General features: G+C 40.0%; 2 long non-coding RNA genes across 2 annotated transcripts; one reads left to right on the top strand and one right to left on the bottom strand.

The window, feature by feature from the left end:
- Positions 1–1,978: 1,978 nt before the first annotated feature.
- LOC148112968 (uncharacterized) lies at positions 1,979–15,779 on the bottom strand. The gene is made up of 3 exons (XR_015729030.1): positions 15,627–15,779; positions 4,089–4,233; positions 1,979–3,988 (listed from the first exon to the last, which is right to left on the bottom strand). It is a non-coding gene; the product is annotated as an uncharacterized LOC148112968 (long non-coding RNA).
- On the top strand, positions 7,352–13,172 carry LOC132712649 (uncharacterized). Its single transcript, XR_009623310.2, has 3 exons — positions 7,352–7,638; positions 7,809–7,948; positions 12,687–13,172. It is a non-coding gene; the product is annotated as an uncharacterized LOC132712649 (long non-coding RNA).
- Positions 15,780–57,425: the final 41,646 nt, after the last annotated feature.

Below are 57,425 nucleotides of genomic sequence, written 5' to 3' on the forward strand. Positions count from 1 at the left end.
ATGGGATTCACATACGTTATATTAAGACACAATGATCACCCCTCATTCTGGGACAAAACCAATTAATTAATCAAAATAAAGCTAGAAGGTACTTTGGAGGTCTTCTAGTCCAACCCCCTGCTCAAACAGGAGACCATATACCATTTCAGATAAGTGGCTGTCCAATCTCTTCTTAAAAATCTCCAGTGACGGAGCACCCACAACTTCTGGAGGCAACTTCTGTTCCACTGGTTAATTGTCCTCACTCTTAGGAAGTTTCTCCTTCTCCTTCTTCCAGGTTGCTTCTCAAGCCACATTACAGCTCGTACAAACTCGGTGACTTGCTGTCTTTGAAACTAGAGGTCAAGGAAGCTGTTCTGAGCATGCTGGGGAGTATTCTAGCCATCAGAACCCATCCTAATACCTAGTTACTCATTTGGTAGTGATTAAGGACCCAGGCTGGGATATTGTGAGTTGTAGTCGTGCCTTAGGCATGAACACAGCTGAGTAACCAGTACCTAGTCCTTCTCTCTGAGCCCTAGGAAGGAGACGAGGGGAACAACTTACTGTATAAAAAGCTTCACCAAGGAAACTGCAGTCCAGGCATCACCAGGAAACAATTTGCAGAGCTGCTCCATTTAATTTCCAGGGCTGGGAAAGAGATGTTAGAGAAATCGTGTTCTCTTTATAAAGCAGATGGACACTATCAAACGAAGATTCACATTAAAAGAAGATATATATTCTATTTTAGTGAAAATTTCAAAAATAGAATGCTTTTAAAAAAAGCATTTCACGCTCATTTTATTATACTAAATAATAAATACATACTCGATGAAGGAATTTCCCTGTTATCTTTGCTCTGTAGAAATGCTATGCTGGATCTTAATTTTTAGTTACCACTGTTAACCACATTCGTAAGTTTGTACCACGTGAGCCAATTCTATGAAAACGGAGATTTATTTAAAACTGATTACTTAGCTCCAATTTTTTCTACTTTGGAAAAAAATATTTTCTATTATTAGATGTTCCTACTCTACTTATGCTGAAGTCATCAATTTACTTCTTGTATAACCTGAATATAATTTTCCTATTCAAGTATTTTGAGGCATGTATATTATTTTTCTGCCTCTCTAAATGAGGGGCAAATTAGCACAGTTGCTGTGTATGAGACTTCAAGGACATTTATGCAAAAAAAAAAAAAATCTTTTGAAGGTCTTTTGAGATCCTTGGTGGTGGGTTTTCATGATCTCTGAAGACTTCAGATCTTGCCTTATGTGGGAAGCCTAACAAAAGTGGAAAACCTTGTTTAACACAATTATTTTCAGCACCTCTCTGGAAAGTTGTGATGGGGTAATTTTAAATCATTTTTTGTAAATGTTTATATTATTTATTGAAGAAATAAATCTGCATTCACAGCAAAAGTCCAAAGTGCATGTTCTCCGTATTAATCATGCCACGGTCATAATAGAAAACGTCAGGTGTTAAGACTTATTGTTTAAGTTAAAATGTGGGCATGTGCTTGACATTTTCAGAACTTGGCAAGGATAATGGGAGAAATAAACTATGGAATTCTATTTATATACATTAAGGGAACCTGATGTAATGCTTTTTTAGGAGGTGAAGAGTCCACTAAATAAACAATTATATATTTTGATGGATTCAATACACACAAATGTGGGATCTCTTTCTTCAACAGATAAATCTGAGAAAATCTCTAAAATATATTGCAAATTGAATATAGATAAATGTTGCAAGCAACTCAAACTTTGCAATAAATTAAGAGAGAAAAACACAAAGGGATATCTATTATGTGTTTTAAGGAAATCTTCCTTTGTTTGGTTTTGTTTTATCCCTTCGTAGATAAAACGTGGGAGTTATTACAGCTGCTATGCTTTAAGCAATATCAGTATTTCAATCAGACCAGAGGCAATTCTACCAAAATATAAATGGCAGTAAAAATTCTGAAAAGCAGAAACCAAACATAAAGGAAACAATCCAGTTTTGGAAAATTTATGGGAAACTCAAAAAGACGGTAATAAAAATCAACCTTTTGCTTTACATTTCACAACATTTCAAGTCCTTTTGAACAAAAAGTCTAGAAGTGATTTCCTAGTAGAAACAAAACTAGTAGATAAATTCCTCTCTTTAATAAAACAGTCAATTTCACCATCTCTGCCAACTCCATCACCCTGACAGTCCACTCTTCCATTGTGGGAATTAGCCTGTCTTTCCATCTTTGTGTATGTAAGATTCTCACCTTTGTCAACATAATCATGAAGTTCCTAATTTTCTGGCATTATCATCTCAACTTTTTTGACCGTGGACATTCTTGTTAAGTCACGCTAACCTTTCAGTTACTTTATATGGAAAAGTGTATACAACGAGAGTTATATTTGTCAGAATACCAAGAACTGAACCTGGTAGATGACCTCTTCAGCTCTCAGCCCATATATTATGGAAATCCTCTGAGCTTACTTGAACAGCATAATTGTATATCGTATTTTTAACCATGGAATGGGTCCCAGATAGCGCTTGGTGGAATCAATTGTATCCTTTTCTTCTGACTTTGGTGGATGAGGGAGCTTAGCAGTCTCCGGTGCTGGGCTGTGTAGCAAAGCTTCAGGAATTATGACTTCTGGTATCAAAGGACGGGATATTTATGAGCTGAACTCAATGCAGACACATTACTTCCTTGCTCACTTTTGACACTTCCTATTGTAACTGGGATAATTAGTGCCACACCACGGAATCTTGTTGAAGTAAATTTCCTCTTGCTGAATATAATGTAGTTAGCAGATTGGCTGCAGGCTCCATCCTTGGAGTCAAAGGATTGCTTTTTACAAGTTGCAAATAATTTTTTCCCCTAAACTTGTTAGAATATTAGGAGACTTGCCAGATGCTTCAGGCCAAGAGGGAAATTGCCTAGATGTGTTGAGAAATGTAACATTTGAGTTTCAAATAACACTGCCTTTTTTTTTTTATGCAATGGTTGTTATAATGATGATAGTGAAAGAGTCACAGGAAGGAACGGCACCTGGCTGGGTTTTGTTGTGTTCAACGTCCAGGCAGAGTTGTACATTTGGTGAGAACATGGATGGCGACCAGGACCAGGTCCCAAGGCTGTAGATTGGATTGAAAGTGACTGCCTAAAATGACTAAGCTTGGTCAGATTGATTGATACTATGGGAAACATCTCAAACTATATCAATAAGATGGAGATGGAGATAGAAAGAGAAAGAAGATATATTTTTTCTTTGGATCAAATTCATATAACTCTTCTCCAGGAACAAAAACCAGATTCTCCCACACCCATCCAGCAACAGGGCAGAGAACCCCTTGCTAAAATTTTTGAAGCCCACCCCTGCTTTGGTTGCATGGTTGAGGCCGGCATCTTGGCATTTTTAATACAGATCCAGTTCAGGTAGATCACAAGGTCCTCAATGCAACATTCATCTGCCTGATCTCTCCATTGCAAATGACAGAGAGGATGAATGTCTAATATTGATGCAGCCCTCATATGTTCACCTCATCCTTCAGCTGAAACAGCACCCAACGCTCTAAGGCTAGATGGAGAATAAATAAGAAGAGACCCAAAACACCACCCACACAGTAGTGGACAAAAGGGAAAAAAGGGAAAGACGTAGGGAAAATGAAATCCCAAACTTAGATCTTCAGGTTGTCCAGCAGTTCTTATCACAATCAGGTGAGGAACGAGAGGATACCTTTTCCCGCCTAATCTCCAGGGGGAACCTGTGTCTGACAGGTTACAAAGGAATTCCTTTCACTCTGTGAAATAATTTCACGTATTAAAGCAAGATGTTCCAGGGGCCGAAAGCAATGGACCAGTCGTGGATGGATGAGATGCATTAAACTTCTCAGCCAACGATCCTGAAGAGCTTTAGAAAGTAATTTGCTTCATATGCGCAGCTTCCCCAGACCGAAGAGGCTGCCGATTTGCTCCGGTTAATCATCATCCTTTCAGCTGCTGGAAAAATCTTGGCTTACAACACTAAAAGATAGGAAGGGGGTTATTAAAAACAAGACAACTTTTTAACAAATGGGGGTTGTGGAGTTGAAAACACAAAGGGCTTGATGTTAAAAATACTTACAGGCAGACAGGATGCAAATAAGGGAAAGGCAGTGTTTTATGTCTGCATCCTGGTATCTGGAATTACTTATGATCCACACTCATCACTGTTTTTTTATATACAGGAAAGATATTGAGTGGAAATCAAACATAAAAACAGAGGGCACCTGTGAGGAATCCAATGAAACAGGAAAGGCAAATTCAGTTTCCCAAACTAAAATTTATATATTATACAAATTAAAAGATTCTTGGCAGCATATCTCAACTTAAACGATGCAACAACGTGTTCTATTGCAATCCCTGAGTGAGAATACTTAAAGGATATTTTATGGGATATAAAATGGGATGCCTAATGGGATGCCTACATCCTTCACTGATGGGTTGGCAGGTCCATTATAGAAGTCTTTATCAAGGTGGAGGCATTTCTGTCAGCCAAAACAGGAAATTGTATCATTAAGCCCAATTATATGATTTTTTAATAGTCTTTTGAACATTGCCAAAATCAACTGAGCTTATGTAAAGTATATACCAGTATACTTTATTAACAAATGTGGAGCACCAATATCTATTGCTAATCATGAGGATTGTCATAGTGAGAATGCAGTGTTGCAGGCTGACTCTGCCCACTGCCAGCAGTTTGATCCTGACCTGGTCAGTAAAATGAGGACCCAGATTGCTGGAGGCAACAGATTGACTCTGTAAACCTCTTAGAGAGGGCTGCAAAAGCAATATGAAGCGGTAAATAAGTGCTAGTGCTATTCCCAAATGATGTGTTGTGTGCCACATTACCACATACAAGCTCTCATTTTGTCACCTGGCATCCTTGTGACTGCCTGGTGGTGTACCCTATGCAGATACACACAACTGAATGGATGGGAAGATTTTTCAACCGCAGCTGATGTTAAGACCATCCAACCTCTGTATTTTGTGGCTCTATAAACTACAGAATTCTAGCTATACTGTAGCCAGAGGCAGTTCTCCATCAAATTCATGGCTGGATAGGGAATAGATTGCCTCATTCAAAAGGAAGAAAATGCATCTAATATATGATAACCTGTATTTTTGGACTGGCTCTGTTTATATTTTGTAATTTATTGGTAGTGTATGTTTCTTTAACAGAACATTGGCTAATTCATGAGAGGCCTTTTTACATCCTTATACTAACTTGCACTCAGAGAGGAGGGGGGTCGTGACATGTTAAATGAGTGGGGTTTCAATCAAATGGCCATGGTCATCCTCATGCCTTTTTAAAACTTCACTGTGAAGCTTCCTACCATTACCCAAATATCCATTCTAGGTATGAATATTTATACTCATTTATATACTTCAAACGTAACAACTTCTAGTAATGTATTAAGCAGTTCTTTTGTAAGCTAAATGGATCTGCTACTGAAAAATAGGTGGGAACAGTCCATGCTATTTGTATTAAATAGCTTTCCTCTGAAAGTTGATTTCCTGTCTTCCCACCTGCTCCTGCTCCACTCAGCTCTCACCTCCCTGCAGAAATGAGGATTTGGAGAATCAAGAGTTCTCCACCGTGGCCTTTTAAAGGACTCAGCAAATGGAAATGGACACATGAGATGGATTGATAGTGGTTTTGGCAAGGTAGGTTAAAGAAATATGGAGCAATTCAAAAGTCATTTGTCCAGACTCTGCAGGGTGAGCCTTTGGCCCTGTAAAGGAATTCATGGAAGGATGAGAAACATCTTTTCTTTCTCTGATTCGGACCCTTCATGGAACCAACTGATACGAAGAAATGAAGGGTTACCCCAAAGGGTTCATGGAGGGACTCCCACTCCAAGCTCAGGTCAAGCTCTATTCCTTGACACTGACATCCCATCTGTCAAACATCAATTTCACATTATAACTGACAACTTTACATTCAGTCAAGTGCAAGATCACAATACTTCTGAACAAGTATGTCCAAGAGATGTGGCTCTACAGCCAGTCCAGTATGAGTTTATACAAGTTCTTACTATTTTTACAACAATTCTCAGGAGGAAGGGAATTTACTATTCCCTTGAAATGAGTTTGAGCTCGTATAGAACAGCAATTAAAGTATTAGTCTAGGTCAAGGGACGGGGACGGAGAGGATTTTATCTGTCTAGGTCAAGGGAAGGGAGGATTTTATGGTTCTTCAAGTCAGCCTTTACTTGTACATTAAGTGTTGTACCTTATGATTCTTGACGAATGTATCTCTACTTTTTATGTACACTGAGAGCACATGCACCAAAGACAAATTCCTTGTGTGTCCCAATCACACTTGGGCAATAAAGAATTCTATTCTATTTTGCACTTTGATTTAATTTAAGTTAGATGCAAATTACTCCTCCTCTCATTGTATAAATTACCATTTGGTGACAACTTTTGAAGGCTTCTGGAAGTTGCATATGGATGTAGTTGAGTGTCTTTGTTCTCACAGGAACTAGTCTGGATAAGGACATCTGCAATATTCATTGGGAAAAAAATGGCAAGCTTTTCCTTGGGAACTTTTTTTCCTTGTGCAAACTGCACGTGTGGGGGTCTTTATCTGAACTGTGACTTCAATAGGAGCAAAGAATTATAGCCCCTACCTCTCAGGAGAGGATATAATGTGCATGGTTGATGGCCTTGACCCCAAGTGTTAGGAGTTACATAGATTTCATCATGCACTTCTAGGAAGATTGAAATCATAGCTACATTACAAGCAAAGTAATCTGAGAGTTGTAACTCAGCCGCTCATCACAAACATTCTATTCACAAATAAGACATCTGTCCTGGTCTAATAGAAAATGCAACTTAATTTGGGGGGGGGAACGGATTCAATGGGGATTCAGATGAATTGTCTTTAAAATAGAATTGGTAAATTAATTTCATACACATTTGGTTGAATGTCTTCAAACCAACTTGGTGATTTGATGGTTTTCTGTGCATGGCAGAATCAGATCAAAGCAATCTAATGATCTGAATGTATGATTTAAATCAAATTGACTCTTCATGGACAATTCAGGATTACAGGCCTTTGAGCCTAGCAAAAGTTAGAAAGATGGAACGCGATAACCCAGTGCTTGTTTGAATGCCAGCTACTGAGAACTGCTCTAAAACAAACTTTACACAGTCAGCCTTTTAAGGATGAAAAATCACCTATTAAGGAGGATAGATGGCAAATGGCCACCAAAGAGGAGGAAATGCTTTGTGGTTGGTAGCCTGTTGATCATCTGACACAACTTCTGAATGTGCTTTTGTCCATTGGTTTCATTTTAGAAAGACCTCATCTCCTGCATAGACTTTCCCAAGGGGAGAGGCAGACGATGAAGTAATTTGGAAGCACAAAAGAATCTCCAGGCCAGGCTCTCCAAAGTCTCTTTGCTTCTGCAGCTGAACCTCTGTTTATGGCCATGGCAGCAAATAAAAATAAAAGGCAGCTTTAAAATGCTCTGCCCAAACCCTTCATGGCAAGGACAGGAAGCCATCCATTTCTTTCTCTTTGTTTCCCAGGGATCAGCACTTACAAAGGCCTCGTGTCATCAGGTGTTATGAATACCGAAACCCATCAGATTGATTGTGTGTCATTCTGTGGACATTAGAAGTAAGTAAGTATGTCCTCAGTCCATTATTTCTCTCTGCTGGAATCCGGTAAGATTGAGAGAAGAAAGAGATGTTAATCTCTTGTAGACAAAAAGGGGAAAAAATGACTGTTTTTGTTCAATATAAATTAGAAAATAGTGCTGTCCTGAAAATTTATTTTGGTTTTTCTTTTCAGTTCCTGTTAGTGAGAACAATAAACCGGTGGAACAGAAGTTGCCTCCAGAAGCTGTGGGTGCTCCATCACTGGAGGCTTTTAAGAAGCGGTTGGACAACCACATGTCTGGAATGGTAGAGGGTTTCCTGCTTAAGCAAGAGGTTAGTCTAGAAGACCTCCAAGATCCCTTCCAACTCTGTTATTTTGTTCTGTTCTTTTCACCCAACCGCTTTCCTTCACATGGAAGCACAATCTTTTTTTCAAAGGAGAAGAAAACGTTGGAGAGCAGGGCCCATTGCAATCCAGCCTTCCATTCTTTTAATCCTTTTCCACTGGTCTGCTGCCTTTCGTGGCTTCTCACATTTGAATCAGATCCTGAAGGAGGAGACCATGAAGCAGCTAGTCCCATGTTTGTTTGCTTTCCTGATCAGGAAATGGGAGCATCTAGGGAGACTGCAGAGGAGTTGTGTAGGACAACGTAAAAGCAGCAGCTGTGGCTGTCTTACAACCATAAAGTAAATTTTTAAAAGGCCCCTCAAAATATATCTAAATAAATGCATATCCTGAGAATGAAGTACAAAGAAAAGACAGCTTTCCAGGAAATTGGAAGTGAGAGTTTAGCACAGTATTGGCAAAAAGCCTAAAAGTGTTCTGGAAACAGTGCTATCTACGGAATCCAGCAGATCTGGGCAATTTTCATCCAGTCTCCAACCTTCCTTTTTAGGGTAAGTTGAGAAGATAGACAGCTGTGGAACCAGATGGTCCTGGAAGAAGTGCATTATCTGGACCTGTTCCACTCAGGATTCAAGCCTGACCACAGTACAGCCTAGATTGCATCTGCCTGCTGCCTGCCTGCCTGCCTGTCTCTATCATCTATCTATCTATCTATCTATCTATCTATCTATCTATCTATCTATCTATCATCTCAATTTTCTATCCCCCACTCCATCTATCGAAAGAAACGCTGAGTGGCAATCAACCAGTTAATTGGCAATGGGAATTAAGTCCAGATAATGATCTTACATTTGGCAAATCATTTCACAAAGTCTTCCATAAGAGCCAAATAGAGAAGATGGAAATTGTGGGCTGGGTTATGTTACCACAAGATAAAGACAGATTGTACATCAGTGGCTTCATTCATTCATTAATTCATTCGTTTGTTTGTTTGTTTGTTCATTCGTTCAATCGATTTTCAACTCATCTTTTTTGTGACCACCTCAAAGCAGCCTGCCTACCAGGGGTGAGTTACTACTGGTTTGCAATGGGGCTGCGTGCGCACACTTGATTCACTTGCACACACGCTCGCTCTTCTGTGCATGCACAGAAGTTTTTTCATGATGTCAGGGTCAGTGGGCGGGGCCTCCCACCGGTTTTACTACCGGTTCTATAGAACTGGTGCGAATCGGGGGCAACCCACCACCGCTGCCTACCCAATGCTCCTGCCTCCTATCAAACTGGAAGGAGGTGATGAGTGGCATAATGCAATCCTTGCCTGCATCGTCAGAAGTATTTTGGCAACTTTATAATTCCTCTCTTTTCCATATGGCTCAGACCACACAATGGACTCCTGTGGACAGTTCTGATTATCGCAGTTCAGGAAGGACATTGATCGACTGGAGCTTGGCCAAAAGACAGCTGGAAATCTAAGAAGCTTAGAAAGGAAAACTTTCAGGGAATAATTAGAAGCAATGAGTATGTTTATTCTAAAGAAAATGAGACTAGGAGAGACATACAGTAATAGCTTTAATAGTTGAAGTGTTGTCATGTAGAGGATGGGGCAGCCTTGTTCAAAGTTGCTCCAAAAGACACAACAAGGAGGACTTAAATCACAAGGATACAGAATTCATTTGGAATCTGGAAAAAAGGATCATGGATTTCCACTTCAGAAAAGCCTGTTTTAGGAAGGACTCTTCCTTCACTGAGGATGTGGGGCAGGTTATAGTAGATAATCTCCCAGATCCCTTCTCTTAATCATGTTTTTTACGCATGCTGCCAAAATGATTAATGGAAGTGTGATTCCAGAAAAAGAATGGATGGGGGAAATGAATATTTCATCAAAATCAGTAAAATTAGAATTATGTCTCTTTGGCTCCCTATAATCTGCTAACCCATACCTGTGATGATTTAATGTCAGTGTTATCTGGCTATTCTTCTCTGACTCACTCAGAAAATGCATGGAGACTTTTCTTTGGCTTCTGATGGACAATTAAAAATCACCCATGGTTGCCAAGTTGGAGAAAGTCACAAACAAAGAAAGGGTGTGCGTGAAGCCCTCCTTTTCTTTTTTGCTTTAAGAATAACTTGAGATAACAAAGTTGTATCTCTGTTGTTATAGATTTGCCACTCAGCATGTATATCTCACTCAAGCCATGAGTCTTATTTATAACTTTGGATTGTTATTTCTAGTTGAAAACCATTCTCTCTCTCTCTCTCTCTCTTTTACTTTTAACGGTGCTGGCAGTCAGAAATTGAAGCAGACAAAGCTTTTCTTGGCATTGAGCTAAAGAGGCTCATCTGTTTCATTTCTGTATGTTGGGCTGCTTAGAGAAGGACCAGGGCAAACGTTAGCAACATAGATGAAAGAGGGAGAAAGAAACTCACATGTACCTGTAAAGGAGTCCCTAGTGATTTTATTCCTCTAGTCATTGCCAATTTTAGGAGGCGCTGCTCATCTCTGTTTCAGCCGGTGTTGTCCGAAGACGTTTCTGAGATCATGTGGCCAACATGAAGCCCTGGAATGCTTTTACTTTCCCACCAAAGTGGTACCTATTTATCTATTTGCATTTCCATGCTTTTGAACTAGATTGGCAGGAGCTGGTACAAGGATGGGACCTCACCCCAACATGTGGCACTCAGGTCTTGAACCCAGACTACTGACTTTCCCAGCATCTTAACCACTGAACAAGGATCGCTATGCGGCTATTTTGTTTACACATTGTAACTCCAAACTGTTCTTAAACAAAGTGGTCGGTAAATGAGGGTGAATGAACCCTCCTCTTCTCTCCCCCTGTATTTTCAGGCCACATTCAAAGAAGGTGCACTTCCCTTGAGGAATGCATATATTCCTTCTGAATGTGTGGCAAATGAGTGGTTTTTTTAAAACAGAGAGAGAGAGAGAGAGAGAGAGGGAGGGAGGGAGGGAGGGAGGGAGGGAGGGAGAGAGGGGCTAAGGAATATCTGTTTTTCTCTGACTGAGATGATATCCCAAAGAATGAGTCATTCTTACTTCTTCTACTTCTGGAGACCCTCCAAAGCTGTCCTGAAGGAGAATCTAATTGCCGAAATTTATTCATTATTCAGTGAAAAGCCAGACTGAAGCATTGTGATGGCAGCCAGACAACTGGAGCTTACAGGGGGCTGAAAGGGAGCCGCAGGGAAGGTAGAGCAGCTCGTACCGGTTTACTTTTACTTTACATATCTAACTTTTAAACATTTTAATTTTTCTTTGAGGGAACTAATAAAAATCAAACAAGCATTTTCGATTCAGCCCTGACTCAAATTGGGTGACATTCATCTGTCTAAGCAAAGCTGGACTCTTTGTGGCTTAAACTAAAGCTTGAGGACTGCAATATCCACAATCTCTAGATCGTGACACTTTTTTGGGTCACCCTGTGGACACCTCAGTAGCTCTCATGTGGCCTTGAACTGAAAGCAGGACTACGAAAAGGACACTCTTCATTTGATTGACACTCCTTATTTTGGCTCACAACTTTCCACCATGTGCCCTTTCTAATAAAGTGTGTCTGCACGTGCACGCACACACACACACACACACACAAACGCACACACACAAAAACAGACACACACACACACATATCGTCTATCTATCTATCATCTATCTATCTGTCATATATGTATCTATGAATCTATGTATCTAAGTTATCTATCTATCATCTATCTATCTACCTATCTATCTATATATACCTTGCTGGCTGGCTCGCTCGCTCGCTCCATCTATCTATCTATCTATCTATCTATCTATCTATCTATCTATCTATCTACCGTCTTTGTTAAATAGCAGTTGAGCAAGTCATCTGAATGGGAATATACCCCAAGGTGCCTAGTTAGTAAGGAGAGATACTTGTTCTTGAATTAGAAACTTGAGGCTATGCAAGGAATTAACCAAGATATTAAGCAGAAAAGTGGAGAACAATAAATCAGCACAGAAGTGAAAGCAAACATTTTGGAATGTACCGATTGAGATAGTGGTGATATGGAGGGACCAAATGAGAAGGACAACTGCATTAAAAGCCACACACAAAAGTAGCATACTTTTCATGTCATTTCATAGCTCACAGCAGCCCTCATTCCAGTGGACAAGGCTTCTGGGCATGGAGAGAAACCTGACCTTAGGCTGATCCCATCTGCGGGAAGGACCACGGGTGGCCCTAGAAGGGAGGGGAAAGAAAACAACATTGGCACTTGGCTCTTAGGACTGAGGGAGCTGGTGTCCACACAACTCTGAAAGAAAGTTGTTCTGTTTTGTGTCTATGGAGATTCTCCATCATCCAGGTCATGGTTGTCCCAAAGGTGCTTTTTCAAAAGGCAACTGGACTTGTTTTTCCTAGTTTTCTAGTTTTTCCTACAAGCCCAGTTGTCTTTTGAAAAAGCACCTTTAGAGTCTGTTTATAAACAGTTTATATACTGTTAGAGGCTGATAGTATATAGAAGAAACAACTCAATGTCCATTTGAATTAACCAAAATAGTATTTGGGCAAACTGAACCAGCAAGAATAGCTTTGCATGTGATTGGATTTTTTCCCCTGCTCAACTCCCTGAGGTCCAATCAAACTCTATTATAATTAAAGTGAGTTTTGCTATTGACGTCATGTTGGTTGAACCCTGTTTGAGGTTAAAGTCAGTATTAATCCCTCCAAATTTTACGTTTTCTTTCTGCAGCAGCTCCAAGCCTCTTACAACTCCAGAAGACCAGAACAGCCTCCTGGGTTTCCGTTATGGAGTTGACGTCTCCATGGGACACACATTAACACGAAAACTGATGAAGGGATGTGAGTTTCTTAGATTCTTCCACGCAGAGTGCAAGATCCATTTCAGAGTAGCATGAACAGCAACGAAGACTTAGAGCTCTCTGTTTAATCCTTAGCAGGTGGGCGTCCACATGGACGTCACTCTCATGCATCAGTAGTGAACCTCAAACATGACCCCTTCTTCGGTGAGAGAGGGATAATTCTTCTGCCATGTTTATTTTAGCCCGTGCTCCCATTTTGAAGGGGAAACGTTCAACCGTGCTAAATAGTTGCAAGTTAAAGGTAACAGATGTGTGAAGTGACTTGCATCCTTGGAAGCAAGTCTAGCTAACAGCTTCCCTTTTGTCCAGCTCTGTGGCATGCAGATGTTTGTGCAATAAAAACAGCTTTAAATTGACTGGGGTCTGCTGGGTATGTTTGATTCTAAACAATCAGGAACACTGGAAGTTTTTAAGAAGAGACTGGGCAACCATTTGTCTGAAATGATATAGGGTTTCCTGCTTGAGAGGTAGGTTGGATTAGAAAACCTCCAAGATCCTTTCCAACTGTGTTATTCTGGTATATTACAGTATTTTTTTCCCATTTTGCTACTCTTGACTTAAGCATATGATACAAAAATGCCACCATTGAAGCCTTCTGAGATGCTAATTGCTGATCGATGAGGTGTCCAAGACCGAAGTGAAAGCTGCAAGATCTATGGAGCATCTTCAAACGCTCCATCCAGATTTCCTGGTAGATGTAAAGGCTGTTATATTCATCAGCTCTTGCAACAAACAAACGAAAAAAGCTCTCTGCCTGATCTAAAAGCCATCATGGGGAGCTTAAGTCGTTTCCTAGGTGTGTGATTGCTTAAGCATTTGCACACCCTGCATGACACTGTATAATTTTAGTGACACACTTTCAAATAAAGATCAAGTGGGCCACTTAGCTTCATGCTGCTTTTCCCATCTACTGCCAATTCTGTTTGTTTTGGGGAAACTTTCATGTCTCTTGGCCCACAGATGGCTTTTCCACTTAGGGTTACAGATGGTGGAGCAATGTCCTGATAAAACATGAAGTGACTCTCCTTTGTAATTCTCTGGCTATTCCTTCCTGTTCACCTACGGCTAAGAAGTTGACCAAAGAATCCACCTGGTATTTCTATCAGTTCAAAAGATGAACTCTCAAAGAACTCTGATGAGGATCCAGATGTAGTATGTGGAATCCACCTGGACATGTTGATAACCTTAACAAAATATTTTTGCCTTCCTGTCAGATAGATTATGTGTTTTATTTGACAAAGAGCACTATTCTTAAATTCTCTTCAAATGTTGCTTATCATAAAAAAGTTTAGCAAATATCAGTCTCAGGAACATGTCTGTTTTACAGGTCATAATATCTGATGAGAATGGAAAACTCAGTTGGAGTCATGATCTGTACCATCAATGCACAGAGAAGGTACAAAAAGTTAAATCTGAAATGAATGTAATAAATTGGTTTCCCATATCCAACATCCATGTTAACAAGGCAGCAATATTATCAACCCATGAACTGAATTAGGATAAGCAAAAAGGCATTGGGCTGAATCAGAGAAGTTTAACTGAGCTTGGAGCCCATTGAAAACAATGAGAACAAAGCTAACTAAATTCATCCCTACCTCCTCCAAGTGGAAGGTAACCAGTCTCATGCTGGCCAAATCAGGAAGTGTGGATCACGTCTTGGACTCTGATGGAAACCCCCACCCCCCAATGGAAGATCTGTTTCCAAAGGCACCCAGAAGCTTCACTTGGGGGTCCCTAATAATTTGAACCCTGAACTTTCCATTTTCGTCCCTCATCTTTAAGGGAAAGAAGACTGGCAAACTCAGGCAACAGCTCTGCTTTCTGACCAAGACGTAGGAAGTTGCAGGAGACCATTTGTCAGATTTTATCAATGGGTGGTTGGGTTTTGGTGGATGGAATTTGGGGGATGATTAAGAATGAGAGATATCACAGGAGATTTCCCCCAGCTTCAACCCATCCAAAATTCCAGAAAGGGGGCCGAAATTCCACTACTGAAATTTGGCCTGCCAGCTGTGGTTTGCTCACTCCTACTCTAAGGCAATGAGGTAAGGAGAATGTCATAAGACATCCAGATGTTGGACTAAACAATCCTTACTGTGATGTCAAAGCTGAACATCTGTCCTCTTCAGATATCGGTCTATTCTTTTTAGAAAGAGTTAAATTTGGAAGAAATAACATTATTTGACTTGTAAAAGAGAATTTGAATTAATATAAAATACGTACTGTTAAATACTCAGAAAAGGTTCATGATCTCGCTGAAAGAGGTCCAAGTTTTAAAATGCCTCATAAATGTAGATAGAAGATGATAACTCAAATACTTGGAAGGAAGGACTGAAGAAACTGACAGTAATGTTAATTCTGCTGTCATGCAGGATAGAACAAAATATCTTAACATCTTAATAAAAATTAGTCTAATCCAAACCCCAGATCCAGACTAAAAATTTATCTTAAATTTCATATTGTCCAGCTAAAAAGTTCCTAAGATTTTTCTCCTTTATTTTTTTTTTTCCTGGAGAACAGCAAGAAAAGAAGAATGGCTATTTTAACATTATTGTTTGCAGGATTTGTTTTGTTTATTGTTTTTTTGTATTTGCCATTTTTTGGTTAAGAATCAGAAAGAAAAAGATAGGGAAAAAATGGAGGGCAGCAAGATGGAGCTGAGGAAAATTATTATTTGTTGCTTTTTTCATTATGAATTTCAAAAATTGTTGGTTTTGCTTGGACTAAGGCATGAGGACCTCACAATCTAGATGAGATTGTAGCTATCACACCAGCTGTAACTACACAAAAGCTCTCCTGGCCACAGTTACCTCTGGTCTTTGAGTAGAAGCTCAACTCCAGAAGGGGTTTCAAGGAATCATCCAGTCCTATATTTGGAAGAACAACGAAAGAGAGGGAGAAGATTCCACAGAGATCTTTTTAGGAAAGAAATATTAAAACATTTTAGCGATATTTATGCATGTTTTAACATAGGATGCACAGGCTTACTAAAACTGCATAGTTTTAAAAATTATATATTGGGTGTTTGGGGTAATTCATCAGAAGATGAGGAAGGTGTGGCCATCAGAACCAGTTTAGGAAGGACAACCAAAAACTTCCATTAAGGTTGTTAGAAAGTCATTCTTCATTTCCTACTAAAGTTATAAATAAAGCTTCTTTCTTAACACACGTATGAGGAAAGCATTATCTTTTGTTTATATTACTGCACTAAATTCTTTTTGCATAAGACAGTTTCATCCACCAATATCGCATAGCTTTCAAAGATGAACAGACTTACCTATCTGTAGTTCTGCTGCTTCTCCCCTCTATTTCCCTTAAGGAAAGAAATGCCAATGCCTGACTTAAAACTGGAAAAGCAGAAGCGCCACCAGTGAAGGCAATGATTGAGGTGGGGAGAAAAAGATTGTGCCTTGCAGTTCTAACTCTTCATTGTGAAACCATTATTCTTCTCCAGAGCTTGTTATAATACAGCCCATAGACTGAGCATTCCTCTATGGATTTGGTGTGGTGTGTATGTGTCTTTGTGGGTCTTTGTGTGTGTGTGTTTTGCATATGTGTGCGCGAGCAAGCAGAACAAATTTTAGATGAGCTCTAAAGTGCCTTTATGGTGCATTTGTGATCTGCTATCGTTTGTCACTCATACGACTGATGTCAAAGATTTTGCTGTGTATCAACAGAGCCGATCAGTTTGGTTGGTGAACAGAAAGCAGCTTTTGTGAACTTGACTGGAGCTGTGCCAGAACAGTCCCTCATGTCATTTTCAGCAATGCTCTTCTCACAACGCCCTTCCCTAAATCATCTTTGGTAAACCTTTCAGCCTCTAAAAACAACAGGTCTGTAAAACAGAATAATGGCCTGTTTATCAACAGAAGACAACAAGGGTATGGGGTTCGTAACTCATTCGATTACAGGAATGGGAAGTCAGCCAAGGACTGCATATCAGATTAAAAAGCTGGAGAGAGAAATGAAAGAGAAAAATGCAGGATTGTTTTGGCATGTCACGGCTTCTGCTGTTCCTGACGTAGCACACGGGGCAGAAACTATGAATGCTGGATTGTTTTAGGCTGTTTCCCCCAATGCTTGCAAAATGGTCTACCAGCACCAGTAAATAATGAAGCTCTTCCTGGAAGTAAAATATTAAATGCATGATATTACATGCATTTAATAAATTTGATAAATACAGACTATCAAAATACATATATGCAGCATTAAAGGTCCCAATTAAAGTGATTAATTGGCTCAAATTTGGCTTAAAATTCCAAGTTAATTCCAGGAAGAATTCACATGCATATTAACATCTACATGTACAAATGTGTTCTCCAAATGGGAATTACATTACTGGGACAGATATAGTATTTTGCTGAAAGTGATCTCAAATCCTTTGCTATCCAAGAAGTCTTTATAGTTCTTCATTTTTCTATGGTTTTTTTCCCCCTCCTTATTGTTCCTTCAGTCTTCAATACTTGTTTCTTTTTAACAACAATCATACCTGGTTTATTATGGGCTCAATGTTTATCAGGGTATAGTTGGAAGCCCCCTAAGAGCTTAACGTTTTCATTGCCCGCCTCCTCCTGCTGCTGCTGCTGTGTTTATTCATAACCACCCCACACCAAGAGACTGGAAGGAAAAGCCCACTAATAGAGATTAAAAAGCAAAGCCACATTGACTCTCGGCTATTGCCATGGTCTTATTATTTCACGGAGTTTGATTGCCCTCCCCTTCTCTCCACCTCTGCCCCTCCTCCACAGCCCTGGGGGTTTTGCAATATTCTCCTAGTCAAGGAGTAGTCCTGCTTGGCTTCTGCAGAGTTTACACCCATCCATTAACTGTATCCAGTACAAAACACCCTTAGAGGATTATCCAGAGTAAAGTTCACGGAAGCATCCCCTCTTTTTCACATTTCCAGATGAGCCTGAAAAAGAGATCCCGCTGCTTTAGGAATCTCCTTATTAAAATTAATGGATCTCTTAAGGCAGCCAACATATTTTTTTTCCGAGCTTATTGAAAGCCTGGAGAGAGAGAATTAAAGAGAGAGGGGGGGAGGGAGGGAGAGAGAGAGAGAGAGAGAGGGAGAGAGAGAAATTAAAAGGCTTTAAGGAATAGCCTTGGAAGTTAGAAGGCTTTGTGCCTCTTTGCTGGCCACTTGTGACCATCTGGATTTTTTCAGCCCCAATCTGGTAGATTGGTATGGTGTACATTAGTTCGAATTATTTGTTTGTTTGTTTATAAAATTTATTGGCTGCCCATCTTCCCCAGCAGCAACTCTGGGTGGCTTACAGTCATTATTATGACCGCAACAAGAACCTATTTCAATTTAAATATTTAATGTTCTAATAATTTGTTTTATGTCTCTGCATTTTAATGTAACAAATTTATATCTGTTCTTTTACTGAGAGAGAATAATTTTTAATATTTAATCAATAATATTATTGATTTAATATTTTATTTCAAGACTTTGCCAGCTGATCGTGGTCAAGAAACTGAATGAAATGGTTTTCTCCACAATACTCTGAGGATGGAAAGAGTTCCATTTTCAAATTTTTATTTGTTTTATCAGAATATAAAATACAAAAAAAAAATGAAAACAATGGGAAACTAAGGGAGGAAAAGGAGAAGAGGAGAAAGGGTAAGGTAGAAGGGAAAAAGGAAAAAAAGTGTTGACTTTCAACTCTTTAGCACAGTAGAAGATCACTGCCTCAACTTTTTATTTTTACACAATAATGTGTCCTAGCCATTTCTGTAACAACAAACTTATCTAATCAGCAAACCCAATATCAAAGTTTTGCTTTTCCTGACACAAGCACCAAATCCAGAAGTTGTGGAAAGACTTTCCAGAAAAGGCTTAAAGGAAGTGAACAGCAGGTGTGGCAACAATCATTGTATAGTTGATGAGCATCAAAAGACATGGAGAAAGGTTGGAATTGGGGACGTTTCTCTACTTCTCCCCAAATATCAGAAAATGTAACAACGAAATTAAGAAAATTTTGTTTCCTGTTTATACAAGCCCACGTGAGAAGTACTCTTTATTAAAAGAAGAATTTCATAAAATGACCCAACAATGGAGAATGACATAGTTCTTGGCCTTCCCCGCCACACCCATCATTACACAACCGTATATCACAAAGTGAGGGAAAACCAGACCTTCTGACCATGGGGAGCTCCACTGATGGTCAACGGTTTGGCCTGTGAAGTTTCACAGGAGTCCCCAAAATTAATGAGCTCCCACATCTGGCTTGAACTCATCTTTCATTCGTTGTAATGTGAATAAATGAAGACATTCATCATGAAGCACGCAATAGAAACTGTGTTCTTCTATTGATATAATTAAATACTCATTGAGGGCTAAACGCCTAATAGCTTCCAGACACTTTTATTCCATGCCAAAATCCAGTGACTCTGTAGTCATATGTTCCTAGTCAGGACAATTGTGAATCTTCTCCAGTTTCTAAACATTTATTGCTGGTGCAGTAATAATAAACATCTTGCATTTATAAAATGTAATGTTGCCTCGCATTTTTCTTTTTCGAAGAATGTGGATCGCATTGTCTAATAGCTCTCACATGTCCAGGGCACCCACAAATAATTTGTCTCCAGAGCAGAGTGTTAATATGACACCTCAAGGACAGAACCTTTCGAGATGCGAGAAGATTTGGAGCAAAGTTTGAAAAGCTTTGTGTACTGCAGCAACTACTGAACGGAGCAGCAGACCCAGCTGAGATTCTGGATTGCATTACCCCATTTCTTCATAATTTTCTTAAATGACAATGATGGAAGGTGCCAACACACACACACACACACACACACACACAATCCCCACACGGCTCTTTCCCCTGAGGTATTTGCGTATGGCCCTACATTCCTTTAAAACTGGTTGTTGATGAAGTTTATTGTTTCAAGTCAGCCCTAGTTGCCCATTCTTTGGTTAATAGTAACGTTCTGTATTTGCCTTCGCAAATCTACAAACTAAAGGGAAAAAAACTACCCATTGCCCAGAAATCTAAAGGTACTTCTGGTAACGGTTTTATTTCCATGCAAAAGATGGTATTTTTTTAAAGAAACAAATTATTTGGAGTACGAATATCTGTGTGCTTTATTTCCACAAATGAAGATTTTTTTTTTTAAAGTGATTTGAAAAAACAGCCAGATCTATCAGTCTCAAAGACACAGAATAAAAGCATGCAAAAGTATGTTTTTAAAATTAACTCCATCGTACAGTCAAACTGAAGCCATATCGTCCACGTGGTTCTAATGCCTCATAATAATTTACTATTTCTCAAGAACTTAATGTATAGAGAAAGCATTACATACCCGATAAAATGTACAGAGAAAACTTTTCCCATCAGCTTAGAAATCTCATAAAACAAAATTATTTGAATAACAAGATAGAGAAAGTGTTTGGGTGTGGATGAAATGAGATGTAAATTAAAAGCAAAGATATTAATATTTATAAATGAATAGGTTTATTGGATAAAATGGCACACATACAGTATATTTATTTTAGCCATCTCCTCTATGAAGATGTGGATCAATTAAATCCAACCTGCTTGACTTTCCCAAATGCAGGGCAGATTTCTATTGGATAAATTTATATTGGGGTGTGTGGCTAATCCTCTTTCCATGTCCTATAAAAGAGGCTCGCTGGTTATGTGAGCATTTTTAGGCTAACTTTGTTTTAGCAAAACTAAGTTCAGGTCACCGCTTCTGTGTTGAAAAATTAGTTGGATTTTTTTTCTAGGAAAAGACAGAAAGTTTCCAGGTTTTGTTGCATTGAGCATCCTATCGATCCGTGAAGTGTCCAAACTCACTTGCAGAGAATTGGTGGCAAACCATTTTATTTCCTTCCTCTAAATCATTAAATATTAGCCACTTGCTTGGAGTCTGGAGTCTGCACACCATTTAAAGGAAATTCTGAATTGGATACTGACTTATTATTTTAAAAATTGAGGAAGTCATTCTAATATATTAGCAGGCTTTTCTGGCAAGAGATTGTGAGGGCAGAGACTATAGATAGCCTGTTCTTAATACTGCCTGACTGTTTATTTATATCCATTTCCTTCCCTTTCTTGAGGGTCTCTCGTTCCAACAAAAGGCTGGCCGGAGTTCACAAAGTCATTGTCCTAACCTTAAATAAAACAATGCACTGTACTAATGCTGTACAGTTCCCAGGAACTTCTTCTCTTCCTCATTGGACTTCAGATAGGATTGTCAATGTTTCATTTGGACTTCTATCTGGTAAATCAAAGTTTCACTGCAAATGATGTGATTTCGTTTAATAAGGTAATTATACAAATAATGTATGTAAGGTATATTGAGGCAAAATACATACATCTGAATTGCTCTCTCCTATAAACTATTTGTTAAATCAAAGTTTTAGAGAACCAGATTGGGGTGGTGATGAAAAGAATCCAGGAGACTGTGAATTCTAGTGCAGCCTTGGGCACAAAGCCAAGTGGGGGAGCTTGAGCCAGTCCCTCTCTCTCAACCTTAAAAAGGAGGGAATGGCAAGCCACTTCTGAAAAATCTTGCCAAGAAAAGAACAGGATCTAGACAATCACACCACTTCTGAAATTTTGCCAAGAAAACTGCAAGGTCTTGTTAGTCTTCAGGAATCAACACTGACTCAAATGCACAACATTTATTGTGAATTAAATCAAGGTTTTACCACATTCACATAATAATTGGTATGTCTGGTATTCCATAGTTTCTTCGCTCTCCCCTTATCCCCTCCATGAATATATTTCTGCTCCAATGATTCCTGAAAAACCAAGACAAAGTAAATCAATAACTCTGCCAGAAAGCCAGTGACAGAATTCTAGAATATCCTCAAAGACATTGAGCTGAAGTAGATGGGCTTTCAAAGAAAGCTTAAACTTAATCAACAGGTTTAGGTGTTTCATCATGGGTATATATGGGTTTGTCCTCTAAAGTCACGGTTGATGGTATTCCAGATTTGCCTACTGAATTGCCAAAATGTAATTTTATATCTCTTGATATATTTTCCAGCCATGATTGATGAAACCAGACCATTCCTCACTCTCTTGAATTTAGGAAGTGCATGAAAATGGTGGAACAAGCCCAAAAAGAGGTGCCTGACTGTGAAAAACTGGGAAAAAGTCACACCCTTTCCCTTCCTGTTTTGGTCAAGAGCCGATCCAGAGCCTCACCTAGAGAGTCTCGGTTGAAGGGCCATTGTGCAGAAGTAGACATAATGCTCAGATTGATGTATCAGAATGTAAGGTAAATCAAATGTCCCATCCAATCAGAAATGATTCTATCAACTTTAAAGTTTAAATACGTTACACTGTAATACCACATAGTATATTGCTCTATCAAAGTTAATCTTAAATCTCTATTTTGGCAGGCTCCCCAATAGAAAATGTGCTGCAGGAAACACTATTATTCAGTGTCTACTTTGTGAGTAAGGATTAGCTGCCCCCCCCCTTTTTTTTTTAAATAGAAACCTGGTATATTGTAGGTAAAAAGGGGGGTCTTTTGCATCCAACTCTGCTTCTAAGGATTTCATAGGCCGGCAGCTTTCTTGGCAGCAAAAGAAAAGTAATTTGTCATTGTCCTTTTTCAGGTAGGACCGAACCTTTTATTGTGCAATTTTCCTCTGCAACTCCTGAGTTTTTTCAGTGCATTGGTCCTGTTAAAGAAAGGCCTTTCTGAGTTTATGCTAAAAGGGCTTCTGAATGTGAAAGTTGTGGGCTTAATAAAGTAATGCGGACATTGTCCGGATCCCAAGTTTTAGTTTATAATCCCAGTTACTATCAATAAAGTATACAAAAATAAAGAAGTTTATTGTTTTTGGTCTCACAATTTTGGGACTGTTTGCATGGAAAAGTGTTGATTGAGCAAGTTTAGTGAAGACACCTATTAAAAAGCATGATGAACTAAAATATCAAATAACAAATAAGATGCTGAAAATGATAGTTTATGGTGCTTCAAATATTTAGCGTGCATTATTTTAAAGCTGCCAGCATAAATACCACCAGCCCACAATGTAATAAATCAGTGGTTCCCAACTTTTTTCAACCTCATCGTCTCATATTCCAAATAAAAGACATTCTTCCATTTTGGAGATTCATATATTTTAACTGTTGAATTTGCAAGTAGTATCAGCTGATATTGCACTCCTGCTTAAATTCAGTGTACTTTGTGCAGTATTATTGTGCAAAGATGTTTAATTGAGAATGTAAAGACCTTTATGGTATATAAGGGTGCTACTTTTAAGAAATGTTCCTTTTCTTGAACATTAAAGAATTCAAGGAAGCAAGAATTACACAGATTTCAGTTAAGTGTCTTTAATGCTGGTTTTAAAGTTCAATATAGAATCTGGGAAACTGCAAGATGGATTTCATTTGAGGAAAAATCTTTCAGAAACTTTGAAATAATACTGCTCAGGTTTCTGGCTATCCTGGCTGAGTTGCCATATAGGAGATGATAGATGTACCAATCTAGTTCCTCCTATCTCTTGAGTGTTTATGACTCACATTCCTTCCATTCTTCTCCTGGCCTTCACACAATCTGGTGGGAGGATTAAAGCAGGGAGGGAACCCACTAACCAGAGGCCCCGCTCTCTGCCATCCACTGGAATCTGGACAGCAATTTCTTAAACCAGCTTCACGTCAAGCCAGTTTTGACATGGGAGACCATAGCGTAAGGTTGCCATTCAGGAAAGTTCTCCATCCCTACACATTCAGGACATTCACAGACTTGAAAAGGAGCTCTTTTCCACTGTTGGTGAAATTCAAATTCATAGTCAGTCCATCTCCATATTTTATGCCTGAAATATATTTATAGAATAAATTCTGATCTTGCTTATCTATACTAATCCCAGTATTTGCACATGTTTTCAGAACAATGAAGGCATGTGGTTTACATGAAATCTTAGCTGCATTTAAGGTAGATTATCTGGTTTGTAAAATAAATCCCATTCCTCCAAATATGGGTTAAATTGGTGGTGGCAGAGCTAATAAAACTTTTCAGTTGAGTATCTTCTGATTCGCTATGTTGCAATTGGGAATTTCAAGAGGTTTTATGGGTTATAAAAGCAACATTTTGCACAGAATGAGAAGGAACACTTTCTGGGTTTCATAGTAATTTAAAAGTGCCCAGTTCTCCAAAACAATCCACTAAATAACTGAGACCAGTAGCTGCTGAATTCCACCAGTATTAAAATTCCACTGATTGCTCAAGAGTACAACTGGGACATTATTTGGAGCCTGGACACTGTTTATTGTGGCTGAGCCAAGACTTAGCTTTGATTGACATGTATCCCTTTATGCATATTCTCCCCCTTCCATTCATAAACATCTCATCAATCTTCTTCTCTCATCACAGGACTGGCGGTGGGAAGATTGAGGTGACAACACTTCCTGCTTTCTCTCGGAAACTGTGAAGTTCACTTATTTCTCAGAGCCAGTAACGGAGGGTCAGAAGCTGAGCTAGGCAGTTGGGAGAAGGCATCTCATGTCCGTGCCACCAAAGGCACCAGCAGTCAATTTCCTGCTGGCCAGCTGATCTTGCAACATGGAAGTGAACTTTGTGTTTCATGCTGTCATTAATGGCAGGAAATCAAACTACCTTGTTCCTGTTTATCTAACTGAACATGTTGATCTTCTAGGTGGGAAAACTGTGTGAAGGTCCCACCTCTTTCGCTTGATAGCTGTTCTGTGATCTTTGGGCTACAGGTAACCCACCCATCCTCTGCAAAGTAACTTCCCCACTTATAAATAGCAAAGCTGAAACAGCAAGCCACCGAATCTTTTTTCTCCCTAGTTCTTCAAAGTTAGCTCTCATTTCTTCTCAGGTATTCATATTTTCATAAAAATGTCATGACCTCAGGGCCTTTGCAGAGTGCATTAAATGCCTATTTATTCTTTAAAAATGCTTAAGCATTTAACACTCAACAGATTCTTCTAGGCTCACTCCTGGTTGACTTTAGGCAGTTTTATATTGATTAGATGGTCTGAAGGGAATCAGGAATCATTTTTCCCCTAGCAGTTTTATTGACAGAGATAATAAGCTATAAAACTCTGTCAAACACAGTGAAGATGCAGATCAGCTCTGATCTGATTCAAATGTTTAAATTATCTGATTCAATAACAGAAATCAGTTTGAAAAATTAATTCAAGATTTGATGGAATAATTTTTGCACACCCCTAATCAGGTAGCCCTGTCCCTCCCACTTCTAAATTGTGAGAGATGCAATTGTGGATTTTATTCCCGCTGTCCCTTCTGATTCTCATCATAAAGAATCTTTCAGAAATAATAATTTCAGTAATTTTGGGAAACTTATTTCCAAAATAAAACCTGAATAAAAACAATACATTTCCCTTCTGTCTTTACTGTAGTTATTAGGTTTTAGGACCATTTCTAATAAAGTAAGATTTATTTATTTATTTATTTATTTATTTATTTATTTATTTATTTATTTATTTATTTATTTATTTATTTATTTATTTATTTATTTATTTATTGGTTCGATTTATATGCCGCCCCTTCTCCGGAGACTCAGGGCGGCTTACAATGCGTTAAGCAATAGCCTTCATACTTTTGTATATACCTGCTTAGTAGGGCTTTTGCCCCCCCCCCCCCAAGCGGTGTTCTTTTTTATACAAAGTCAGCTTATTGCCCCCACAATCCGGGTCCTCCTATAAAAGTTTGTTTTATATCTTAACATACAGCATTGCTATAAAAAAATGAAACTGAAAATGGTGGCCCCTGAATGTTGACATTCTGGCATATTTGGTAAGATTGCAAGGGGCAAAACTGTTCCAAGTTGTGGATGAAAGCAGGGCAAGAAAACTACTATAATACTGTAGGATTTGGGCTGAATGGCAGGAAGTTCAGCAATTCAACTGTTCAAGTGGGACAGACTGGAGAGGTTTAAAGAGAAAGGTGGATGACCCTCGGTCAGGAATGCTGGAGAAGTGGGTGACTGTCCTGGGAAGAAGGCTGAACCAGATGATCTCCAAGGTCCCTCCAAGGTCCCTCTTCCAACCGTAATTTCCATGATTTTAAATTATGGCACATCACAAATAGGAAGTGAGATTAAAACCAAATCCTTGCAGGTAAGAGGAAGGTAACACCTCACAGAAATTTGCATGGATGTGAAAGTAAATGGAGACGTTGCAAATATTGATCTGACAATTTCAACGAATTAATCATCCTAAGGACCTTTGTGGGCTTATACTCAGCTTACTCCATTGAAGAAAGACAAATCTGCAGCCAGGTCCAGATCCTAAGGATAACGATCATAAGCAGGAGATTGGGGTTCATTTTCAAGTAAGGGCTGATGAGAATAGGCTCCTATCCTTACAAAGGCCTAGCTGCTACCTCTGCTGCTAAGACCTCACCCATCAGAAGGTCAGATCTGCGAAATAAAGCATCTATTTTTGTCATTCTACTGGCCGTATGTAAATATAGGATTTTTTGGGTCTCTTTTTCTTTTTTAATTGAGCTGTCTTTGCTCGTTTCCCCCCTTCCAAACCCTCTTAAACATACATTATGCTGTCCAAACAAATTGGAACCGCCTGCTTTAGTTTCTCTTGGCAAATTGTTCTTTTCCTGGAGTGAATCTGGGAGTTTCTTGGCCTGCCATCTGACAGCCTGGTGTCTGTGGTGAATTTTACATTGCATTTTATTACCGCTGTTCTTTTTAAGAAGCTTTTCTTTTTATTTGCCTGACATACATATAGGAAAACTTTCCTGACTGAGATTTGAGAGTGCTCTGTGCCGCTTATGCCCTACCTTCTAGTCATTGATTTCCTGCTTCCTTCTCAAGTATCTGGGAGCACAAGCACCGTCTTTGAAGGGTGTTTCCTTCCTTTGAAGAAAGAAAAAAGGAGCAAAGAGACATTATTTGGGCTTCAGCCTGCATCACTTGCCATATGAATTCTGAGCCTTGTACCCAAAGACGGACAAGTTCTCTTGGACTTTGAATCCGCAAAAGTGCCTGTAAAAATATTTTTACAGGAATAAAAATATTGGAGAACCCGTTGATGGCTGACTTCCATGTCCATGCATTGTCTTCATGCATCTGATGCTAAGTGAGAAAGACCTTAAAAGACACTGAGAAGAAATGGAGATGGTCAGATAAGAGACGTTGTAGCCTTCAGCTGCCTATTGGGTGGGAAAGGAGGCTGAGAAGGGACCCCCCCTGGTTTCTCAAGCTGTAAAGGAAAGAGAGGGGAGGATTGTAGACTTTCAGCCTTGCAAGAGTCTGTGAATGTAGCTTTACAATAAAATACAATTAATTCATCGGGTCCTGTTTCCTGTCTGGTCTACCTTAGAAAGCTCACAATACATTTTGAAAAGGAGTTCCAGATAAGTTGCATGGTGAACTATAGAGATTTTACTTTAAAAAGAAAATGAGTGTGGGGATAAACTGAAAATAAGGATCTTTGTATATTTTATTCTTGGCTATGAAACATTACTCTGGAAGAGGTTGAAGAAACCAGCAGCTGGTGTGCCTAAATTAGTGGTGGAGAATTTTGAAAGGACATTTGTGCACTTTTCAGTTGATTAGTGGTGGTTGGAAAAATGCTGTTTCATTCCGATAAGTGTGCATTTGGAATCTGGGAACTATTCCCAAGCTTGAGTTCAATACCTGTCTGTGTAATTTACACATCTTGGCTAAAAACCAGACTAGGAAGGAAAGGAGGATGGTGATGTCCATATCTAAATGAACTACAGTGATTATCTTTTGAAGTCTTGGACATCTCATGTAAGGAGGTGAGAGAAAGATGCTACCCAGCTGGGCAAATGCCCATTTCCCTGCCTGTGGTGATTATGTACCACATGTCAACTGATATGAGAATGGATTAAGCAGGTTGTTTGGTGTGTCTGTGTGGACTGTGCTGTCTAGATGAGTCATGAAACTTCCGAGTGGGCCAGACAGTCAGAAATGCCACCAGGAACTGTGGAGCTAAGTCTCTCCAGCCTGGAATTCCATGAGTAAGTAGGTTGAGCCTCTTCCATGCTCCTTTTGTTTCTCCGTGTCTAGGCCTCCTACTCACGTCCATTCAGAAATGGACCTCAGAGAATTAGGGAAAGCATTCTCCCACATAACTGTGGCTTAGATGTTATCGGTCCTTTCAATAGCTACTCAGTTCTAAGAATGACTGTTTGCACAACTTTGAGAATGGATTCTGCTTTGGAATCTGGAGACTTGATTGATGTAGACTAGAGAGCCTTCCGGATGAGGTAACCATTAATGTGGGAAATAATAATAACCAACTTTACCCATGGGCTAGCTTTTACTTCATATATTCCCAAGACTATATTGGGAATATAATATTACATTTCTCCTCTGCCCCTCTCAGTATGACATGAAGAAGTGGGCTCCTACTCTGCTTTCAATAACTGGAGACGTTGAGATGGGCCTGCTTATCTGAAAACATTTATCAACTCCAGCTAGCATTTAGGTACTTCTTTGCAAAGAACCGTCCTTTTCACGAGTTTTAAAAATTTAACGCAAGGTTAGGAATGTCATGGCTTTTGAAGCTTCCCTGCCTCTGATCTTTCTCAGTGGGGCTGATCTACCAGTAATAGGTTTCATACTGTATCTTCCTTTTGGGGAGGTTTTGAAATAGTTTACGTAAATCTACATATGGCAGCCTGTGGTTGCACAGCAGTAAAATATTACGCAGATCCTCTGAGACTTGGAGAGCACCTTTTATAGTCTTAGGTAACCTCTTCAAAATGTTATTCTTTCTTGACCTTTGCTAGGCATTAGATGAATTGCAAATATACAGATCCCAACGGTACAAACCACCATTATAAACACAAAAGTCATCCTTGAAGTTTCTTGATCTTTGGCTTCTTGGAAAATGTAGTGAGGAGAACAAGGCTGCGTTTCTTGCTTCTGTTCCTCCAAGGTTCAGAAAACAGGAACACGGTTATTGTCACAGGGATATAATAAGCAGATTTTCAAAATTCTGAAATAAGCCTAATACAAGACAGAAGGTTCCCACAGGATTTTTTTTTCAAAATTTTTGAATTTTTCTGTGACAAACCAGAGACTTGTAAGTAATAGTTATTCAAGAATTATAACAATTGTTATTTTGTATGCTTTGGGAAAAATAAAGCAGAACACTGTACTTTGTCATTTAGGCAGAAATCAATTGTGAGAAACATTTCACCCCTTCCCCAAATCATTTGAGATGAATGGCTTTGGTTGGCTTGGTTTAATTACAGAGAAAAGGAAGCTGCAGAGTACCAACACGGCCGTCCCTAAAAGAACAAGCATTGGGCAACAAGCAACTAGGGCAAAGACTGATGAAGATATTTTTTTTCTCATTCTTGAGAGCCAGTTGGTCTAGTAGTAAAGGCACCAAGCTAGAAAGTGGGAGACCATGAGTTCAAGTCCCACCTGAGCCAAGAAAACTAGTTGGTGACTTTGGACCAATCACCAGGAGACTCTGAATTCTAGTCCCACCTTAGGCATGAAAGCCAATTGGCTGACTTTGGGCCAATCATTAGGAAACAGTGAGTTCTAGTCCCACCTTAGGCACGAAAGCCAGCTGGGTGACTTTGGGCCGGTCTCTCTCTCTCTCTCTCTCAGTCCAACTCACTTCACAAGGTTTTTGTTGCAGGGAAACTTAGGGAAGGAAGGTGTGCTGGATATGTTCACTACCTTGAGTTATTTGTAAAAACAATAAAAGGTGGGATACAAATAAACAAATAGATAAATCAATATGTTGGCACCATGCCACTCCTGTTTTTGTCACAACTAGGATTGCCATTGCATTCCTTCATCTGCGTCGCCCTTACTTTGTGATTGACTAGGTGGATGTGTGCCCACTGGATATGGATAACTTGGCTGGAGAGGATTCTTTGGCCTTATGGATCCCATGCGAGGCAGACAAGTCCATTGGTCCGTAAATAAAAATGGCTTTATTGAAGAGAAGGAATGATCCCCAGCAATGTTGAGCTTTGGGCTGTTTGCCTTTTCAGCAAACAATGGCATAACAAACATGCTTCTGTCAGGAGCCGGAGACGCCCTCGGTGAAACGATTTGGAGATGTTTACAGCAACCTGAGAGAAAAGATGCCCAGGAGAATATCTGGAAGAGCCTCAAACTGACCATCGCTACTAGTCTCCTGGGATAGAGAAGGGAGAGGAGAGTAAATGCAGTCAAGCTTGTAAGGTTCTATTACAATAGCCTACTGTACTTATTTCAATAAAGTATAGTTGCAGCTTTCTCATGAATTCTGTTTCCTGATTTTGTCAACCTCAAAGGGCTCAGATGGGGAATGGGTAGCTCTTTAGTTTCTGAGCTACACAGCTCAACATCTTTCATTCCTCAGAGGATCCTTGGTTGCCCCCTCCCCTCTTTGGAAGAGCTTTATAGCTCCTACTACCTTAAGAAAGTTCAAAACATTCTTAAAGATCCATCTCATCCTGGGCATCCTTTTTTTTTTAACTATTACCATCTGGCAGACTGTACAGGACATTAAAAACAAGGACAAATAGTCTGAAAAACAGCTTCTATCCCAGAGCAGTAACTATATTGAATTCTATTGTATAGTGCAATATTAATGCAAGGGGTTCAATTCAATTCAATTGCATAGAATGTGAAGGATGTGTGTTTTTGTTTTATTTTTATAGTTTTCTTATGTATAATCTACACTGAAGATGGCATTTAATTTCATTGTATGAGGTGCAATGACAATAAAGTACTACCACCACCACTACCACCACCACCACCACCACTACTACTACTACATCTTTCATCATTGACCATGCTTGTCAGAGGGCCAAGAGTTGAAGTTCAATAATATCTGGAAGATCACAAGTTTTCCATTTGTGGCTTAGCAGGGTTTTTTTTCCCTCCACTGGCTACTCTGCAGGGTCCACCGTGAGTAGCAGCTACTATGAATTGAAGCGATCTCTGTGTTAGACGCTGTGCCAAAATTAAACATTCCTTTGCTCTCCATATTCTTTACTTGTTTTTCTGACCTAAGCACTTTTCAGCGTCACATCAGCCATTGACAAAGTTACGCTTACAGAAAAGGCTCTCAGCAGGGTTTCTTTTCCCCTTCTCATTCCCTTGCAGTGAAATTCCAAAAAGGGCATTCAGTGCAGTTAAAATGTGTGTGTCAGAGCTGCTCTAGCAGCTCAGGCAGGACCAGCTCCACACTTTCCTCCCGTGATGCAGTGAATTTTTCATGAGAAGTGAAAGAGCCGGCTCCTCAGGGACCCAGAGTGATTGGCTAATTGGGAATTGATGGTCTATAAAGAGCTGCAACCTTGGACAGTCAAAGGATGATGAATGGCAGCATGTCAGAAGTGAATGGGACTCAATAATTATAAATCAGGACTGTGCTCACTTTGAAAGTTATTTAGGGGAAAAGGGGCTTCAGGCGTCCTGTGGACACAGCACTTCTCTGTTGTTCATTACAGCAACTTGACTTCTGCTGCTACTTTGAAAGTTGTGTTAAAGTTGGGTTTCTTTAAGGATTTGTTTTAGTAAAGGAATTGTGTCTTATTTTTATGTTCCCAAGGAAGCCTGAGAAAGACACGTGTGCTTTAATGTGTAACAGAGAAGAACTGTGCTTGTGTGAGGTCGCCAACATTACTTCAAAATAGCTTTCAAAGTGAATAGAGTCCTAATCACAACTCCTATCATTGGGAGGGCCTGTGGGAGGATGTCCAAGACACTTGAGCGAGTTCCTTACCTCTTCTTGTGTGTTTACTCTTAAGGCCAGCTTTTACACATCACAATTAGGGGAAAGCTTTTGGAGAATGGAGAATGACAGATAATGATGCTGCTGCTGATTAAAGTCCCCATTTGGCAAGTTAACTACTGTACTTAATTGATGGGGTGTTCACATACATACATTAGAAGAATAACTCATGAATTATCTGTAAAATGAATTGCATTCTTCTTTGGTTAGACTGAAACGCTCAGGCTCTAGATGGATTTGAATGCTCTTGCCACATTGCACTCATCCGTTAACAATCATAGAAACCTAGGGATGGAAGGGACCTTGGAGGTCTTCTAGTCCAACCCTCTGTCCGAGGCAGCAGTCCTTATACCATATCCTGGATGAATGATATAGATGTACCCAAGGTCATATTTTTTCATGAGCCATTGTTGACTTCCCCAGCCTTCATACATTCAAACAGGCGTGTCAGAGGCTGTCTCACATAATGTCAAACATAGAGTCCATATTGGAAAGTACTCTTAGTGCTTCTGGTTTCCTTGGAGGAGTTTTTAAAATGGAGATAATTGGAGGTCAATGACATTGAAATATGGTTGCAGGCACTGGACTTTACTCAATTCTATGGAACTAATTGAAAGTTTGGGGAGTTTTTTCCCACATCATGGTTTTATACGAGATGAAACTAATTACAGCACAGGAACAAAAGTTGAAGTTGGAGGGCAGAAGAAAACAAAACTTCCCAGGACAACTCTCCAAGGCCAACCAAGTGAACGGGAGTCAGATCGATGCAGCTGTTATGAAATACTAACAGTGACATAAATATGGGTGACTTGTAGAGGTAGAATATTTGTGCTAAAGAAATTTCCTGTGCTTTCAAATTATGTAGCCAGCTAAATCTGGACCTCCTAAAGAAGTTAGATTTGTCTTGTAAGGCTCCACGGTATAAATGGAATGACGCATGTAAAAGGCCGCTGTGAAACGTGGAGTTCTTGGAGGATGAAAATGTGGAGGATGAGAAACAGCTCCTAGACGCACGAGGGCTTCCTGCTGGGAAAGGGCTGTACATTTCCTTTTGCTTTTTCTACCTTGCTTCAGGCAGTAGAGCGAACAACGGCCAAATGGTCACAATCAGAGGTCTCTGGAGTAGCTGTTGATGCTGGTGAAAGTTCAGAGAGTTGTAGTTCAAAGCCTGGCAGGATAGAAATCAGATACGGGTGTTTCCAACACAAGGAAGCTGTTTGATGGGACTTGAAGCAACGCTGAAGTGGAATCCAGAGAATTAAACTGGTCACTCTGAGTTAGAATGAGATTTCAGTTTGTGATTATCGATTGTTAAAATCAGTAGGAGTTTGAGAAGATGGGGAGCCGTGTGGATGGAATTTCATAAAATGTCAACTGTTCCTACTAAATGGGACTGTTGGTTCATTTCATCTAGGATGGCCAGTCCAAGTTCTGGCACAAAGTACACAGAGCAACGGGGCAACAACCTGATGACTTGAAACAGTCATTGAAAAACAATGGTTCATAGGCTGTGATCAAAAATGTCAGGCTGGCAGCCGCAGCCATGCGGTTGAATATCTGCCTGATGCAAGGCACGTGAAAACCAGACGGAGCTTTGACTGGAGACACCCTGGCCGGATTCCACCCAGCCAGTTAATGCCTGGCTGAGAGACAACCAGGAAATCCCGCAGCTGAGAAGTTTAAAAAATAACCCTGAAGAATTATTGTATTTTGCCAAGAAAACCCCGTGCATATGTGCGAATCTAAGTAATCAGTAGCTGAGTTCAGCTTGAGGGAATCTTAATTTTACATATTAGACTTTTGGTTACAGGAACTGAGTCAATCGCGGCATTCAGGGATGGGCTTCCGACTTTCCATTCAGGATTTTCTCCAGCTTAGGCCTGGCCCAGCTTTCAGGTAGCAGCCAAGCCCCCTAATAAGTCACCCGAGAGGCAGATATAAAATATTTTCCTCTGCGGATAAAACATAAGCCCTGGAATGCCAGGATGCTAAAATATTAAGCAATCACTAAAGCCTCAAATCAAGTCAGGTTTTTTTTTAAGGATGGAAAAAGAACTTTGCCAGATTTCTTCCTCTCTCTCTCTCTCTCTCTCTCTCTCTCATATATATATATAGTCACAGTACATTTTGGGGGAAAAAATAGCTGCTGATGAATGTGAGGAGGAAGTTTTACTATGTAATGTGTACTCCATGATGTAATTCCCTAACGTGTCATCCCAGGAAGGGACAGTAGTAAAAACTAATGAAAATGTTTTCTCATCTTGCACAAACCCTTCTGTTCATCTTCCAGTGTTGCTGCAAAACACATTACTTTTCATTGACAAATTTTCCAACCAAGTAGTAATTTTATATATCAACTGGGGCCGTTAAGCATGTTGTTCCCATCAGGGGCTCTGAGCTATATTTGTCCATATGTGGGCAGGTTTTTCTTTTTGCAAAACACTTAAACTTTGGGGGTTGAGGAGGCAGAGTATCGGTGATCATCAAGCTTTTCCCCAGCATAAAAATATTGGTCTCCACCCTTCCCTTCCCAATAGATCTCGGGACAAACCCCAGGGCTTCCCCTGAATCCAATTTCTCCTCACCTCTCTAGAGGTTCAGAATGGAAGTAAAACATCGGCCACCTGGATTGTGATTTGAAGAATTATTTGATTCACTGACTTTGTTTCCCCCGTTGTTCATTAGTCTTGTATGATTCCAGGCATGTGTACATAGAAAACTATACACTGATGATCAGCACAACTGACAGCACAATTAATGATTAAAGAACTATTAAACTACCTGTTTCCAACATGATTCAAGAAGTTATATGATAAGAGTCTTTTCCAGCAAGAACTGGCAGAAACGCTCACACTTCCCCTCTCTCTCACACCCTCAGTTCTAACAGGCAGGTGCACCAGCTGCTCTGAGATACAATGCAGAGTTTTAGATCTAAATTATGAGCCTTCCTTTTTCTGATGCATAATATTGGTCTGGGTTTCTTAGATACTGAAACACAACTAATTTTCATCTTCCCTGCTGGTCTTTCGATTTAAGATTGAGCTGATATTTTCTTTAAAAAATAAAATAAAATACGTAGGCAAGAATCCCAGAATAGGAACTACAATGAGGTGAGAGGCAGGGAGTTAAGGACTATTTGAAGATTCCAAAGTTTTTCTTTTCTTCTTCCTCTTTTTCTAAGAATAAATAAAATGCTACCTGTGACGTTAAAGAGACACAGGTCTATTTTAAAGGCATTCACCACATTCACCTGTGCCCTCTCTGGATGTAATGTAGTAAGTAATGTAGTTCTTCGAACCTTTGAAGGAAGAGTGTTCCTTTGACTCTATTGTTATTGTTGTTTTCACTTTGGGCAAACGCCTGGACAAGTCCCTGCAGGTTTTTTGGCAAGCTTTTCCGTAAGTGGTTTGCCGTTGCTTGTTTCTTAGGGCTGAGAGAAAGGGACTGACCCAAGGTCACCCAGATGCTCTTGTGCCTAAGGCAGGACTAGAACTCCCAGTCTCCTGGTTTCTAGCCTGATGCCTTCACCTCTATACCAAACTGGCTCTTATAATCTAAACTGCCGTTATTTTTATTACCTTTAATTTTTAATAAAATTGATTGACTCAAGTGGTTAATAATTAAAAACCTAAAATTATCCGTAAATTTAAAAATCCAACCCCCTCAAATCAGCATAACCTGATTAAAAATATTGACCCTGTCATCATCGATGTAAATGAAATCCCCTCTTAAAAAATGAAAGTCTTCATTATAACATATTAGATTATAAGAATTTCACATATCTCTTTCTTATCATTAGATTATAAGAATCATCTATTATGTCCACTTTTGTGCACAACGAACTGCAAGATTCAAGACAAAGACTAACCCAAAACAGTGATATTCTTGTATAAAATGTTGGATCAAGTTGGCTTTTGCTTCATCTAATAAATAATAGAAGAAGAGAACAGCAAGCAAAATGCAGAAAAGGAAGAAAGGAATAGAGGGAAATGTAAATAATTAAGACTCTTATGTCAGGCTCTCTATTTTTTCTGCCTGTAGGTCCAACCAACCTAAACTAATGCTTCTCACAAATGTGTAAGTTACAAGTGTGGGTCTCAAGCAGGGGAGAAAACAGCTGGGTGGGGGGCAGGTTCCATCTTTCCCTGGGGCAGGAGGAAGGCAACCATTAGTGAGGTCTGAAGGCCCATAAATTCTTAGCCTGACCTTCCTCATTAATTCTGCAAATAGAATGTCACTCGGTAATTGGGCTTGGCATGCCCTCACCTGCAGCACAGGAGGGTCTGCTGGTCACCTGCCTCATAAATTACAGGAAAGTCACGGAAAGAATGCCAGGAAAGGTGTGGAAAAAGTCATCGAGGAGACTCTGGGCCTCTCCTCCAAGCCAAGTTGTAAATCTTTGGTTTTGGGAGTGATCAAAGAATTGCAATTTACAACAGCCTTATGCAATCATGGAGATGATTATCAAAGGGTACCCACTGACTTCCCTGGGAAGACTTGGGATAGAATAGAATCAGAATAGAGCTGGAAGGGACCTTGGAGGTCTTCTAGTCCAGCCCCATGCTCAAGCAGGAGAACCTATATCATTTCAGACAAGTGATTGCCCAGTCTCTTCTTAAAAGCCTCCAGTGATGAAGCACCCACGACTTCTGAAGGCAACATCTGTTCCACTGGTTAATTGTCTTCACGGTTAGGAAGTTTCTCCTTAATTCCAGGTTGCTTCTCCCCTTTGTTAGTTTCCGTCCATTGCTTCTTGTCCTGCCTTCAGGTGCTTTGGAAAATAAGTTGACCCCCCACTTCTTTGTGGCAGCCCCTCAAATACTGGAATACTACTATCATGTCCCCCCTAGTCCTTCTTTTCTCCAGACTGGCCATACCCAAATCCTGCAACCGTTCTTCGTATGTTTTAGTCTCCAGGCCTTTAATCATCTTAGTTGTTCTGCTCTGCACTTTTTCTGTTTTGCTCCAAAGAAGCTACAAGAAGCTCCAGTACACAAATATATTAAATTATGAATGTATGAACTTACTGTGAGTTCATTAGAGTCTGTCCTGCCTTTGCTCTGACAATAGAAGGTGCCATTCCGTTCACTCCTTCCTTGTTTTTTTTTTCCTCTACAGCAGCACTGTGAAGTCAGGGGAGGGGGCTGAGAGAGGAGGGCTGGTCCAGAGACCCCCAGAGAGCATCTGTAGCTGAGGGGGATAAGGGTCTCCACAGACTGCTAGTCCGAGGCCTTCCCCACCATACCAAAAGGGCCCTTGGGCTGAAAGGCAAGATGGCCCAAAGTCACCCATCAAGGAGAGGCTGGCATCTTGTTCCTAGTTTGGTACTTCAGCATAGATTTCCTAGGGTGTGGAAGATGAGCTAAATCTACTTTATTGTGAGGCTACATTGACAGAATCTTTTCATTTTGCAGTGAAACAGGTCCACTAATGGAGACACCTCCACATACTGGAAGTTGTAGTGCCAATCCCCAGTGGTCAGTGGCCCAATTTCAGCGGTGGTTCCTTTAGGAGATTCCACAAGGATGGAGATGGTGCACGGTTTAAAACAGATGCCTATTTGCAGGGAAATTCCAGGGAAGGAAAAGATTTATTGACAATAATGATTGCACTGAGGATTCCCAGATTGCATCAGCTGATCAACATGATCATCCCCTGGTTATTTATTGCCTTCTATTGCAATGTCTCCTCCCCACCCAGATTGGTAACCGTCCTACTTTCCCAGGGATTCTAGTGTGACCCCGGGATAAACCAGGAGGTCTGCTGTTCTAATCGCATCAGCCTCCTTGCCATTTTTATGTGTGCCTTGCTACAAGCCATCTGCCTTGAATCTAGCGTGCTCCATTGGGGCTCTGCACATCTGCGAGCCAGACTACCTCCGTACACAATTACACAAGGTAGTGTAAGCTCCTAAATGGGAAACAAGTGTGGTCATGGCAGTCCTTTTTCTCTCGCGCACTCTCTCCAAAGTTTGAGACCATGGATTCAAATCGTTCTGATGGGGCCTGATAGATCCACCCAGGTGTAGGAGAAACGACAGAGCCCAGGGCCAGGCAGGGGAGTTCATACATTACTGTCCTTTAAATCTGAAGTTCAGCATCAGTCTGGAATGCTTGTCTAGCAGCCCCCGTTTCTTGCCACACCATAAAAACAGAAAAAAGTACCAATAAGATTTTTCTGGCTGCAACTAATTTGGAATGCAAGCTAGCTCTAAGGTAGAACTACAGGAGACTGTTTTTCTCCTAACTCAACACATACCTTGCTTTTTCTCTCTCTTTCATTCCCCCCCCTCCTCTCTCTCTCTCTCTCTCTCTCTCTCTCTCTCTCTCCCCCTTTTCATGGGAATTCATTGAAGGTGTTTGTATTTGGAGGGGACCCTCTGAAGACCATGGCCAAATGGAGGGGAACCAAGGTTGCTTTGCAGATCCTTGTGGATTTTCTGTTGCTCCATTGACATGGCGGTTTGGCATGACTGTGGCAGCTGAAAGCAGGGTGGATTTTTGTTTTAATCTTCCTGAACCAAATGTAGCAGCGATTGTAATAAAGCGTGGTGACTTTCTGTAGCTAATTATGCCTCTCTTCCATCATTTTTACAACTAGTTAATAAAGCAAGCATTTATTTAGCATTATTACTCTAACTACTGTTCCCACCACCACCACCATTTGTGATGGGAGAACATATTTTTTGACTTTTGTTAGAAGCAGAGAATAACTTTGTAGCTGTTGTTTCTTTAAAAATTTATCTCTTTAATACCAAATGGAATACCTCAAATTCTGAACGGAGGGGCTTTTCATTTTAGAAAGTATACTATCTGAATTGTAAAATACAGCCAATAACAAAGTCACTTGTCCAACGAGTGAAAATACATATTGAAACCAGATGCATGGAATCTCAACTTTGACTTCTTGGTCTTTCATGCTTGGTTTAAGCTGCTTTTAAATTGCATTTACTTTGCATTTACAATTGGGGAATCGCAGTTAAACTATGTTTGAACTTGACTGTAAGATCTCAGCTAAGCCCCACATATCCTTTAAGGCTTCTGGTTCAATTTAATTTTGCAAAAATGGGGGAGGGGAGCGAAGTGGTGATTATCCCATCAAACTAAAGCAAGAGCATGTTGGGTGTGTTTAATGAGCTGCCTATTTGTGTCTTCTTCCAGTAAACATATTTTGCGTGACTGAATCCAGAGGCCTGATGGGGCTCCTATGCCATCAGCATCCATGGAAACATACAAAATGGTACATAATAGAATAGAAATAACGGAAATAATAGAATGTAGAATAGAATAGAAATATGGAATGGAATGGAATGGAATGGAATGGAATGGAATGGAATGGAATGGAATAGAATAGAATAGAATAGAATAGAATAGAATAGAATAGAATAGAATAGAATAGAATAGAATAGAATAGAATATTCTTTATTGGCCAAGTGTGATTGGACACACAAGGAATTCGCCTCTAGTACATAAGCTCTCAGTGTACATACAAACAACAAAATGATAGGTCACAGATCATAATTCATAATTCATAAGCCACAAACAAGTGATAAATCATAAGATACCAATGGGACAAGATAGTAGGTAAAATGAGAAGATGAGAAGGACTATAGCAATACAGCCGTACTACGTGGGTAAATTGGCATCGGCAGGAACAAATGAAAACCTACAAAGGTTAGATGAGCTGGTGAAAGAAGACAATCCGAATGCTAATGCTTGTAAATTCTCACATCTTTTCTCTGAATATTCCTCCTCTTTCATCTTTGATATGCTTTATTATGCTGGCCTTTCTGCCTTTTGTGGCCTCCAAGTGATATTGACTCCGTATTGAGCAGTCCTTGATCCTTCCTGCAGATATGTAAATATTTAATTGGGTGGTGTGTTGAAGAGGCAGGAAATAGCAAATCAAGCACTTGTAAGGAGCAGCTTCATTGAAATCTACTAGACATTTGTAGCAGCCTGAGAAAGAAAATCTCATTTCACTGTGATGGGTTGGATTACAATATCGATATGGTAGATTTTAAAGGTGTGGCTGCACCTGTTGCAAGGCATCGTTTGCCTGGCTTGTAAGGAGGCAGGAAGGAGATTTAAAACTAGGAAATCAGAGAGTAGGTACAAAGAATTGGATTAAATGTGGAATTATTTTAGGAGCTACCCATTTCAACAAGTGAAGCAAGATTTCAAATATTGTTATAGACAAGATAGTTGACTTATACGCGTGTGAATTGGGTCTAATTGGATTCAGTCTCTCACCCTGATTGAGGAAATTGAGCAAATGTTCAAGTAGCTCAAATCAGGCTGATTCCATGCAACAAAATGCTAAATCAATTAGGTGTTATGCTTCAAATTGGTACAAGTTGACTCAAACCCATTTGAAGCATCAACAGAGTTCAAATATACGTATTTGCAATATGAATTCACAAACATGAATTCACGAACATGAACCAAAGACAAATTCCTTATGTGTCCAACCATACTTGGCCAATAAATAATTGTAATCTAATCTAATGTATTTATTTGAGAGCCAGATTGAGCTAGTGGTTAAAGCACCAGGCTAGAAAATTGGAGGCTGTGAGTTCAAGTCCTGCCTTAGCCATGAAATCTGGCTAGGTGACTTTGGGCCAGTATCACTCCCTCTCAGACCCAACTCACCTCACAGGCTGTTGTTGCTATGGGGAAAATAGGAGGAGGAAGGATATGTCTGCCACTTTGGTTTTTTTAATAAAAATAATAAAGGCAGGTTACTAATCTATCGATTTTCTTAACTTTATGATGCCCATTCCTTAGAATAGAATAGAGCTGGAAGGGACCTTGAAGGTCTTCTAGTCCAGCCCCTACTCAAGCAAGAAATCCTATATCATTTCAGACAAGGGACTGTCCAGCCTCTTCTTAAAAACCTCCAGTGATGGAGCATCCACAACTTCTGGAGCAACTTCTGTTCCACTGGTTAATTGTCCTCACTGTCAGGAAGTTTCTCCTTAGTTCTAGGTTGCTTCTCTCTTTGGTTAGTTTCCATCCATTGTTTCTTGTCCTGCCCTCAGGTGCTTTGGAGAATAGGTCTTGCCTATTCTCCACAAAGAAGAGGTTGCCCCTCTTCTTTGTGGCAGCCCCTGAAGTATTGGAAGACAGCCACCCTATCACCCCAATTCTTCTTTTCTCTAGATTAGCCAAACCCGAATCAGAGCAGCTCACACATAGAAAAGATATACCAACCCACACTTCCCATAATGCATGCTGTACTTTTTTTGAAACAAAGCAATAAAGACCAACAAATATAAATGCCCTGGCCCAACAGCCTGCCTCTAAATCACAGCACACCTTTCTCTTATGCAAGGACCAGAATAACAGAATAAGAGAGTTGGAAGGGACCTTGGAGGTCTTCTAGTCCAACCTGGAGGTCTTCCTTTGAGCTGTCTCATTCATGTGGTATGATTGACTTCAGTTAATTCTCTGCACCAACATGTGGCTCTTTGGGAATCAGCAGTGCCCGAAATCTCTAAAATTGGAGCTGGCTCACTTTGTTATTAGACAAGAAGACCAAAATTTGGATGTGGCTCTGAGGGCTCTTATTTCCATAAAGATTCACAAAGAGCCCATTAATACCATTTTACTGTGTTGTCTTTTTGTAAAACTTGTTGGCAAATTTTCAGGGAGGAGACTCAACTTCTCTCTGCTGCTGTGGAAAAAAAAAGAGAGGTTAAGTAACAGCGAGCTGAGCAAAAATAACAGTGCTGTGTGCTCTTTGTCAGGTTAGAGAAATGTTATTTCTTAATATCGGATTCATAAAAATAAGGCCAAATGTAAAACACACCTTCAAAGAAACATGAAGATATTCTTGAATGTTGAAGGGATGGTGTCATTTGTTTATCGTGAAATAAATGGTTTGCTCTCTGACTCATACAGTCCTAGTGGGCCTTTTATGAATCCTGCCTCCATCTCCCTTTAAGCAAAACCAAACAAAAGTTAAGAGCTTTGTCCTCTGCCAGGGTTGCATAATAAAACTTGTAAAATTGGACAAATTGGCCAACAATCCTGGATACGGGCCGAGGTTGAGGTCAAACATGTGCATGTTAAATTTCCAGACTTTAAAAACCCAATAAATTTGAAACAGTCTTTCAGATATCAGCAAAGGACATGTTCACATGGAGCATATCATCAGACCTACGTCATGCTCAAATATTCGTGTTACCATCAAGTTTACTTTAAACAAATGAAAGAAACATGGACTTTTTTTGCAATAGGATTTCTACTGGAGAGCTTTCTCGTTTGCTTGATTCCTTTTGGAAGAATAAAAGGGGAAGGAAAAAAAAAAAGAAAAGACCTGGGCATCTGGAAAACAAACCTGACCTAGAAGTAATATTATTCCTCTTGATGGGTTTGGGAAGATGGTTATACACAGGTAGGTCCAGATGCCCACTCTTGACTGCAAACCAGATGAACATGTAAAAAAGATGTTGAGACTCTGGAAAGAGTGCAGAGAAGAGCAACAGGAATGATTACAAAGAACAGTTACAAGAATTGGGTATGCCTAATCTAGTGAAAAGAAGACTAGGGGCGACATGATATCATCTTCCAATATTTGAGGGGCTGCCAGAAAGAAGAGGGGGTCCAACTTATTCTCCAGAGCACCTGAAGGCAGGAAAAGAAGCAACGGATGGAAACTAACCAAGGAGAGAAGCAACCTATAACTAAGGAGAAACTTCCTAATGGTGAGAGCAATCAACCAATGAAATAGCTTGCCTTCAGAAGTTGTGGGTGCTCCATCACTGGAGGCTTTCAAAGAGATCAGACAACCACTTGTCTGAAATGGTGTAGGGCCTTCTGTTCGAGCAGGGGGTTGGATCTGAAGACTTCCAACTCTATTATTCTATGTTCTAACATGTCCTCTAAAAGGCAAGGATCTAATTTGTACCTCTGCAATCGTCCTCTCTGAAGGATGACCTTGCTCCAAATATTGGTCCAATAAGAGTGGCACACTGTGGCATTTAACTCTGGGCAGAGTCTGCTAAAAGTTAGACTCCAGGTGCTTGGTATCATAGGTGAAACTCCAACAACGTATTTTCTGCACTGAATCAGTGAAGCTGTCTGGCTGTTGTACCCAAAAAGTCAATCAAGACAAAAGTGATATACTGCTAGCAAAAAAACTCAGAGCTCTGGGGAAGTCTTCTGTCACAGTGTCCCTGCATTCAGCATTGTTTGATCAAGGTCAGCTTCTATCATGTCACCTTCACACAACCACTTGGCTATAGGTCTGCATTCTCTAATCTGACCCAGGACTTTCAGAAATAGGATCCAAGCTTGCTTCCTCAGAGAAGACAGAGTCATTGTGCCAAGCCCTGTTTTCTTTTTTTTTAAATGTGATAATCTCAGTATAGTAAATTTTAATCAACTTTGCAAATGCTGAAGCACTATTTGTATATTATAATTTGTTTTTAAAGTTCTCCAGCTGCAAAGTAAGTGCCTGATATATTTATACACACAGACAGTACTTACACACACACACATATATATAGGCAAGCATCCAGAATAAAATTTCCTGGTTGAGCCATAAAGTACTGAGAGAGAAAGGTTTTTAATGAAAATTCTGACGCAACTATAAATATTACCGTATGAAAAGTTTTATTATATGCTATATGGAATTTCTATACATACATTGCACAATTTCTCAGTTTTAAAGACACATTTAATTTGAGCAAAAGTAATTTGTTAACAACAGTTGAGAGCTAAATATAAACAAGCCAAACCAACACCTTAATGCTGGAAAAAGGAATATTATAACTACTTAGAAGCATCTATATTTTAAAACTTCAAAGCCCTTCTCTACACAATGTAATAAACTGTACTTTAACATTTAATTAAGAAGCCTCAAGTTATTCGAGTCTATTGAAAAATTGAGGCATTAATTATATGACTTAATTTTACCTCTCTCAGATAAGTATTTTCAGGTGTTAAGAAATTAAAATGGATATATAAGAAATGCGGAAATGTTGTAAAAAAGAAAATTGTAAAAAAAATATTTTTTTGTTTGTTTGTTCTAAAGAAAAAAAACTGTTTAATAAAAATTATTTCTCCATTAAAAGTCATTTTTTTATTTTGTCAGAATTCAAATCTGTAATAATTTTCATTTATTAAATTTCAGGTTAGAAATTAGGTAGGCTTAATTTGCTTCTGATTTAATCAAGCAAAAGAAGGAGCTAGGAATTCACATCCAACTTTCCTCTCATAATCTGGAAAGTGCTATTGTAGCCTCTTAATGCTTCCTTGTGACTTTTTCTTTGAGCTACAAGGATTCCCCCCACCCCCCCAAGACGGCTCCATCTGCAAACCAGGGTTGCCAATCATCTTATTTTTGTCCTAATGTCTGGAGGGTCCTAAGATTTTTGCAAATAAAATAACCCAGACTTAAATATTCCTGAGCCAGCAAGACCTTGTCATCAGGACCTTCCAAAATAACAACCCACTAATGCTTATTTTGAACAGGTGACGTCTATATGCATGCTTCCTTTAGAAATGTCAAGTTCCTGTATTTCAAAACAATCTGCTTACTACTCAGAGGAGAAAGAGCAGGAAATCTCAGGGTGATAAACTAATCTGAGAAGGAGAAGAAGGAAAAGGAAAAGGACAGGCTGCTTCTATATTCTGTCCCTGGGCCTGTCCACAGAGTCACAGTGGTGAATTGAGCTCCGTTGGAGGGATTCTATAGTAGGGCCTAGCCTATCTCTGGGAGTTCGCACTCACGGAGTTCTTCCAGAGACCAGGTGTGAGGTGGCATTTGCGCAAATGCTGCAACTATTATTTGTTTCTCAGGTGAAGCCAGGAAATGGCTCCCAGTGCTGAGGTTCAGTTGCAGCAGGACTGGCACCAACCTTCTCCTCCTCTTTGGTACCACTTGCCAGTGGGAAAATTGGAGGCCACCTTTTATCCCAATGGCAGCAGGTCAAATTTTGCTGGGAGCAGCAGAAGCAAAGCTGAAATGAACGGGAATTCCTCCCTCCCTCCCTCCCTCCTCTCTTTTTCTGACACCTTCCTTTTTTCTTTCTTCCTTTGCAAAGTTCCCTTGCCAAGACAGTGACAGGAAACTTTTTTCCTTAGAAATATTACAGCCTTCTTCTCTGAGTTGCAAAACATGGCCAACCACTAGGGATAGAAAGCAGTCCATCTGCTCCTTGGCTGCCGTCTATGGTCACCTGTTTTGTTTCCATTTCAGACAGGCTAGCTCTGAAAAATGCAATTTAATCCACTGCAAAGAACTTTTGAAGCTGCATACTGCCTGCCCCTGTGTTGTGAAGTTGATGCAAGACAAAAAAAACCACCACCCTTAATCTGGGTCTTAATCAAATGAAGGTACTGAGACCAGGCTGTTCTTCTTCCTTTGGAAATTATGCTCAGCTGATTTCAGGGTGAGATTTCTCAAAGTTAGTTGGCATCTTCTTGCCTTCCTCTATTTTCTTTGCCCTCAAAAGTTTTGTCATCAAAGATTGCACCGAATTAGCTCCTGCTTAACATTTCAGGGTGAGCTTGAGAGCTTCTTCTGGAGAAAATGTTTGTCCTTCTCAAGTCCAATGCTTGCTTTTCTCCAATGCATCTTTTTGAGTCAAATTTGGCCCTTGGTGCAAAAACATTGCATCTCCAGAATCATGGAGTGGGCTAACTGCAGTTTCCCCTTCCAATCTCCCACCTCCTCATAGGATGTTAAAGGCCAGCTCTCTAGCCATAGCCGGGCACTACTAACTCCATCGCTTCCTCACAGCCTGAGCTGCTCATCCAGGCATCATCTGAAGGAGAAATGCCAGGCCTTCTACTCCAATCCTCTTACAGAACGAGAACGCTTAGAGCCTTAAACTCAAGAGGAAGAAAGAGGCTGTCAGTTGCCCAGGGTTCAAGAGAGGCCCAGACTGTGGTGAAATTTTATCATGTTGCGTGTAAGGTTTATGCCAACTCAGATTCAGCCGAGTGTATGGGATATAATTATTGAATGTTATTACCGCTAGAGTTGTACTGATAACAAGAATAGTTAAACAAGGGAAGAGTCTGGTGGGGCAGTAGAAGGATTTTCCTTGCTGGAAATATTTAATGGACGGCCATTTAGGAGGGATTAGTTTAATGGATTCCTGCACTAAACATGAACTGAGGCCAGATGGCCTACAAACTCTCTTCCAAAGCACACCTGTAGTGTAGATTCCTAAAGTGAGCAGGGAAGATTTTTATGCTTTCTATGAACAGCCTTTCAGAAAACATTTCTGAGAAACGAAGAATGAACCAAAATATTTATTACCATAGCTCCAAGAGTTGGTGTTTGTGGATCCTCTCTTCTGCTGCTCTTGATTTCATGATGCTTTGATGGTTTCGTTTCATTTCACTTGGATTTTGAAGCTGTGTCTTTCCTCTTTTGTTTTCAACCATTGTTACTCGTTTTATTGTTTATCCAAATGACGATGTTTGTTACCCTAGAGTATTCCCTGAATCAATAGGTGGAGTAGAGCTATTTTCGTAAATAAATGATCGTAATAAAATACATGTTAACTTCAGAAGTTATTATTGAATCACTTTATTCTTGTAAATCTCTTTGATATTCTTGGAAGTTGCTTCAAGCACTTGCTGCAAACAAAACAGCAACAAAGAAAAGACAACATAATTTACAGGGATTAAAACCATTGTAAATTAAATATAGAAATTCTGTTCTGATCGTTGGGGGAAAATATTATAAACACATGCTGAAAATCACAGCAACAAAAATCCAAAACAGATATTGAAAAATCTGAACATAAAACAATAACTAGAATGACTTAGCTCAACATTCCACAATTCGTATGACAATTTGGCTCCACCACACAGTAAGTTTTGTTTGCTCAATAAAAGGCCCTCCCAGGCATTATTTGTCAATCAACCATAATTTTACTGGTCTTAATATTTTATAAACAAGAAGAAGCAGATAATGCGGCTTTTAAAGGGCTTACTTTTTGTAAGCTTACTTCCCATTATTGATTTGGGATATACAGAAATTCAGTGACAATATTTGTCTTTCATTTTGTGTATACATATTTCACATGAAAGGCTTTTTCTGGAGGAAGATGGATAAGGAAATGCTCCGAGGTGTAATGCAGGTCCAGCAGCTTGGGAATCTCAGAATTTGGATCAAATCCCATCCAGATTTTGATTAGACTCAAATGCTCTCTATACACAGAGGCCACATTCCTGGCAGATACGGACAATTCTATTAACTCTCAGTCTGACTCTCATCTGGCTCTGATGGTGTGGAAAACAGGCCTATGCAGAGGGACTCAGCTTAGTTGGAGAAAGAGATCCACACCCTGGAGAGGACAGTTGCTTTCCTGAAGCAAAGAAGACACAATTCATCTCAATGAAGCCATTTCTTGAATTTCTTTTTTCAGTAACACTCTGTAGTCTAACCCCAACTGTGATAATGGAACATGCAGGAAGGGCTGTTTAATGTAACATAAGCACCCAAAAGAAAAAAAAATGTTCCAATAACATAAACTAAAAAAACCTTGCCAAATGAATCATATTCTATCCAGTGTGCCTTTATATTAGGAATGAGCAGAGCCTTCAGAATCTCTTCAGGGCCAAATCGAAAACTTCAGAAGCAGCCTAAGTGCCATTACTCCAAAGTTAGTCCAATCAAAGTCAGTGGCAGCATAGGAAAAAAAAAAGGGGGGGGGGTTCCCTAAGGAATAATGAGTAGAGCTAAAAGTCTGTAGAGCTTCTAGTCATCCAAGTCATGGTTGTCCCAAAGGTGCTTTTTCAAGTGCTTTTGGGACAACCATGACCTGGATGACTAGAAGCTCTACAGACTTTTAGCTAAACAATTTGGGATGAGCACCCTTTGAATGGGGTGGAAATAGGAATGGATTTCCGGGGGAGAGGGGAGAATTGCAGATTATAGGAACCAGGAGCACAACTCAGGTGACCCTGAGGACACAGATAAACCTCCAAGTGGCCTCGATGACTCTCTAAAAGGATGCAAATGACCAGCTGTCTGCAAGGAATAGAAATCCTTCCATTCCCCACCATCCACTCAGAGCTGAAGAAGCTTCTTGGATGAGAAGCGAAACGTCTTCAAAAGAAAAAAAAAACAAGAAAGTCCAGTTGCCTCCTGAAAATAGCACCTTTGGGGCAATGAATACAGCTACTTTCCTTGTGAGTTCTTGTAGAAGAATAACAGTTGAATTGCCAATATTAATCTTTTCCTTATGTACTCATTAGAACACCATAGAAAAGAATGGAAGAGATGGCTGGAGTTTCTGAATTAAACCTTGTGAAGCAAAGCAGAAATCAGCTCAGCTATGGAACAAAACTCAGAAAATACTGAAGACAAGATGGCGGCATCAGCAGCGAGGCAGAAGGATATGGAGCAAGTGCTAAAAGTGTATTGAAGAGATTACGAACCCAACATTTATTCCTCCTCCACTAACTGGGACTGGGTTGGGAGCTTCGTTATAAGAACCTGTTTGATTTGAGAATATCCCCATGAATCAATGAAGTTCAGTAAAATCTCTTTCATGGTGCGGGGGGCTCTTCAAATATCTCCAGAGCCATCAGGTACTTCTGAGGATTGGGCCGAATTGTTCCAGAAGCAGGAGAGGAAGAACAGGGCTTCAGAAAAAAGATGTTCAACAACAGGACAGCCTACCTCAGATGCTGAGAGAAACTGGACGCTCTTTTTGGAGATATCATAGTAAGGGGTGTACTTGATGATCTCTGAGGTTACTTCCTGCTTCCTCTTCTATGATTCTAGGATGCACTAGAAAAACAGATGGGGTGTTTGGTGAGATCCAGAATCAAAAGCATCTCTCTATACTTTAGAGAAATAAATATTATTTCAAAATACTCTCGGGACTGGGAGCTTAGAGGAATCCAATACATTCCAGTAGAGTATATTACTCCTGTCAAGTTTCGTTAGCAGCATCTCTGAGAGAAGATCCCAGATAAAAATTCCATGACTTTTTCTTTAGCAAAGCAGATGCACGTACACAGAGATTTTAATGTAGCTGTTAGCTCATCATTATTTTTTTTAGTTAATAATCCTTTGTCAGTTGATGTCTCTTCAATTTGAGCTCATTGCGATACATTAATTTATACCCATCAGAAAGTGAGGCAAACCAGCTGGAAGAACAGGATGAAGTCTGTCTTTGTGTGTTGAACAACAGCCTTTGGGGAGTTACAGAAGAAGAATGGAAGCCAGAATGGAGTTAAATTATTCTGGGATTCCAGCCCAAATCTCTTTGGAAAATCTGTTGGGCATCTCTCTCTCTCCCCCCTTCCCATTATGTATGAATGTCTGGAAAAGGCACAAGTCTTGCCATAATTCTCAGTGTCTTGTTGCTCTTGATGCAGTCTACACTAAATGTCGCAGTATTAAGCTGAAGCATCCTGATACTCTTAAAGCCAGGGAATGGGTAGCCTCGTTCCCATTCCAACTAGCATTTGAGAGAATTCTGCTTCCAATCCTTTTTAAACCCAATAAACAAAGTAAGGTATTCTGATACAGAATACCCTGTGATTCATGACATGGCAGTCAAATTGATAGCAAAGAGAAAAGAGAAGTAAACCAACAGTTCTCTTATTAAGGAAATAAATGATTCTGGACTTTAGGGGCAAGCATGCAATTTAAACAGAAGATTTCCTGTGTGAGTTCAGAAGCATTTGAAGACATTTCTGCCCTAGTCTTTGACCTCTGCTTCTTTTTCTGCAAATAATGCTTTCGTTAAACCCCTTCCTCCCCACAACTTAATGGCATCGTAAGAACCCACAATCCAGGGGAAATTTCTCTGAGTCTTCCTTTCCAGGATCCCCAGGCAGGATCCTTACTTAAAGGATCCTCATTGATTATGACAGGTGTAAAGATGGAGAGTCAGAATAGCTGCTAATCCACGTAATGGCATTGCCTCGTGGGACAGGAGGCCCTTGAGACAGAGCATCCCTGAGAAAGGTTTTTATTGAGTTATTTAATCTAGAAAGCCATTCAGGAGCATTAATACTCCATTGTTCTTCAGGGTGATTTAGATGGAAGGGAAGGATTTTGGGTTTTTGTGTGGAGAAGGAGGAGAGAAGTCATTGGGAAGGAAGGACTTGGCAAAGGATGGTTGCCTGCAGGAGTGCTCAGATCTTTCATTGCTATAAATAATGCCTCTGTCTGCAGGCAGTAGAATCAACACCCTTCTCGCTTTTGTTCTTTGTGATTCAGAAAAATACTACCGAGGGCTGCTTTTCTTACGATGGAAATTGAGAGATGCTACTAATAACTGAGGTATGTTTCTTCCCAGGTGAATTTGCTGTGACAGATAAGCACTGCAACGGATGATTCACTTGGGAGCGTTATTGTTGGATCTGGTTCTTAATCAGGAAAAAGTGCAGTTGGGCTCCAAGCATTACTCTGAAGCCTTACATCAGTCACCTGAACACAACTTCTGTAATGGGAAGGCTTGGTTAAACTTTGCACAGCCAGTTGAAGGCTGCATTCCAACAATGGAAGAATGAAGATCTAACCTGGGCCCAGTTTTAAAAAATTTAAGGGTTGAAAGGAGACCTTAAACCTCTGTAAGTCTTAAAGAGCAACCCTTTCCTCTTACCCTCCCCCTCATCTTCTCTGAAATTCCACCTCCTCCACCCCCAGAATGGAATCTTTTGGCATCACCTACTCTATGGAGCTCTCTGGTCATAAACTTCTATTTTTAGACCTCTTTGTAAAGAAGTGATAGCGAAAAAACCCCCCTTTTCCCAACAATGATTCATATTTGGATGTTGTGAAATGAAACATCTATGCTAATTTCACTTTTAATAATGAATGGAATCAAAGCAGCCTCTGTCTACTTCTCAGTCCCTCACCTGAGCTGGAAATGGCCAGATCCAAATGAGGACCTGGGTGGGAGTACTCTCTCTTGCATTGCCAAGGTCTCTGTGATATCCAGCCTCCATAATTGGAGCTTCAAAGGCCCAAAGCAATGGACGTTGTGGACATCAATATGCAATCCTGCAATTCCAGTCTACAGCTGCTTTGACCTGTGAAGAAAATAGCCTTAAAGAAACCGTTTTCATCCACTTTCATTTGTCCTCATTTTGTTCATCCAGTTTGAATGTTTTTCCCCCTATGCCTTTATTTTTATTGGAAGGGGATGGCTTTTTATACCTGTTAGGTCATAATCTGAACATCTTTGCTTAATTAATATGATGGAATTAAGACAATGGAAGGATGAAGGGAGACATAGACATATATTTTCTATCTGATTAGCAATTTCCCTCTTCATTGTGACTTTAACTGTTTAACAGTTGGTTGTTGCATTCTCCACTGAATCATAGAGTCATGGGAAATACTATTCAGGTCCAACCCCTACATGCACAATCTGTTAAAGCAATACAGCCTCCCATGAAATACATCCCTTCCTGAAGCCATTTATTCCTCTGTTTGGCAGCTGATATGAGCAAGAAGTTCCTCCTAAAGTACAACCTGGATCTGTTTTCCTATAGTTCCAACCGGTGGTTTCTGGTCCTGCCCTCCAGGCAACAGAGGCCCTGTATGACCTTTGGCCTTCAGATACCAGACAAGGTCTATTGTGCTTGTGCTTTCCCAAAAGGCAACTGGACTTGCTTGTTCTTTTCTTTGAAAATGTTTTGCTTCTCATCCAAGAAGCTTCTTCAGTTCAATTCTTCAGTTTCTTCACTTCTTGGATGAGAAGCGAAGTGTTTTCAAAGAAAAAACCCCAAGAAAGTCCAGTTGTCTTTTGGGAAAAAAAGCACCTTTGGGACAACCAGGACCTGAATGGATGAGAATCTCCATAGACACTCTATTGTACCGCTACGTCTTCTCTTCCATGGGCTAAATACACCCATTTCTTTTAACAATTCCATATTGGACTTGGTTTTGGGCCCCTTTGCCTTCTGGAGAGGCCTCCAAGGAAATCACTCCGCTTTGTCAATGTCTTTTTCACATTGTGATGCCCAGTCCGAGCTGGACAGAGTAATTGAAATGGAGCCTGACCAAGGTAGAAAGAGACAATTGCTTCCTTTAATCTTGACTATGAGTTCCTCTTAATATACCTACTTAGCACTGACCAGGCTTGCAGTTAAAGGGAATTTCATTACATATAAAGTAGAACATTATTAATCCTCTTGACAGTGAAACCAACTTCCTAGCATGAATTTCTCATTTGCAAAGGGCTGAATCAGGTGCTCCTTCAGATCTCTTCTGAGCCTCTGGCTCTCTGTGTGAAAATAGGAAAGGAACTGATATTTGGATAGTTGTCTAAGTATCACTGAATTCTTAAATGGCTGATTTTTGCTTAAGCAAATAAGTCCTACAGTTGGAAAGAGAAGGAACAGATTGGATTTGTTTAATGATTTAAGTTTGTCAGTTCTGATATATTTCCAATCAGCTGTTTCATTCAGAAATTAGTCAGATCATGTTGTAAAATAAATATGATTTGATTCAATTCCATTTTCCAAATCAGCATGCAAAAGAGCTTCCCATGCAAATCTTTTCTGAACGGTCAGGTGCAATCAAGGGCATCTGATTAGCTTTGGAAAGTTGATACGATGTAGAGATTCAATCAAATCAACCGTGAATCAAAATTCCAACCTGAAGCTTTGCGTAGCTGAGTGTAGCATTCAACCATGCTCTTAGAAAAGATTTGGTCAGGGGTGGGTTCTACTTACCTTTACTACCGGTTCACAATGGGGCTGCGCGGCACGTGCTCACTTTGTTCATGCGCACACACGCTCTTCTGCGCAAGCATTTTGATGACGTCGGGGTCGGTGGGCGGGGCCTCCCGCCGGTTTTACTACCGGTTCTATAGAACTGGTGCGAACCGGGTGCAACCCACCACTGGATTTGGTAGAGATACTGCAATGACCATTATAAGATTTATGTCAGCACTAGAGTAAATGCAGCTTGAAGTGCTGATAACAACAAAATAATAACTATAATAATAAAGTATAAAGATCTGAAAATTGAAATTGAAAGATTATGTCATAAATATGATGACCATGGTGGTATCAGTGATTATTGGCATTCTGGGTGCCATCTTGCATGGCGCTGCTGACATGGCTATTTGGTAATCATTTAATTGATGCCAGCAAGCCACAACCTTGATACAACTGAATTCCATTTAAAAGAGGCCAAAATTCACCAGAGTGATATCTTCTAAAGCCTTGCCATCTCCACATGAAGCTGCTGCTGGCGTTTTGGTTCTCCTTCGTTAAAGTGAGGTTGTCATAGACAAGACCCAGACAACCCCCTGTCCCACTTCAATGCTTTCCTAGTGTTTATTAGAGAGGATTATTCTTCTCTTTATGTTCGATGTTATTATTTTATACATCTTTTTTAATTGCACAACTAGAGACTTTTTGAAGATTTTCATCTGGGCTTCATTTACCCATTACTGCATGCAGTGATTGAGGTGAAGGTGCAGCACGAATTCCTAATGGCCATTCATTGTCATGGGAAATGCCTGGGTTTTTACTCATTGTATACGACACAGAAGGAGGAAGTAACACAACCTGCATTTTATTATTTTGTATCGGACACACCGGAGTTTTCCAAACTCCAAGTCCAACTGAAAGCAGCTGTTGGCAGGGATGGAAAACATCATTACATTATACCTTAAGCTACAGAAATGCAATTTAATGGCAATGTTTTATTTTATTCAGATGGCCCTGTCCTTTATTTCAGGCTAGTAAAGCTGGTGGAAATTATATCTGGGAGAAATCACGTCAAGGTGAAAGGTTGAAGACTGGAAACATTCCTTCAAGATTATACAAGGTTGTAGTTAAGGGTTAGAACCATACTAACAGGAGCAAAGTTCTCCGGAGTCAGAGAAGCAATATTACATCATCCAAACTCTTATATAAGAAAACATTCTGATTCTCCCAAAGTCGGTGAGAAAGGAGCAGTGAAAACAGTGAGTTGCCTACACTGAATGCAAGCTTTGGCTAGAGACTCTTGGATATACAATAGAACCCTAGGGCTGGAAGAGACTTTTGAGGTCTTCTAGTCCACCCCTTGCTCAAGGCAGGAGCCCTTATACCACCCAGGACAAAGACTGGACACCCAGGACAAAGACTGGACCTATCTGAAATGGTATAGGTTTGAGCAGGGGGTTGGACTAGAAGACCTCCAAGGTCCCTTCCAGCTCTATTCTGATTGGCGTTAATTGACATGAGAGAGAAGATGGAACTTTGGAGAAGGCCCCTCTCAAGGTCAAGCAGAGTTCTCCCGCTGCCATGTTCTGAGATACCACAGAAAGGATGGGCACCACAGGAAGCACAGGAACAATATGACCACAAGATGGCACCTCCCTTACACTCCTTACTCCATCAAGCACTTCAGAAGAATTTTGTGATTAACATCCAAGCACCACTAGGTAGACCAGACCAGGAACAAAACTCCACGGGAAGGCTGAAACTGCATTTATTCAGATTAGTTATAATAATAGAATATGCAGAATACTGCACCTCCTCCTCTTTCTTAAACTCCAGTGAATTGAAGAAATGTCTGCTTGAGTCATCTCTGAATGAGCTCTCTCTCTCCCTCTCTCTCTCTCCCTCTCTCTCTCTCCCTCCCTCTCTCTCTCTCTCTCTCTCTCTCTCTTCTGGCCTTTTTACTCTATACAAGCAGGCTTTGTATGTTGCTTTCTACATATCAGTGATGTGGTTCACATTTTGGGTGAATTGTTTGCTACTCAGGGTGGCTTTGTTTCATAAAGTTAACTTTCAGCAGGTTATTGGTATCCAAACACAGCAGGTATCTCAAGTCCATGCAAGTCCAGCTTGTATGACTTTGAATGCAGAGTTGTATTTCCAACAAGGTTTGTGGTCTTTCTGTGAGCCCATTTATATTTATGTAGGTAGAACTGATTTTTAAAATTAAATTTACAATCTTAGACCTAAAAGAGGAGGGCTACTTGTGGTATAAAAATTGAAAAAGTAACATCTGGATTTAGGTTAATAAGCCTTAAAACAAAGAGGGTTGTCTAATGTTCCAGGCTTAATTCCAGAAGCCCCTTCAGAAAGTTTGAAAGCATGAGGTTACTTCTCTCAGACCTTTTAAAGGAGCCATGTTTTTCCAAGCTGTGAGATCCTGAGGAATGATGCAGCTGCTTTAAATAGCTCCTGACAGATGTTACATTCACAGTCCCAAATCACTTTTTGGAACTGAATCCAAAGCCCTGAACAGTCCTAATTTCTAGGACTTGCTAATTGGGTCCTGAGCTTTGGGTTGGGAAAAGGTCCCTTTGTAGGACCTGAATAAGGGAAAACTAGAAAACTGGGTCCCAGAATGGAAGTTCTTAACATTGAAAGCATTTAAATCCAGCTACGTCAGGCTTCCTCTATTAGTTAAGGTTCATAAGATTGTCATAGCTGCTGTGGAGTTCCTCTTTATTCCTGGGGTAGGGTCACAACCAATCAGTCAACTTAGTGAAGCAAGACAGAATCACTACTTCCATAGCCTTTCAGAGATTCATTATGGAGTCATCGTGGTAAGTTGACTCAATGCTACCTTTCAGCAGGAGATGAAATGAACACAGTGAGCTGTGAAAAGCCCTTTTATATCTAGCCAATGAGTAGAACTAATGAGCCGCAAAGGGCCCACAAAACACCAGCTTCTATTCAACTGCCTATCAATAGAAGGTTGACACTCCCCATTAAACAGGTTAAATCCGCAGAGAGAAAGGGAGAAGCTCTCCGCCTCTGATTCCAGAAAGCATTTGGGCAAAGCCAATCTCTCTCAAACTCATCTGCAGAGAACCTGGGAGGGTTTGTCATCTTCCCAAGGACAATGTTTGGTCAATGCTGAAAATGAAATTATGCACTGGATTCCCATCGTACAGCAGCATGTGACCCAGTTCAGCAGAATTCTTAACATCACATAGATCATTATTATTATCATCATCATCATTATCCTCCCAGCTTGGCAGACAGATGACTGCAGAAAACATCTTGCAAAGTTCACTCATAAGTCTACAAAAAGTGAAAAACTGCCAGTTTTTGAGCTTCAGCTCCTACAAGGAGGAAGCTGGCTTGAGGGTTCTGAAAGAGCTGTGATGAAAGATCTCCTGGACACCTTCATTTTGCACATGTCAAGGGGGGGACGTGCAACTTTCCACCTGAGGTGGGGGAAGCATGGAGCCTCCTGGGGAGCCTTCATATATTTGGCCTAGCAAAGCAGATGAAAGCGGTGCTTGTAGAATGGGCTCATTTCTTGAGCATCCTTCTCTTCCTCTTGTGTGTTCAAAGTTTCACATGTGTTTTCTATGTAAGATTATTCTTCCCCAAAAATATTTCATAAACACACAGAAAATACTTATCAACAGAAAGATTGGCTGCCATTTATCCAGCCTCAAAATTTGACTTATTCCAGATGATACTTTCCCTTAATTTTCAATATGTAGATGAATACGAAAGACTAACTGCAAGCAGATACTGGTCTTTTTTTCAGGAACACATTATATTAAAACCAGTCTTTAGATCCATAAATCAGGTCACTTAAACAATGAGGTTGTGTACTGTTGAAAACCAAGACAGTATATACAAGAATGGAAGGAAAAACTGCATTTGATTTGCTTTCTGGGTGAGCCATAAAGGAAAGTTCTTAGAAAAGCAATCTAAAGATTTATTTTAACAAATTGGATTATGATTTACATCAAAATAGCAATCACATCCTTCTACCAGCCTTGGTACTTCATTGATGCAAATGTACACATTGGGAAAGTGAGAGTACCTCTAAACTGACCTGAACTCTCAGCAACTTGGAAGAATAGGTAGATTGGTAGGACTTTAAGGAAGACTCTCCTTTCTTGTTACTTTGATTCCTTTACACAAGAAAGAGTGTTCCTTCTGTAAGGATTTTCTTTGACGCTCTTGACCATCTGGAATAGTCATGAACACTGTTATGTAGATCTATCTCTTTGAGCACCTTCTTCTGTTTACGTGGCTCTTAAAGACAACCTTCGAAGGCTTAATACCCATGTTTCCCATTAGAACAGGTGCTTGAAGTTGTCTTTGCTGATAACCCCAAAGAGGATTTCTTCTTAAAGAACAGAATACAGCAAATCTTCAGTTTAAATCTCACCTTAGCTGAAGGTATGGCTATAAGGTCAATTAATTTAGCAGGTCAGCCTTTTGGGCTTTATGAATTACAGAAGGTTAATATAGTTGACGCCCTTTCTAAATAGATAAATATATTGTATAGATAGATGATAGATAGATAGATAGATAGATAGATAGATAGATAGATAGACAGATAGATAGATAGATAGATAGATAGATAGACAGATTAGAGAGAGACAGAGACAGAGACAGAGACAGAGGGACAGAGAGAGATATGATATAGATATAGATGATATAGATATATTTGAGGGGCTGCCAAAAAGAAGAGGGAGGTCAACCTGCACAGCACCTGAAGGCAGGAAAGAAGCAGTGGAACTAATCAAGGAGACATCCAACTTAGAACTAAGGAGAAATTTCTTGACATCGAGAACAATCAATCAGTGGAATGACTTGCCTTCTGAAGGTGTGAGTACTCCATCACTAGAGGCTTTTAAAAAGAGTCTGGACAGCCATTTGTCTGAAATGGTACAGGATCTCCTGCTTGGGATTGGACTAGAAGACCTTCAAGGTCCCTTCCCACTCTGTTATTCTATTATTATCTGTTACTATTATCTGTCTATCTATCACACAAAACACCTGAGGAGGTTTTAGCTAGAGGGCAGATCTAGAAATGATAAAATAATAAATTACTTTATTACTCCAAATGAAATAATTGACTCTCAAGCAAATATCTGGAGGTCTTCCAGGTGAAAAAGTATCCAAAAACTGAAATGACATGAAGGATTCTTGGCTTTCTTTCTTTTTCACTGAAATGCCATTGTTTTGTATACACAGGAGATCCTTAAACAAATTT

The sequence above is a fragment of the Pantherophis guttatus genome, chromosome 7 (genome assembly GCF_059756535.1).
Source record: "Pantherophis guttatus breed Tessera chromosome 7, ASM5975653v1, whole genome shotgun sequence".
Lineage (NCBI taxonomy): Eukaryota > Metazoa > Chordata > Lepidosauria > Squamata > Colubridae > Pantherophis > Pantherophis guttatus.